Source organism: Ruditapes philippinarum, unplaced genomic scaffold (assembly GCF_026571515.1).
Source record: "Ruditapes philippinarum isolate M1 unplaced genomic scaffold, ASM2657151v2 ctg5403_1_1_1_1, whole genome shotgun sequence".
In the NCBI taxonomy this organism is placed as follows: domain Eukaryota; kingdom Metazoa; phylum Mollusca; class Bivalvia; order Venerida; family Veneridae; genus Ruditapes; species Ruditapes philippinarum.
In genome coordinates, this window is record NW_026855734.1 from 2916 (window position 1) to 65093 (window position 62178).

Genomic DNA, 62178 nt, shown 5'->3' on the forward strand with positions numbered 1-62178 from the left:
CTCTTTTAATTTATTGAGCCGCGTCTTGACAAAACCAACATAATGGGTTTGCGACCAGCATGGATCCAGATCAGCCTGCGCGGATGCAAAGTGTGACCTTGACCTTGGAGGTAGGGACACAGGTGTTACGCATGACATATCATCTTATCATTGTGACTATTTGTGCCAAGTACTTTCAAAATCCCTTGATCTATGAAGAAGTTATGGACAGGACACAAAATATACCCTTAAACAGACTATGTTAATATTGACCTCTAAGTGTGACCTTTAACATGGAGGTAGGGATGCAGGTGTTGTGCATGATTATAGTGACTATTTGCGGCAAGTATTAATAAAATCTTTCGATCTATGAAAAAGTTATGAACACAAAATATACCATATAACAGTCTATGTTAATCTTTGACCTCCAAGTGACCTTGACCTTGGAGGTAGGTGACCGGTTGTTGCGCATGACACATTGTCTCATTATTGTGAACAATTGTGGCAAGTATTTACAAAATCCCTTCAGAGATAAGAAAGTTATGGACTGGACACGACATATACCCTCAAATTGACAATGTTGACATTGAATAAGCAAGTGCGACTTTGACCTTGCAGGTAGGGGTCTGGTTGTTGCGCATGACACATTGTCTTATTATAACAAACATTTGTGCCAAGTTATTTCAGATTCCTTTGATAAATGACAAAGTTATGGACCAGACACGAAAGTGTGACAGAGGGACGGACAGACGGACATTCTTACCAGAGCTACATTATGGTGTTTTCTTTTGTTATTTCTTTTGTTCTTTTTAACCCCACAAAGCAGAAAATAACCCCACAAGAGAAACGGAATGAATGACATCAAAGACATCTATTGTTATGAGAACAATAGACCAAACCAATAGACATAATGTAGCTCTGGTTTGTACGGACGTACAGACAGACGGACGGACAGACGGACGAAGCCTATTACTATATCCCCCTTTTTTCTAATAAGTAGCAGGAAAATGAAGATAGTTTCCCATTTGTGCACCACCAACAAGTCCCTCGGCGCTGCCGACACGGATACATTAGTAAAAGACTTTTCGTCACTCTTTGGGCGCTTTTGAGGAGAAGGGTTTAAGAGGCCAACGAATGGAAATCCTGCTTTTTTCAGTTTTTACCTATGTTTTTCTATGACAATTGTTCATTGTGTATTCCAAGGCAGTTGTTCCCTGTGTATTTCACAGTTGTTCTCTGTGTATTCCCAGGACAGTTGTTCCCTGTGTATTTCCAGGACAGTTGTTTCCTATGTATATTCCCAAGACTGTTGTCCCCTGTGTATTTCCAGGACAGTTATTCCGTGTGCATTCAACATGTGTATTTCCAGGACAGTTGTTTTCTGTGTATTACCAGGACAGTTGTTCCCGGTGTATTTCACAGTTGTTCTTTGTGCATTCCCATGACAGTTGTTCCCTGTGTATTTCCAGGACAGTTGTTCCCTGTGTATTTCCAGGGCAGTTAATCCCTGTGTATGTTCAGGACAGTTGTTCCCTGTGTATTTCCAGGCCTGTTATTCCGTGTGTATTCACATGACAATTGTCCCTTATGTATTTCTAGGACAGTTTTTCCCTCTGCAATCCCAGGACAGAGATTCTCTTTGTATTCCCAGGCCAGTTGTTTCCTGTGTATTTCCAGGCCTGTTGTTCCCTGTGTATTTCACAGTTGTCCCCTGGGTATTTCCAGGTCAGTTATTCCCTGTGTATTTCTTTAGCCAGTTGTTCCCTGTGTATTCCCAGGACAGTTTTTCACTGTGTATTCCCAGGACAGTTCCCTTTGTATTCCTAGAACAGTTGTTCTCTGTGTATTCCCAGGGCAGTTGTTCCCTTTGTATTCCCAGGACAGTTGTTCCTTGTGTTTTCCCAAGGACAGTTGTTCCTTGTGTATTCCAAGGACAGTTGTTCCCTGTGTATTCCTAAGGCAGTTGTTCCCAGGACAGTTATTCCCTGTGTCTTCATAGGAAAGTTGTTCCCTGTGTATTCCTAGGACATTTGTTTCCGGTGCATTCCCAGAACAGTTGCTCCCTGTATGTTCCCAGCACAGTTATTCCCTGTTTATTCCCAGAAGCAGTTATTCCCTGTGTATTCACAGGACAGTTGTTCCCTGTGTATTCCTAGGACCGTTGTTCCCTTTGTATTCCTAAGACAGTTGTTACCTGTGTATTTTACAGGAAGTCAAGCTCAAATAGACAGTGTATGGTCAAAAATATTTCACCTACGCTTTAATTTTGAATCAAGACAAGAATGTACGTAAAGAAAAGAAAATTTATTTGGACTTAATAACCTTGCAAGGGTATTAAATATCATTTACGTGCGTGGCGTGCAGGAGGTAATGGCCTGAGGTAGTAATGGCTCCAGGAGGTAAATGATCATAGAGATCATACACGTACGCAACAACCTACGCAAACCATCATCCTGAAAAATAATGATAGAAACAATTACAAAAACAAAAACAACGTCAATATTAGGATTGAAAATGTTTATTTATGATATCTTTAATAATATGATTTGTGCGGGGGCAAATGCTAAAGAATTTTAAGGAGTCAGGAATAAAAAGAAACAAAACAACAACAACAAAAAAGAAAGAAAGAAAAACAAATAAAACAGCAACAAGACAACATCAACAGCAACATGAAATTCAAGAATAAGTCAGAAAACTTTGATCCATGTATTTATTAGTTGTATCACTGGTTAACAACTTTGTAAATGAACACGTTTTTGAAGTAATTTCATCCTTTGATTAACTTTCTAAATTACTCGTTTATATGCAACGTTGTTGTACTTACATTAAAAAACTGGCATCAAAATGCACGTTTGAAAAATAGGTGCAGGTCTGTTTAAGACAGTGATAATTATCAGTCAACAAAAACAACACCAAAAAAAGTAGGCGATCTTTATTATCATTTACACATGTATGGCAAGTTGCGTAACTTGACAGTTATTTTTTAATAATTACTCACTCTTGTAAGTTTAAAATTCACTTGCATCATCGTGCATATCTAGTAACGCAGGAATGTGCAACTTACGTAAAAGTAACACCGGATCTGTGCAACACTATTGCCAAAACGAATAGCATAGAATGTAAAAAAAACAAAATCAAATTCAAAGCAATAAATTAGCGCATATGGCTGCTACGACATTATACTTAAATCAGCATTACATTTTTGTTCAGGAACTTATTCACTTTCTTAGATCATTCGTGAGAAAGACATCCTGATTACCGTTTTGTGGGTGACTTTTGTGTTTCGTCAAACAAATATATACATTTAACACATTTAAAAGTTTATTTTTTGTCATATATTCTGTATACCTAAGACATTTGTCAAACTACAAGTGTCGTATAACAATAAAAGGCAGCTGGTAAAATAAGATTTAGCTTCTCTTAATGAGCCGTTGCTTCATTGTTTCATTCACGAATTCGGCGTTACCTCGAACAAATGGTCTCAGTTATGTTTTATCTGCTAAATTATGTGTAATACTATATATATAGTATGACACGAGTAGATTTGAAAACGTCTCAGGTACACCGAATATAAAAGATCATAAGTAATATGTACTTATTGTATTTAAAGATATCAACGAACCTAAAAATCGCCATCAATACGCTAGCCAGGTCGTTATTATCATAATTGATCTTGAAATTAAACATTTTCATGGTAATATTTTTTTCTTCCAATTTGGTGTAAAATATAAATAAATTATATATACTCAGTACATGTATATTGGTCAATTCACTTATCGCGGTGCTCGTTTAGCCGCTAAATTGCACACTTCTGCGTTACTTTATCACACTTCCTGCGTTACACGTACATTCCTTCGTTACTGGCTATACACGGTGGGGATGTCACTTGAAAATTGTTACCTTGCTAAAAAGTCACTTGAAAATGGTTACTTTTGCTGCAACAAAAGTGGATAAGATTTCAACACTTTCCAGCAATACCAGTTTTAAACTACAAATGAAAGTATATGTAACGATTTTACAAATAAAATAACGAAAACGTCTCTTTTCATTAGAGAGAAACTAAATTATACAGATACAATGTATACAGAATCCTGTAAACGGTCTGCTTGGTTGTTTGCCCACGGGACCAACCCACTATATATTAAGACAAAATTTGCAAATTCTCGCCAGTGGTCTTATTAGCGTGCTTGTATTTGTATAACAAAAATTACTTCGATCTGAATTTCATGTACAATAAAATCTGCAGAAACAAAGGCCGACTAACAAAAAGACAAATCATATTCTTTATGAACAAGTGTTCTTTATTTAGAGGTAACTTCATTCCATTTTATTACTGGAAGTTTTTTTCTTTGTTATCATTATTTCGATGTGGTCTTTAAGACAGGTTTGACTGTATATTCAGTAGTCTGACTTCTTAGTATAATTAGGATGATTATCGGATTAGTATTCTCGAGGACGCTGGTTCGATTCTCTGGCAAGGCGTAAAATCTCCGTGACATTTGATCTCGGACATCAAGTCTACTGGCCATTTGTCTCTGACCGCTGAACCAGTAATCATGTTGGGTTAGTAGTCAGCTATTGCGGGGAAGTTGTAAATTACTGGTTAGCCATCCAGTAATCCATCCTGGTCAGCCAATTTAAATATTTGTTTGTTTTGTTACAGCTGTGGGCAACAGATTCGAGCGGGAGACGTCTACAGGATGTCCAATAGATTTTGTAAAACACGGAAGTTCCTGTTACCGCATCTTCGCTACACCCACTTTAAAATAGTGGGATGCTATGGTTAGTTACCCAGTTAGTCACCCAGTTAGTTACCCACTTTAAAATGGTGGGATGCTATGGTTAGTTACCCAGTTAGTCACCCAGTTAGTTACCCACTTTAAAATGGTGGGATGCTATGGTTAGTTACCAAGTTAGTCACCCAGTTAGTTACCCACTTTAAAATGGTGGGATGCTATGGTTAATTATCCAGATTACTTGATTATCTCCCTTTTCCTGCAATATGATATACATTTGTGTAATTTAATTTGGTTTATGTAGAATTTATGCGGAGGACGTCTGTTGCCAAAATTCCAGACACATAAAGAGTTCCTTATAAAAACTATTTTTGAAAATGCGAACGTGTATGCCTAGCATTTTCGCTTTTTTCACATTTTCAAAAGAAATCCTTTACATGTCTGGAATTTGCCAAGGGACATCCTCCATATAATTATTTAAGCTCGATTGTGTATGAAGCTATAACCTTATAGACCAACTTTCGAATCGTTTCCTGGAACCAACCAGTAATAAGCAGGAGCTCTTGTCCCTGACCTAGTTTGAACCCACACGCTAGCGATCCTTCTTTTGGAAGACGGACAAAACCCCACCAGTTAAAACCCCACCACTCAAAATGTTTTCTTGCGCTCTTATTATCGTCTGTATTTTCAGTCATATTGTGGAATATATGCGGATGGTGAAGGATCACTTGCAAGCATTGAGTCTGAGTCAGAACAGATGTTGCTTGAGAAAGAACTGAAGACAAAATACCGTACGTTTTTTTTCTAAAATTACCTTTTCCTTGTGTAAACTTCGTGACAGTCACGCTTCAGATTTTAGGGTAAGAACTCATCCACTATAGTTAACTGTTTTTTCGGTGTACGGACATAATCTCCTTCGGACAAAATCCCCTTCATGTATTTTTGTATATCTGGACATAATCCCCTCCATGGGTGGACATAATCCCCTTCATGTGTGAAATTTTGAAGTGGACAAAATCCCCTTCATAAAATTGCTACCTGGGACAAAATCCCCCTCGGCGGAATTTTCGGTGTATAACGTGGGTATGAGAGTGACATACTGCATTATGCTGTGTGGTAAATATCTTAATGTATATGTATGTACTTAATGGTTGATGATGATAAGCTGTAATGCTTAAATCTATATACAATAAATTTTTTGTTCTGTTCTGTTCTGTTCTGTACAAATAAGAAGAAAATATTTCAGTAGAAAAGCACATTCAATTAGCACTTTTTAATCACATTAAAATTGCTTTGTTAAAGTATTCATAACAATCAATCAAGTAGTGCAGTGATCTTGGTTTGATTAAATTATCACTCTTTCATCAATAGAAATTGTAACAATGAATAGTATATATCAATTAGAATTATCAACTTATACAATCAATGAAACAATTATTGGCTAATAAAAATGTTTTTCATATTAATCAATTTAAAACAATTAAAGAAATTGCCTAATCAAATATGTGTTATGCAGTTGATAATTTATCATAATTTTAATGAAACCTTCTAAACTAAATAAAGGTTAACTATGGATACATAATTATAAATAAAAAAACAAAAGTTCAGTATTTATCAAATTTTAGGGAGTATAATGCATTATTCACCAATTTTTATGGAGCATAATAATACATAAGAAATCTATGAAACAAGGGGATTTTGTCCGGGTAGTGAAGGGGATTTTGTCCAGCCTTGCAAAAAATTGAAGGGGATTATGTCCGTCCATGAAGGGGATTTTGTCCGGGTAGGCGAAGGGGATTTTGTCCGAAGGGGGTTATGTCTGACATTCGTTTTTTCTTATGATTTTCAGTTTTATTAGAATTTTCAGTTTTATTAGAATTAGAACCTAAGAATGTTCAAATACATTCCGACAAATGAATGAATGAATGAATTGTAACATCGCTAAAATGATATTAGAAGGAAAATAATTTGTTTTCTCCATTTTAATGGCTCTTTCACATTTTTTATCTGTTTAAATGAGAACCCTCGAAAAATGTCCTACGTGGCATAGCATTATAAACAAACCTATCTAGAAAAAAAGAAAAAAAAAAGAAAACGTATATTTTTTAGAAACTGTGTATACCTGTTTCAGTTTTGTTTTGGTTGAGGGTTATACAACGGAAGTGTCGAGGGCTCTCATTTAAACAGTAGCTTTAATCGATTTTCAATTATTATGACTTTCTTGACAGCGAATCCTGTTCAAAAGGACTTTTGGTTGGGAGCTAATGACATCACGCATGAGGGTACGTGGGTTTGGATAAAGAAAGACAAGTACGTGCAAATGTACACTAATTGGGCACCGGGCGAGCCGAACAGTGGGACAGGTGAAAATTGCCTGGCATTATATGACATGGAGCAATATAAATGGAACGATGCGCCGTGCGATCTACCAGAGGGTTTCATTTGCGAAGTCCCGTAAGATAAACTACCTTGTCTTAGGGCATTTGTCTGCGATTGTGCGTGGGTGGGTGTAGGCATGGGCAATAGTGTGCGTGTCAGTATGCGATTTAACCTAGAAATTTCTCTTAAGAACATTTTTACTAGGGTTGTCATTCAGAGTCCGGATATCCGAACGTTCGGATCACGATTCGGTGTCCGGAGCCGATTTTCTGACCCGGATGTTTGTGGAGCCGATTTTCTGACCCGGATGTTTGTTTAAAATATTAAAATATTTTATAAAAACATCCGGTTTTCTGACCCGGATGTTTGTATAAAATATTAAAATATTTCATACAAACATCCGGATGTTTGTATAAAATGTTAACATATTTTATACAAACATCCGGGTCAGAAACTATCGGCTCCGAATATTGAGAAAATGTGATAAATACATGCGTTGAGATAATCGTAGACATGGTGTTGACACCATATTGTGTATTGTACCTTAGTTTGACAATACACATCATAATCTCTGCAGACCACAAAAAATCAATAATTACTATAATAATTACGAGTAAGGTATGACACATGTTGTTAATCAAATTTAAGTTTTGTACGTTTCAAGATGAATATTCTAAATCCCGTGCGATTGTCATCGGCAACGATGTTACATTGTTTATGTCCAAATTTAAATATTTAATTAGGCTATTATTTCTATATATATTTCGGCTTACCGACCCGTCGACTCCTTATTTTGAGACAATGAAAATCTGCAGAAATAAAATAATCAAATCAAGAAATGCACTTACGAATAATAATATGTTAATTATCACAGCTTTTATTGAAATTGATACGAAAATTATCCGACACAAAATAACTTTCACCTTTAGTAATAATCAAACAGTAGTAGTAGTAGTAGTATCTTTATTTACATCTCATCATTGCATATACATGATAAAACATACAAATATATTTAAAAACAAAATAAATAAATGCAATGCCATTCCATATGGAATTATAAGAGATGGTCGTGAGAAATTACATTAAAATCGAACAGTTTATCTAAACTAAGCATGGAGTTAAAATACTATACAAGAAAGACATAAAACAATTATTTCTAGTAAAACATATATCAACATAAAATAAAAAAAGCACGAAAATCAACATCGAAACACATGCATTTAAGAGGTTTCTGACATATAATAAAAATATATTAGGTAATAAAAAAAAATGTGTGAAACATTCCACATCTATTGTAATGTTTTATTAAAAAAGTTTAAAACGACGTCTATCTAAAATATTTTTACAGGTTTTGGCACAATATCTTATTATTTTTGGCTCTTTGTTGGAAAACAAGTAAGTGTATTTATCAGAATCTTGAATTTCAGAGAACAAACTATCATGCTCTATTGCTCTAGAGTACAAATCTACTCTTAAATCATCAAAAACCTTACAATTCAACAAAACATGTAATTCATTTTCAACTGAATTATCGTTACAAAAAAGACAAATTCTATCTTCTATGCTCAGACCATATGTACAAACGTTCTAGCAATGGGATTGTGTAAAGATAAATATACATACATAGTTGAAGAACCATTTATAGTTGATGGGCCATTTATAGTTGATGAACCATTTATAGTTGATGAAACATATATAGTTGATGGACCATTTGTATAGTTGATGAACCATTTATAGTTGATGAAACATTTATAGTTGATGAACCATTTATAGTTGATGAACCATATATAGTTGATGAACCATTTATAATTGATGAACCATTTATAATTGATGAACCATTTATAATTGATGAACCATTTATAGTTGATGAACCATTTATAATTGATGAACCATATATAGTTGATGAACCATTTATAGTTGATGAACCATTTATAGTTGATGAACCATTTATAGTTGATGAACCATTTATAGTTGATGAACCATTTATAGTTGATGAACCATTTATAGTTGATGAACCATTTATAGTTGATGGACCTTTTATAGTTGATGAACAATTAATAGTTGATGAACCATTTATAGTTGATGAACCATTTATAGTTGATGAACCATTTATAGTTGATGGACCATTTATAGTTGATTGACCATTTATAGTTGATGAACCATTTATAGTTGATGAACCATTTATAGTTGATGAACCATATATAGTTGATGAACCATTTATAGTTGATGAACCATTTATAATTGATGAACCATTTATAATTGATGAACCATTTATAATTGATGAACCATTTATAGTTGATGAACCATTTATAGTTGATGAACCATATATAGTTGATGAACCATTTATAGTTGATGAACCATTTATAGTTGATGAACCATTTATAGTTGATGAACCATTTATAGTTGATGAACCATTTATAGTTGATGAACCATTTATAGTTGATGAACCATTTATAGTTGATGAACCATTTATAGTTGATGAACCATTTATAGTTGATGAACCATTTATACTTGATGAACCATTTATAGTTGATGAACCATTTATAGTTGAAGAACCATTTATAATTGATGAACCATTTATAGTTGATGAACCATTTATAGTTGATGAACCATTTATCATTGATGAACCATATATAGTTGATGAAGCATTTATAGTTGATGAACCATTTATAATTGATGAACCATTTATAATTGATGAACCATATATAGTTGATGAACCATTTATAGTTGATGAACCATTTATAATTAATGAACCATATATAGTTGATGGACCTTTTATAGTTGAAGAACCATTTATAGTTGATGAACAATATATGGTTGATGAACAATTTATAGTCGAAGAATCATTTAAAGTTAATTGTATTTCCTAGTTATTCATAAGTTATAAGTTATTCAAAAAACCCACTGATAGTTGATGGACCATTTTTTTTATAAATGATTTATGAAAATTTATAGTTGATGTTCCATTTATAGTTGGTTAACCTCCTATTGTGGATGAACCGCTTGTAGTCGGTGTAATATTTATAGTTGATTGGCCACTTATATTTGATGGACCATTTATAATTGATGGACCACTTATAGTTGATGAATCACTTACAGTTGATGTACAATTTATAGTTGATGGACCATTTATAGTTCATGGACCATTTATAGTTGAAGAACCATTTATAGTTGATGAACCATTTAAATTGACAGAGCATTTATAGTTAATGGACAATTTATAGTTGATGGATCATTTAAAGTTAATTGTATTTCCTAGTTATGGTACCATGCTAAGTTATTCATAAAAACCACTGATAGTTGATGGACCATTTATTTATAAATGATGGAAAATTTATAGTTGATGTTCCATTTATAGTTGGTTAACCTCCTATTGTGGATGAACCACTTGTAGTCGGTGTAATATTTATAGTTGATTGGCCACTTATATTTGATGGACCATTTATAATTGATGGACCACTTATAGTTGATGAATCACTTACAGTTGATGTACAATTTATAGTTGATGGACCATTTATAGTTCATGGACCATTTATAGTTGGTGAACCGCCTATTGTGGATGAACCACTTGTAGCCGATGTAATATTTATAGTTGATTGGCCACTTATATTTGATGGACAATTTATAATTGATGGACCACTTATAGTTGACAAATCACTTACAGTTGATGTACAGTTTATAGTTGATGGACCATTTATAGTTGATGGACCATTTATAATTGATGAAACATTTACAGAAGATGAAACTTTATAGTTGATTGACCATTAATAGTTGATGAACCATTTATAGTTGATGGACAATTTATAGTTGATGGACCATTTACAGTTGATGGATCATTTATTGTCGATGGACCATTTATAGTAAATAGACCATTATAGATGATGGACCACTTATAGTTGATGAACAATTTATAAGTGATTAACCATTTATACTTGATGGACCATTATTATTGATGAACCATTTATGTTGATGGACAATTTATAGTTGATGAACCATTAATAGTTGATGAAACATTTATAGTTATGAACTATTTATAGTTGATGGGCCATTTAAAGTTGATGAACCACTTTTGGTTGATGGACCAATCATAGCCGATGGAACATATATAGTAAATGGACCATTAATAGTTATTGAACCATATATAGTTGATGGACCTTCTATAGTTGATGAACAATTAATAGTTGATGAACCATTTATAGTTGATGAACCATTTATAGTTGATGGACCATTATAGTTGATGGATCATTTATAGTTGATGAACCATTTATAGTTTATGGACCATTTATAGTTAATGAACAATTAATAGTTGATGAAACATTTATAGTTGATGGACCATTTATAGTTTATGAACCATTTATAGTGCATGAACCATTTATAGTTGATGAAGCCTTTATAGTTGATGCACCTTTTATAGTTGATGATCAATAAATAGTTGATGAATCATATATAGTTGATGAACCATTAACAGTTGATGGACCATTTATAGTTGATGCACCATTTATAGTTGATGAACCATTTATAGTTGATGAACCATTTGTAGTTGATGCACCATTTATAGTTGATGGACCTTTCATAGTTGAAGTACAATTAATAGTTGATGAACCATTTATAGTTGATGTACCATTTATAATTTATGAACCATTTATAATTGATGAACCATTTGTAGTTGATGAACCATTGATAGTTGATGAACCATTTATAATTGATGAACCATATATAGTTGATTAACCATTTATAGTTGATGCACCATTTATAGTTGATGGACCTTTCATAGTTGAAAAACAATTAATAGTTGATGTACCATTTATATTTTATGCACCATTTATAGTTGATGAACCATTTATAGTTGATGAACCATTTAAATTTGATGCACAATTTATAGTTGATTGACCTTTCGTAATTGATGAACAATTAATAGTTGATGAATCATTTAAAGTTGATGAACCATTTATAGTTGATGATCCATTTATAGTTGATGAACCATTTACAGTTGATGCACCATTTATAGTTGATGGAACATTTATAGTTGATTAACAATTTATAGTTGATGAACAATTTATAGTTGATGAACCATTTATAGTTGATCGACCATTTATAGTTGATTAACCAATTCATAAATGATGAACCATTTATAGTTGATGCACCATTTATAGTTGATGAACCATTTATAGTTGATGGACCATTTATGTTGATGAACCATTTAAAGTTGATTGGCCATTTATAGTTGATGTACCATATATAGTTGATGAACCATTTATAGTTGATGAACCATTTAATGTTGATGCACCATTTATAGTTGATGAACCATTTATAGTTGATGAACCATTTATAGTTGATGAATCAATTATAGTTCATGGATCCTTAATAGTTGATAGACCTTTTATAGTTGATGAACAAAGGGTAGTTGATGAACCATTTACAGTTGATGAACCATTTATAGCACATAACATAGCAATAGCAAAATATTTTCACGTTAATCATCTCTTCGTTGTACCTTTATTTTTATTTGTAACTTAAATTGTCTAATAAAAATACAAATGTATAAAATATACTTATTGCATCCTATTTCAGTTGGATATTTATCTCAGTCAATCATCATATTCTTTAGATTTCAGTTAATTACCGAATGTAAAATATAAATGTGTAATGTTCTCTTCATAAAGAGAGTCAAGGCGGTTTTTGATATCATTTTTAGTTCACATATTGACGTTTATAAAATCCAATGCAACAAGTGTTAGTGTTAAAAAAATGAATCTTAAAAACAACAAAATACATCATGTCTCTTTTTCACAAAAATCGGAGGTCGAACTGTATTCTTCAATAACTCAATTGCCCTTAATTCATAACCCAGTCCTTATTATTCAGGAAGTTAAAACAGACGCAAACCTAAGTATGCTTTCATGATATCGCAAAATGTATCAAGTGCTCAAAGAATAACACAATGGGAACAATAATTTCTACTTAAAAACTTAACAAGGTTCGGAAATAATGAATAACAATTTTCAATGAACTAAGTAATTAAAATATATACACGTTTTAATGTTTGTATCCTGAATGAATAAATATGATTTGATTTAATTTTAATAGTAACCGGGAATGTATGATAATTTGAATGTAGATATGGAGTTAAAAAATCGGACTGAACAGAACAACGTTTACGAAACTCTTCAACATGGTACAAGGGAGCTTGCAGATAAAACTACTCCTTCAGCCAAGAAGGGTACACCACTTTTGTTATGGTGTACCCTCGTAGTGTATTCAATTTTAATTGGACTGTTGATTATCGCAGTTTCTGTTTCTTTATACATGTGTATAAACGATTCAAAGGCTTCAAATAGTAAAGGTCAGTACTTACAATTTTCTTTATCGAATTTGCCAGGGGTCTGTCGGATGATAACAGCTATATTAAACAAATAAGAATAAAATCTTTATTTTTTTGTTTGTTTAAGGCTTTATAATAAGAAACACCAGGCAAATATAGTGGAACTTATTGTTTTTTGTTTTTGTGTTATATTGTTTAAAATTGAGTCCCTAATATTGTCATCATATTTACCGGATGGTGACGGAAATGACCGAAAGCTGCTATTGTATCTGTTCTTGAAACTCAGAATAATGTTTTTGCTGAGACAGCTATAAATATAATTAATCCACTGATTCTGATTTATTTTTGGTATCTTATTAAAGTTTAAAAAATTTTTTTTTAGCAATATTCATGAACTCTCTCCTGCTACTTTTGCTATGTTGGCAATTTGTATTTAAATATAGTGAATTTGTATTTTGTATGGAAGTCAAAATACTACTTTGTTTACACTTGGCTACCTTTGTAACGACCTTGGTAGAACTTCATAATACTGATGATGAGCATGATAATATGCCAAAACTAAAGTTGGTAAATTTACATAAGGGAATGTGAACAATATACAAGGACACAAACCACACTTGGTGGTGAGCAAGGTTTTCACCGAAAAGGATTTGTGTGCCTTAAACCGTTACATTTCGGATGTAGACAACTGCTGGACCGGAGTTGCCGTACCCTATGATTTCCCAGGTCAAGTCTCGGGACGATACTCCTCGGGGGAAAAGTAATGTAACGACGTTGGTAGAACGTCATAATACTGATAAAGAGCATAACAAGTTTGTATCTTTAAAAAGAAGCATACAAGAGGTCTTTTTGCAACGGTTGAAGATTTGTTTAATTGTTCAAAAGTAAGAACTTCTGATTAGTCAAACTGTATTGTATCTGCGAACGATAGAAACATATCGGTTATTTCCGTCTGTCTCCAGATAAGCTCAAATTAGGAATAATAGGGGAAGTGTTCCGATGTTAAAGGAGGACACTGTTCACTCGGTCATACATGTATAATAGTGCTTGGTCATATTGTTACGAAATAACTCTGGCTTTAAATAAAAAAAGAAAAAAAAAGAAAGAAAAAGAAACAGAAATCTGTCACTGAAACTGTCTGTCTCTCGTTTAGAACTCTATGCTTGTATAATAAAAAAGAAGTCCAAATGGAAAATGATATTTAAATCTCTTGCATCATAAGTTTATTCTAGAAACAGTCTAAATGCAAATTAAACACTGAAACTACAACAACTCAACTCGACAGCTCAAATAAAACAAATAGAAAATTCCCATCTTATATAACCTTTTGTTTGCGCATGCAGCTAGCGTGGTGTGCAAAAATAGACTGGCGCGCAACTCACTTGCAGAAACCAATCTGCACGACTCTTTGTGCGACCTGAATATTGCACTACCTATTTAAAGTGCTGACATGCCTAAATAATATTCAAAATGTCACACAAGTTGTTCAGGTATACACTGGCCATAGCTTTCGCAGAAGCGGCGGGTCAATCGCAGCGCGGTGGTAAAAATTGAGCGTTTGCTGTTGTCGGTAAGTTTTTGATTGAAATTTGCTTTATGTTTTGATGTTTTACGGGAATCACATGGTGAGACTGGAGCCCCCATATCTTCAAACTTATTATACGCACACAATGCAATTTATTGCCATTTATCCAAACATTTCTGAACAGTTTGACGAGGGGACGCCACTTTTGCCGAATTGTGGTTAAAACAGGTACAAATGTGTGCAAAACGACCCCTAAATACAACGGCATAGCATCGTATGAATAATACTCTCACAAAAACCATATTTGTTTAATATTTTGAAATTGTAATTGCCTGTTAATAAAATAAATGACAAACAAATGATTACAACGCAGACGACAGTGGATTCGATTGTAACGCAGTGCGGTGGATCCGATACCATTATTTTTAAGCGTTAACTTGCAATTAACGCACATTTCAATCGAGTACAACATTTTTCTTAAAAAAAAACGTGTTTAGTTTGTGTTTTTAACAATATAATTATATATTCAAATAGATGTCTGACTTTTGCTTCCATTATCCTTCAATTCAAAACTCATTTGGCAGGTGTTATCATAGAATAGTCCACGTTGAACAAACTATTTTGTTTTATTACTGAAGTATTTTTGTATGTGAACAGATATCGATTTTGAGTTGTTTCTTGTTGAATATTGCACCATTCGAGTTAAAATTTGCAGTAAAGTAGGAACATATATAGTGCCCTTTATTTTTACATTTCCTTAAGAGATCATGCATTGAACAACCCGGACTGATAAAGAACCAATTCCCGGCGGAAACTAGGAGTCAAGACATCTGACCTTGATGCACCACCGAAAGGAAATTTACCGATGCGCAGTGAATTGCGTAGACCAATTTATATATAAGTGCTTTATTGATAAGCATTTGTTTTTGGACGTTTTCTGTCTACATGTGTTTGAGTGTCGAGCATAATTTAAAATAGACATTTATAAATAATGCCTATGATACAGTATATATCTGTGCCTGTGGTGTAAAATCGTGACGTTTATATTATTCGTTATAAAGATTCTGATTTCACATACATGTACAAGCATTATAACATGTTTTTCTTTAAATAGATTTTTAGACAGGTTAAATGGCCATTTATAAACTGTTATTTTTCAAACAACGTTTATATAAGGTCATATAACCTGCTAGAAATATTTTTTATCAAGAATCTATAATAAAACAAGCATTTTGTAGAGAAAAAAGTGAGATTTCTTCATACACGTGTATATAGAACCATATAAATGACACGATTATCCAATGAAAAGCGACGTAACAAACGTGCAAAACTATAAACGCAAAGGTGTTCAATAATTTTACCTTTACTGAGAGTAGCTCATTTAGACAGAATCAATCAAGTTTCCAATTTTCCAATTTTAAATTCTATATGCCCTGTCTTGTTTTTGTTTGGGGTCCGCCTGGGCTCCTTGCCACTGGTTCTTGTTGCTGGGTCGTATGGGGGTTGCGTTCATTGAACGCCGCCTTTCCTTGTTGATCATATTTTTCACTAAGTATTTACATGATTATCATCAATTTCCCGCTTCTTTCAACAACTTAAGATGTCATAGGCTCAGAGCTACCTGTAACCAAAACTGGTGTTTCAAGAAACGAGTTTAACATCAAATAAGAAACAGGACAAAAATATTTCGGTTTATCACCCCCCCACTTAATTCTATATAAAGCAGGATGGTATTTCACCAACTTCAATTGTCTGACACACACACATCTACTACAAGAACAATTGTTTCTTAATTACATACTTTTATTTGGAATGTTTGTTATATTAAACAATGATATCCACATGATGTGATATCTTCCTTATTCTATTGACATAAAAGTGTTAATTCCCAATTTATTTAAATCAGCCGCGACATGTTTCTATTGTGAAGAGAAATAATTTGAAAACATTTTGACACTGCAAATAAAATAGCAACCAAAAGAATAATTGTGATTATTGTTTAATTGTTTTAAGTAAGTTAGCCCTAAAAGTGTTTTATGTTTCAATGACAATATGTCAAGTGTCGTTTGAATAGAAGAAACTAGTTTTATCAGCTTAAAATTTTCCTTAGAATTCTATTTCTTATGGTACCTAAAGTACAATTGAGCGAGTTGTCATGGGTTCAAGGTTACCCGACTGCATTTTAATACATATTAACCAGAAAGTTTATATACTTGTATGTCCCTAGATGTCTGTAGATCTTTTTATAAACCTTATATTTTCCTCAAATAGCACTCCGCTGTAAAAATAAAATTTATATAAATTGGTGTTTTGGTGTTCTCAGTATAACACAGTGTCATTAAAAACTGAGATTGTTCTTCGCATTCAAGAAGCACGTGCTGTTAATCTTGACGAGTATTCTATGATAATACCAGTCAAAGGAACTTTCAATGGAAGGAAATTGTAAGCGGAACTCGGTCATCTATTTGTATTTAAACACGAAATAAATCCGTTTCTCTGATGTCAAAGTTAGAAAAGGGTTTTTACTCAATTAAAAAGTGCGTTATGTCAAGTTAAACAATCAAAATAGACATAATGGTATCGGGCCCACCGCACTGCGTTGCAATCGAATCCACCGCCGTCTGCGTTGTAACCATTTTTTGTCAATTCTTTTATAAACAGGCAATAACAATTTCCAAAAGTTCCAAAATATGGCTGCTTTGTCTAAGTGTCATCCATACGATGTGATGCCGGTGTATTTAGAAGTCGTTTTGCACCATTTGTATATGTTTTATCCAAAATTAGGCATAAGTGACGTCAAACTGTACAGAAATGTTCGGATAAATGGCAATGAATTACATGGTGTGCGTGTAATAAGTTGGAAGAGTACTATATACATGTAATGTATTACATACATAACACTTCCCCTCTTCAAGAAAAAGAAATATGAATGAAATGAATATTTCTTTTACATAAATCCAAACAATGCAACTTATGAAAAACTTAGGAGAAATGTTAAACAACTTTATATATAAAATCATATATATGTCCATCATAAACAATAGCAAACAACAAAGTAAAATTAAACAATCATATGATGTAGATGTTAAATGTAAATACTGAAATTATCAGTTTTAGACACGAGAAAGTGCATCAGGGATCAAATTATCTTCCCTTTAATGTGTCTAATGTCAAGACTATATTCTTGCAAAAACAAACTCCACCTCAACAACCTTTGATTTTTGTTTTTAAGTTTATGCAAGAAAGTGAGGGGATTGTGATCATTAAAGACAACAACAGGCAACTTTGAAGAAGTTAGATAAACTTCAAAATGCTGAATAGCAAGAATAAGAGCAAGGCACTCTTTCTCTATAGTAGAATAATTTTTCTGATGTTCATTAAACTTTTTAGAAAAGTAACAAACAGGATGGTCAACACCATTTTTGTCTTCTTGGATCAATATACTTCCAGCACCTATGTCACTAGCATCTACAGCTAACTTAAAGTTTTTATTAAAATCTGGTGCCAAGAGAACTGTCAAGGCTGTCAAATGCCATTTGACACTTGTCATTCCAAATGAATTTGTTTCTTTTTCTTCAGCAAATTTGTCAATGGTTCTGCAATAACCGAAAAATAATTACAAAATTTACGATAATACCCTGCCATACCAAGAAATTGCATCAGTTGTCTTTTACAAGTAGGCACAGGAAATTTAGAGATAGCTTTGACCTTAGCTTCTATTGGTTCAACTTTACCCTGTCCCACTACATGTCCTAAAAATGTTAAAATTGCATGACAAAATTCACTTTTTGCAAGATTAACTGTCAATTTAGCATCACTAAGTCGGTCGAAGAATGCTCTTATAGTTTTGAGATGTTCCTCCCATTCATCGGAGTAGATGATTGCGACATCAATGTATGCGTCACATCCGTGTAGACCAGATATTACCATGTTTATAAGCCTTTGAAAAGTTGCTGGTGAGTTTTTCATACCAAAGGGCATGACTTTATATTGATATAAGCCGTCTGGTGTACAAAGGCTGATATTTCTTTAGCTCTATCAGTAAGTGGAACTTGCCAGAATCCTTTTAGAAGATCAAACTTTGTTACATACTTTGCTTTTCAATTTTGTCAATACAGTCATCAATTCTTGGTATAGGAAATGAATCAGTTTTTCTTACAGTAGTTCACTTTACGATAATCTGTACACATTCTATATGTTCCATTTGATTTCGGTACAAGAATACATGGAGAGCTGTAACTGCTTTGACTTGGTTCAATTAAGTCATTATCCAATAAATACTGAACTTATTGTCTTAGATACTTTTGTTTTACAGGATTTGTTCTATATGGATGTTGTTTAATTGGTTCAGAGTTTTCAAGAATGACGTCATGATGTATTTTATAAGTCCGTGTGGGAATATCAGGAAATAAGTATTCATATTCATAAATAAGCTGTTTCAGTTCATCTCGTTTCGACGGTTCTAGGTGAGCAAGTTTTTCATCCAGATTTTTGAGAATATCAGAGTTTTCAAGCTTTGCTGAACCAGGATCAGACTTTTCAAAATTTTCATAACTATAAGATTCAACTGAACATTGATTTTGTGGAACAGAGTTTACAACAGATATAGGTTTATTAATTGTGCTATCTCTGTCAAAATATTCTTTTAACATTTTTATTTGACACATTTGTTTTTGCTTTCGCCTTCCAGGAGTATTAATAATATAATTAAGGTCACTGACTTTCTTTTCAATAGTATAAGGACCAAAGTATCTTGCCTGTAATGGTTTTCCAGGTATAGGTAAAAGAGCAAGTACTCTATCACCAGGGTTAAAACTTCTTTCCTGAGCATTCTCATCATACCTTGATTTCATTTTACTTTGTGTTGATTTTAAATTAAGCCTAGCTAACTCACATGCATTAGTCAACTTATTTCGAAAATCTGATACATACTGAAGCAAATTTAAAGATATGTCATCTTCAGACAGGAATTTCTCTTTTAGAAGTTTCAAGGGTCCTCAGACAGTGTGACCAAATACTAATTTAAAAGGGCTGAAGCCAAGAGATTCCTGAACAGATTCTCTTACAGCAAATAACAATAAATGGATGCCTTCATCCCAGTCTTTCTTAGTGTCAAAACAATATGACCTTATCATATTTTTCAGAGTTTGGTGAAATCTTTCTAATGCACCTTGACTTTCAGGGTGATAGGCTGAAGACCTATATTGAGTAATTCCTAACTCATGCATGACCTGCTGGAAAATACCAGACATAAAGTTTGACCCTTGATCAGACTGAACTGATTTAGGTAAACCAACAAATGTGAAAAATTTCACAAGAGCCTTGACAATAGTTATGGTTTTAATATTTATTAAAGGAATGGCTTCAGGGAAGCGCGTAGAAGCACACATAATAGTTAATAAGTACTGAGAACCTGATTTAGTTTTTGGTAATGGACCTTCACAGTTAATAATAACTCTACTGAAAGGTTCATCAAATGCAGGAATAGGCTGTAAATGAGCTTTAGGTATTGTCTGGTAAGGCTTTCCAACCATCTGACAAGTATGACAAGATTTACAGTACCTAGATACATCTGCTTTAAGGCCAGGCCAAAAAAAAATGACTGAGAATTTTATGGTAGGTTTTATTAACACCTAAATGACCTGCCATTGGTGTTTCATGAGCCAAGTTTAAAATTTCCTGGCGATAGTATTTAGGGACCACAATTTGGTGATTAACAGTCCACTCCTCTTCAGCAGGGACATCGGGCGGTCGCCATTTTCTCATTAAAATCCCATTCTTTTCATAATAACAAACAGGGACTTGTAAAGCTTCATCTTCACTAAAAGCCTTTTGAAAAAGGACTGAAATCTCGGGATCATTTTGTTGATCCTGGATAAGCTGTGACCTTGACAGCGTGTCATGACCTTGATCTTTAGATCTTGGTGTAGAAATGTCAGATATTGAAAAATCTGTCTGAGTTTCAGGCAGAGTAGGAGTGAGAGAAAAAATTATTTCATTATCAAAAGACTGACCTATAAAAGTATCAGCTAAGTCAATATCTGAACAAAAGTTGTCTTCTTGAATGGCCTTCTTAGCCATAGCTCGAGTAACTGCACATGAAGGGTAAAGGTCAGGAATTTCCTGCTCAATGGGGTCAGGTATCTGATCCACACAAGGAGTGTCAGTTACAGGTGGATTAACCACTACCTTATCTCCAGCTAAGTCATTACCTAGGAATAAATGAACACCTTTAAAGGGTAAGAAAGATCTTATACCTACAGCCACCGGCTCAGTTACCAAATCTGAGGACAAATAAATATTATGGAGAGGGACATTAGAAAAACCACACTCTACACCCTGAATAAGGACACTAGATCCAGAAGAAGTCTTCTCAGAAAAAGGCAGTGCATCTGCTAAAATAAGAGATTGAGAAGCTCCTATGTCTCTTAAAATTTTAAAAGGAGTAGGTGGGCAAGTATCACCGATAAGTGACACGGAACCTTCCGAAAGGAATGGTTCATAAATCTCCATTATAGAATCAGACTTGGGTTCTATGACCTTCAAAATTGCATTGTTATCAATACAAGACTGAGGTTCAGACCTTGAAGTGGTAAGACCTGTGGGTTTGGCCACATCACGTTGCTGTTGCCTCCTTTTTAAGGTAAAGCAATCAGAAATAAGATGTCCAGTTTTCTTGCAATAATTGCATGTAGGACGAGATAAGGGATTATGACCTTTATGTTCATCAGATGACTTTGGTTTGGGAGCATTTGACTGACTAGATGAGCCAGATAAATTACCAGAACTGAACTTGGAATTAAAATGTGAAGGTGTGGACTTCCCTTTATTTATAAATGAGACTTTGTGGGTTAAAGAATAATCATCAGCTAGACGGGCAGCTTCTTCTAAAGTTTCTACCTGTTTTTCATCTAAGAAAGATTTAACATCAGAGTGAATACAACGTTTAAACTCTTCAACTAACATGAGCTGTCTGAGCTTTTCATGATTTTTATTTTTTTTCTTAGATAGACACCACCGATCAAAAAGTTGTTCTTTTTCTCTTGCAAATTCGACATGGGTTTGACCAATTTCTTTCTTAGAATTTCTGAATTTTTGCCTGTAGGCCTCTGGTACTAACTCATAACCTTTCAGAATTAATTCTTTTACATTATCATAATTAGAGCTTTGTTCAACAGTAAGTTGTGTATAGATTTCACGAGCTTTACCAGTTAAGACGCTCTGTAAAAGTAATGTCCAGTGCTCTCTTGACCATTTTAAATTTTCAGCAACCTTTTCAAAATGAAGAAAATACAAATTTTGAATTTATTCTATGTTTAAACTAATTTGCTCTCTCTTTGATTTCTAATTCTCTCATTCTTAACTGAAATTCTCTCTCTTCTCTTTCTTTTTCTAATTTTCTCTCTTCCCTTTCTTTTTCAAACTGCATTTCCCTTTCTTTTTCTTCCCTTTCTTTTTCTAACAGTAACTGCCTTTCTTCCCTTTCTTTTTCTTCCCTTTCTTTTTCTAACTGCATTTTCTCTAGTTCAAATTTAATATTGAAGTTCAAGCTCTTTTATCTTTATTTCAGGGTGTATTTCAACAATCTGAGAAAGTGCATCTTCTCCAAAAATATCTTCATCCACAAAATAACGAATCAGAAGATTTTTAATTTCTTGTTTACGCATGACAGATTTAATTTCTGATAAATTATACTGTTTTGCAATTTTGAGCAAATCAGTTTTCTTAGCCAAATCTAATATTTCCTGGGAAGGTTCAGCTACAAACTTTTCTAAATCAAAAGACATGACTGCTTGCTGCTGGTTTTAAACTTAAAAGTGGTGTGTTTGAAAAATTTCAGAATTAAAAGACACACTAAATAGAACAACTATGATATCAACTCAGATTAGTAAATACGGTAATAATAAAATGTAAAATAAACGGTAATAATTTCCAATAATGTAGCCAAAAAGAAATATTCAATCCCGGACGAGCCCCCAATTTCTGTTACGAGCCAGGCGTAACGAGAAAAAAAAGCCAGCAACAAACTTGTAACAATAACAAATTTATTACAGAAAAATTATTTAAGAAAAATTGAAGAACAATTTATGTTTACAAATACCTGAAGTCCAAATAAAGATATAAATTTCAAATGTCTAGTCTGATCCTGGAATGATCCTTCTTTGAATAGCACAGTTAAATCCAAGTAAAATCCACTTTAGAATAAATTCCCACAATAAAATCCACAAGAATAATTAAAAATAATCCAAGCTCCAATAAATCCCTTAATATCCAAATTGAATAATACTCCAAATATATTGATGACTGATGACTTAAAAGATCACTGATGACTTAAAAGGTAATAGGAAAGAAAAATGTCTCCTATATAAATTAAGCTAAGAAGTTTCTAGAATAGTCTTCCATTTTCTACAGTAATCATAATCTAGCAACTTCAACAATAAAGAACATTCCGGAAATTTCTATCTAAATATAATGCATGAGTTTTCTACAACAGTTAAGAAAGTTCTAGTACATACATGTAGTTTATGTTCTAAAAATAGAACAGTGATAATACTATATACATGTAATATATTACATACATAACATATTGAAGAAAAAATTTATTTCCTTAAGTAAGGCACCCTTAGAGTATTGAATTATGAAAAATATTTTTTTTTTGTATTAAGCATCATTATTATGCTGTTATTTGTTCTAAACTCTTTGAAAATTTAAAATTGAGCATGGATTTCAAACAGTTGTTTTTGTTGTTGTTGTTTTGTATTGTATTTGTTGTTGTTCTTTTATGGGAGTTGTTTTGTTGTTGTTGTTTTTTTATAACTATAATTTTGTATGTTTTGTCGGTTTTGTTGTAGTTGTTTCGTTAAAGTTTTATTTTCAAGAAAATGTATCACCAATATGCTGTTGCCGTGGAAAAATGCTGCACGTACTTTGCAATCTAGGTTCAGAATGTGTCTTTGTTTTTAGCTAAAAAGTTGTTCCAAATTCAAACCACAATCTCTGACTTTGTTTTGTATACATGTCTATCGCAAGAAAAAAACATCATTAACTAACATGATGTAGGATATGTCAAGGTTTTTTATAAAAGGTACATTTATAAAACACACCCAATTTCTTTTTAACAGAGCCCTAACATAAGTTGTGTACTTTTTTCACTGCAATCGAAATGGAAAGTTCTAAAAATCTATTTTCAAAATTGTACATATTTGCAGTGCTATTCATATGTCAGCTTAAATTAATTGAAGAAGTGCTCGTGGAGCCCGTGTGTTCAAAGTTTTCATTTGACGAACAGTTACTGGAGAAAATGGTGGGCATTGAATTCTTTTTGGAAAACATACAAAAAGATGAAGAAAAAAGTGTTTCAAATGTTATGGATTTAATGATTGACATTAAGGGAAATAATAGCGAATTATCGGACAGATTCTTGGAGCAGCAAGACAATATAGACAATTTGGAAAGACAGACGGACGTTTTAAACGATACAATGACTAATAAAAGCACCGTTTTTGAGAACACGAGTATGTCTCTATTTTTTAAAAACGTTTTTAAATCATTATGAGGATTATTTAAATACTTATTAACATATTTGCTAGTAGGAACAACCATAAAAGCATTACCTTGTCCAACCAATAGTGTTAATCATTACACCTCACATGAGAGAATCAGAGGGTTACACTCCATAATTTCACATGTTAACATTGCGTTTCGACCTTCTGACATTATGCGCATACTGGGAGCCTGGTTTTAACTTTATTATTATTATTATTATTATTATTATTAACAATTTTAAATGTTAATAACAGTTTGTTTGCCTTTACGAAATGTTAAAAGTTGCAAAATGTATCTGTGTATTTGTGGATTAGATAAAAGTACGACGTTTGCTAAGGACTAAAGTGGTTTGATGCCATAACTGGCGGAATATAATTAAACAAAGTAATGACGAAACTGGCTGTTTTGTGCCGGGTCGCCGGACAAAATTTCGAAAATTTGTCGTACTTTCTCTCCGCAGGGGGAAAAGATGGGCAAAAAAAACAACACGAAAATACGACAAAGTCAACATTTTGTCGTACTTCTGCTCCGCGGGGCGAAAATGTGAAAAAAGAAACAAATAAAAATTTATTGTTCTTTCGCTCGAAAATGCGAAAACATGAACATACGATAAAGTCACTAATTTGATGGTGTTCTTTCGCCCACAGGGTGATTTTGTATTATTGTTGTGGTTCGTCTCGTGAAGTAAAAGTACAACAAAATACTGATTTCGTGTTTTCGCCCGGCGCCCCGCGGAGCGAATATACGACATGGCACAAATCAGCCACCATACACAATTGTATTAATCAAGTTGTTTCTATATCTTATAATAATATTTTCTAGATAGATACTAAACAAAGATTTTCTCCTGTTTTGACTCAATCAAAAAGTTGCAATTGTATCATTTAATGCTGCAAATGCGCACTGAAATACTTCATTTGATAAGAAAATATATACATTGTTTATTATGATAATACAAGTCATGCTTTATTCATTTATATATATCAACCTGCCATAAACGGCCAGTGTTTTCCCAGTCTCCTCCCTTGCTACTGTTGACAGGTTAGACTGTATATTGGAATTCTGGGAACTGGACAAAATATGCCTTCGTTGAAAATGTGACTTTAATGTAATTTTATCATCATGAAAAGATCTAATACATGTATGTTATAATCTATGAATAAAGTTATATTGCGATATTAAAGTACAAAAAAATAGTTTTGCTAATAAATTTGAAAACTTCACTTCCAAATTGATAGAAATAAACGAATTTTTCCACAACTATGTCATATTTGATTTTTGTCAAACAACCCTTCTGATATCCATGCTTTTATTTAATAATTGTGTTCACAACTTGTAAACCTTGCGGTAAATTATCTTGAAATTGTGCATACAGGTGTCCTTTAAGGCATATAACTGACCAATGTTGTAAATTTTTCAGTTCCGTATAGTGCCCATTAATGTTTAACTATGTATTAGAAATGGCTTGCTTATTTGTTTGCTACTACTCTTAAGTGATGATACATGTTTCATGGTTTATGGATATTTGTTTTTAGTCTAACAGCAATATTATTCATAAATTTTATCTATCTATTTATTTATTTACTTCTCGTTGTAGAGAACACGAAAAGTATGGCAGAACTTGTGGAGAACATTACGAAAGATCTGAAGGAAATTACTTCTGGTTTAGATGACTTAAAGTCGGTAACGGATAGGATCAAGAGCAAATGTGAAGATGGACTTTTAGACATGTCTGAAAAGATTGCAGGTTTGGAGAATTGAAGCCTGTCACAATTAACAAACGTGGTCTTTGTTCAAACTTAGATTGTCTGTTCATTAGATTTTTTTGTTGTAGCTGTTGTTGTTTCCATTTTGTTCATGGATTTGGTAATATAAGTAATAATTGTATCATTGGTCGTTAAGCAGTGTTTTCGCAAAAATTGTTTCTGTCCGCTTAGTTGATTTACTAGTGTAATTAATGATGTTCGTGAAAGTGGTCCGCTGGTATAGGTGTGTCTGCCAGAAATATTTTGCCTACGTTAAGCCAAATATCAAAATGTAAATGATTGTTGAAGCTTATATATTGCCATTTCCTTATGTCTCCTGTGATACTCAGAACCAATTTTGCAGAATTTCATATAGTGGGATGGTTATGGGGCTGACCATGTGTTCGCGGGTATAGCTGTGTCCGTCGGGTATTTTGCCGACGTTGAGTCGAAAATTGTACAATACATGGTCATTTCAGCTCATATCTTGCCAATTCCGGCTGGCCTCTGTGAGGCTGGTATATGTGTGTCCGTCGGGAATATTTTCCCGACCTTAAGCCGAAAATCGAAATGTAAATTGTCATTTTAGCTCATATCTCACCTTTTTCTATATGTTTGGATTCTTAGGGGTCAAACCATGAGTACGCTGGTATAGGTTGTCTGTTGGAAAAACACTGGCATTCTGCCGATTTAAGCCAAAAATCGAACTGTGAATGGTAATTTCAGCTCATATCTTACCATTTCTGGCTGTACCCAAAAAGCCCATTTGGGAATATTCTGGTTTTCTGTAAACAATAAGCCGATAAAAAGTGTTATATCTGCTCAAAGCTCGCCATTTTCAGCTTTCTCTTGTGATCAGGTTCAGTTCAACACAAACCCATAAACTTATATTATTAGGCACGAAAGACCAGCGAGGACATTTCAATTTCATGAATTCCCGATTATATCTTCGTGAATTTACGAATTCAACTTCGTGAGTTAACGTTTTCAACATACGCGAATTTACGATTTTAACTTCAGGAATTCACAACTTCAACTTCATGAATTCACGATTTCAACTGCACGAGTTCACGATTTTAACTTCTCTAATTCACGATTTCAACTACATGAATTCACGGTTTCAACTTCACGAATTCGTGGAGATGAACCCGAGAATTCAAAAAGCTGAAATATCACCATCTGTCTTTGGTACTTAGGGGTCCGACTGTTTGTCACTGGAATACTATGATATTGTGGTCATTTTGATCAAATATCAAAAATTCTGACTTGTTTCTATGAGTTGTAGGCTCCATTCAGCAGAATTCAACTGAAACTTTATATGGGAAATGTCTGTTAACACGTCTACGATACACCTATAACCTTGTGACAACCAGTTTCACAATAAAATATTCAATTTGACAAAAGTCGAGTAGTGACCAAAGGCTTGTTCTTTATTAGGGATCGGGTTCTTCCACATTGCTGGAGTTGTGCAGAAGTCTTGTCCGATCGGAGTTGGATTGTGGTTCTGTGGTGTGTGGGTCTGCGGGAGGGTCGTATCTTCGGGTGCTGGGTGCCGTGCATCGCCGGGGTTTGCGTTTGGCTTTAGGTGCTTTTCGTGCCTCGCCTGTGGCGGGTCTGTATGCGGAGGCTTGGGAGCCGTCGCTTCGTCTTCGTCGAAAAAAGCTGTCGCTTCGGTGTGTAACTAGGGTTTCGTCTGGCTAAAAATATTGTTTTTAAACCAAGTTTGAAAAATTTGTTAACAAGCCAAGGGAAATTGGGCCTTGGGCCTTCGTTTAAAAGATGATTTTGATGGACTTAAAATTGATCCAGACAGTATCCTTCAGGGTGGCGGTGGGACTGTTCCGCCTTGGGTTTATGGTTTCCCGAGGGAAAATATTAACCTTTCAAATGCTCGCTTTTTGTTTTGGTGTCCATTGGGGATAAACAATCTTGCAGTGTCGTGGTGGGGAAGCTTCTTTTGCGGTTTCGTAATGGGCTGGAGACGGAGTCTGTTGTGTTATGTTGGATTCCGGGTAACGTGAGTGTGCGGGGGGGATGGAGGGGTGGGTGCTTTGGCTGGACGGTCGTTGAATTTTCGGGGGGCTGGCTTGTTGTTGTCTGCTTGTGGATTTGGGCCGGCTGTGGGTAGACTCGTGTCGTTTGGATGGAGGGCGGGTTGGGACGGTGCCGTTTTTAATGGGCTTCACGATGTGGACCCGTCTCTTGATGTGTCACCGTCTCTGTCAGGCCGCCGTGGTCGGGCAGTTCTTCGATGACGAGTTGGACACGCTTGAATTGCCCGCTTTTGTCTCCTCACGAGTGACGGTGCCCATTTCTGTGTAGCTTGTAATGAAAATTTTACTGTCAAGCATTTTCTTCTTGAATGTCATGATTTTTCAGAGGCCCGTAATACATTTTATAGTGTAAATTCACTCGAAGAACTCTTTAATACAATTCCATCAAAAACATCATTGATTATTTAAAACAGACAAACCTTGTATTCTAGGATCTAATTGGCTCAGTTATATTGTCATTTACAAAGTTTAACATAACATTTTAATCCTATTATAGCATGCGGTACGATATGGACAGTTATGTGTTGACGTGTCGTAAAAATCAAAACAAAGAAAAAAGATTCGGGTGTGTGGGGGGGGGGGCAGTGAACGGTTGTCATTCAACAGTCAGTATATGTTTAGGTAAAGAATATCGACAAGCAAATTCGTTGAATTTATATCCCCCGCCGAGTACTGGTTATTACTAACACAACAACTGGAGACATAAGGCTTTTTTTTATATATTTATCATGGTATAAACAGTAATATTCTTTGAACTTGATAAATATTCATGGCAATAACAGAGCCATAACTCTGTGTTAAATAGTAATATCTGGAAATGCCAATGAGATGTATGCATACTGCATAACTAATCAAGGGCCATAAATCTGAGTTATAAGTGTCTGACCGGATCAAGGCGACTATATGCACACCTCCTCTTCGTATCCCATAAAGTTTAATTGAATTCTAGCCAGTAGTTACAGAGAAGTAGCATGGAAACGATTATTGCTCTGGTTGTATACATCATAAGTTATCAAGGGCCATAACTAAAAGTTAAAATGTCTGACCCAAACAAGGCGACGATATGCCCATCTCCTCTTGGTATTGAAGGTTCCAATAAAGTTTCATTGAATTCCAGCCAGTAGTTGCAGAGAAGTAGCGCAAAAACAAATAATTTTCTATATGCATACTGCATAACTAATCATGGGCCATAACTCTGAGTTAAAATGTCTGACCCCAACAAGGCAATGATATGCGTATCTTCTCTTGGTATTAAAGGTTCCCGTAAAGTTTTGTTGAATTCCAGCCAGTAGTTGCAGAGAAGTAGCGAGGAAACGATTTTTGCTCTATATGCATACTGCATAACTAATCAAGAGCCATAACTCTGAGTTAAAGTGTCTGACCCGAACAATGTGACGATATGCGCATCTCCTCTTGGTATTGAAGGTTCCCATAAAGTTTTGTTGAATTCCAGCCAGTAGTTGCAGAGAAGTAGCGTGAAAATGATTTTTGCTTTATATGCATACTGCATAACTTATCAAGGGCCATAACTCTAAGTTAAAGTGTCTGACCGGAACAAGGCGACGATATGCGCATCTCCTCTTGGTATTGAAGGTTCCCATAAAGTTTCGTTGAATTCCAGCCAGTAGTTGCAGAGAAATAGCGCGGAAACGATTTTTACTCTATATGCATACTGCATAACTAATCAAGAGCCATAACTCTGAGTTAAAGTGTCGGACCGGAACAAGCCGACGATATGCGCATCCACTCTTGATATTGAAGGTTCCCATAAAGTTTTTTTGAATTCCAGGCAGTAGTTGCAGAGAAGTAGCGCGGAAACGATTTTTACTCTATATGCATACTACATAACTAATCAAGGGCCATAACTCTGAGTTAAAGGGTCTGACTGGAACAAGCCGACGATATGCGCATCTCCTCTTGATATTGATGATTCCCATAAAGTTTCATTGAATTCCAGCTTGTAGTTGCAGAGAACTAGTCCGGAAACGAAATTCGAACGGACGTACGGACGTACGGACGGACGGACGAACAACGCCAAAACTATATCCCCCTCCCGATTACATTGGCGGGGGATAATGATAACGAGTCTTGCTGTTAGATGAAGTTACAAACTATTAAAATGAAATCAAAAACATGTACGACGTTATTCTATTTATTTTAAGCTGATCGTGTTAACCTTCCCTGTTAAGGTTTTTTCTGTTAATAAATTGCTAATTTTCTTTTTTAGGATCGTTGAATGTCCGTCGTCCGTCCACACTTGTTCGTTATCATTCTAGCGGTCACATTTTTTGTCTCAATCATCATCAAAGTTTGTCAGGATGCTTGTCTAGGTGATTGCTCGGATGAGTTCGAACATGACTCATCACGGATAAAAACTAGGTCACCGGAGCTAAAAATAGAAAAACCTTGTTAACACTCTAGTGGTCACATTTTTGCCTCAATCATCATCAAACTTGGTCAGGATGCTTGTCTAGGTAATAGCTCGGATGAGTTTGAACATGGACCATCCCGGATAAAAAACTAGGTCACCGGAGCTTAAATTAGAAAAACCTTGTGAACATTCTAGCGGTCACATTTTTGACTCAATCATCATCAAACTTGGTCAGGAGGCTTGTCTATGTAATAGCTCGGACGAATTGGAACATTGGTCATCCCGGATGCAAAACTAGGTCATAGAAGCTAAAAATAGATAAACCTTGTTAACACTCTAGCGGTCACATTTTTGACTTAAGTGTCATCAAACTTAATCAAGATGCTTGTCTAGGTAAGTGCTCGGATGAGTTTGAACATGGGTAATCTCGAATGAAAACCTAGGTCACAGGAGCTAAAAATAGAAAAATCTTGTTAACACTCTAGTGGGTACTGTTTTGATCTAAATATCCTGATAATTGGTCTGAAACTTTGGTTTGATTATTTCTAGATCAAGTTTGAATATGGATCACTTGGGGTTTAACACTAGGTCACACTGCCAAAATATGGAAAAACCTTGTTAACATTCTAGTGGTCACATTTTTGACTCAATTATAATCAAACTTGGCCAGGATGCTTGTCTAGGTCATTGCTCGGATTAGTTCGAACATGGGTCATCTCGGATGAAAAACTAGGTCACCGGAGCTAAAAATAGAAAAATCTTGTTAACACTCTTGTGGCTACTGTTTTGATCCAAGTATCCTGGAAATTGGTTGATACCAGATAGTACGATTTTCGGCTCAACTTCGGCAAAATACCAGAGTATTCCCGACGGACACACCTATGCCCGCGGACACCCGGTCAGATCCCCTAACCATCCGACCATATGGGGTCTGCGTAATTGAGCCAGCCGGATTTGGCCAGATATGAGCTGTATAGTACGTTTTTCGGCTCAACGTCGGCAAAATACCAGAATATTCCCGACGGACACACCTATATTCGCGGACACCCGGACACACAATGCACGACACATATGTTCTTCGATCTGCTGTCGTTTTTTTTCCATCTTATGTAGCCTTGATTTCTGTGCTTCTGGCTAACCGGAATAGCCGGAGATCGATGTGATAAGTTATTTGACACTACATTATTAGCCAATGGTCTTTTGTACAGGTTTTACCGTATCATCCCTGGCCAGCATGTATAGCCGGAACCGGATTCCGGCTAGCCGGAACAGCCGGAGTAAACGAAAATGAGTTCCGGCTGTTCCAGCTGTCTTGCTATACATGCTTCATGTAAAAGTGCACGTTTTAATTTCAATTTGTTGACAGGAGTATTTCGTTAAACCTTTGAGGATATAATTATAATGTTGACATAATGAATACTCTAAATTAGAAAACCCGTGAGATCACACACGTGCGCGTTCATTTTTAGTAAGCCACCATGATGAAATAATAATTCTAAAGCCTATACTTTAATTAAGGAAACTATTTTTTGTTTGTTTTATTACAGCTTTGAGCAACAAATTTGAGCGGCAGACGTCTACAGGATGTCCAATAGATTTTATAAAACACGAAAATTCCTGTTACCACATCTTCGCTACACCCACTTTAAAGTGGTGGGAAGCCATGGTTAGTAATACAGTTCTAGGCACATTATGCCCCAAAAACAAATATATTTTTTTGGCTCTCCAGAAAGGGCAAACATGAATTTTATAATGTTTAAATAATACAGAATGTTAGATGCTTGTTACCTGAAAGAAGAAGCGATAAATTGATAAATGTGAAACAATTTTTAGCTCACCTAAGCTTGCTGAGGGTGAGCTTTAAGGATCGTTGAATGTCCGTCGTCTGTCGTCCGTCCACACTTGTTCATTAACACTCTAGCGGTCACATTTTGCCTCAATCATCATCAAACTTTGTCAGGGTGCTTATCTAGCTGATAGCTCGGATGAAATCGAACATGGGTCATCTCGAATGAAAAAACTAGGTCACAGGAGCTAAAAATAGAAAAACCTTGTTAATACTCTAGCAGTCACATTTTTGACTCAAGTATCATCAAACTTGGTCAGAATGCTTGTCTTGGTAAGTGGTCAGATGACTTTGAACATGGGTCATCTCGGATGAAAAACTAGGTCACCGGAGCTAAAAGTAGAACAATCTTGTTAACACTCTAGTGGCTACTGTTTTGATCCAAATATACTGTAAATTGGTCTGAAAATTTGTTTTGATTATTTCTAGGTCAAGTTCGAATATGGGTTACCTGGGGTCAAAAACTAGGTCACACTGCCCAAATATGGAAAAACCTTGTTAACATTGTAGTGGTCACATTTTTGACTCATTATCATCAAACTTGGTCAGGATGCTTGTCAAGGTAATTACTCGGATGAGTTCGAACATGGGTCATCTCGCATGAAAAACTAGGTCACCGGGGCTAAAAATAGAAAAATGTTGTTAACACTCTAGTGGCTACTGTTTTGATCCAAGTATCCTGGAAATTGGTCTGAAAGTTTGTTTTGATGTTAGGTCAATTTCGAATATGGGTCACCTGGGTAAAAAACTAGGTCACACTGCTCAAATATGGATAATCCTTGTTAACACCCTAGTGGTCACAATTTTGACTCACCTGTCATGAAACTTGGTCAGAATGCTTGTCTAGGTAATTGTTCGGATGAGTTTGATTGGTCAGGTCAGCGAACAAGGGCCATCATGGCCCTCTTGTTAATAAAAGTAGCAAAATGTGAACAAAGCAGTATTTTGACTTCCATACAAAATACTTATGAACTATAAACTGTTCTTTTTGACAAAAAGGCAACAAATGAAAAAAAATGCTCCAGATAATTGGCAATGAGTAACTTTTTGGATACTTTAACAGTACACCGAAATTTAAATGTTTTTCAGAATTAAAAATAAAAAGCATTTCTGAGGCATAATGGGCCTATAAAGAATTATTTATTAATTTATCTCCCTTTCCTTACAGACTTTGCCATCTTATATCTGAAGCTCACTGTGGTTTTTTTTTGCTTTAAATATTCATATTTGTTTTTTTTTGGTTTCTTTTTTCCCATTATTTTTAGGCATACTGTGAAATATATGGTGGCGGAGCGGGAACACTAGCTACAGTGGAGTCCGAGTCGGAACAGATGTTCCTTGAAAATAAACTGAAGAAAGCATTCCGTAAGTTTCTACACAGATTTTTTACTTAGAAATTCATTAACCGTATTGTTTATTTTAGCTAAATCTAACAGCTAACATCAAAAGTTTGTTTGTATCAGAGACTAATTTCATTGGTAAGTATACATTCTGTTGCAATTTCTGACCAATCAAATACCTGAGCTATGATAATTTCTTTATAACCTTTGACCTGCATTATACTTATTGAGATTTTTTTCTTGTCAGCAAAACCTATTGGAAAAAACTATTGGCTGGGGGCTAATGATGTCACGCATGAGGACACGTGGGTTTGGATAAAGAAAGACGAGTATGTTCAAGAATACACTCCTTGGGCACCGAGCGAACCAAACGGAAATACATCTGAAAATTGCCTGGGATTAGATGATGGCCAGCAGTATAAATGGAATGATGTGCCGTGCAATCTATCACAGGGCTTCATTTGTGAACTTCCGTAAGATAAAGAAATTTCTTTTCAACAATTATGTAACTTATAAAACAGGTGTTTGTGTACGCGTACTCATATGTGTCTGTGTGCGTGTATACTCACGTGCGTTTGTGTGCATGTATACTCACGTGAGTGAGTGAGTGAGTGCGTTTGTGTGCGTGTGTCTCATTGCATTATGTAACATTTGCTAAATTCATTAAATCCATTTTAGTTGAAAATATTTCAATATCCCAGTTAATTGTAATTAAACAATAATATGAATATAGACGCAAATCTCAGTAAGAGGAAGTTGCTCAATGAGCCAAATTCTTACATTAGATCATAAATTTTCTTAGGCGAAGTATTCACAAATTTTACGTACATAATTATATATCTGTATTATTCTTGAGAGTATATAAGATGGGTTTAAACCGGTTTACGGTTCAAATCAGGGAAGGACTAAATAAATGTTTTGTTCATTTCAGAGTACGGGATGCAAATGAAATTGTTGGATGAGCCAGAATACGATATTATAAATAAAAAATATGAACTATTTGAGATGTCGGATTTGTTTGTTTCCAGCATGTATTTTGGCAAAATTACATATAATAAAATCGTCTGTTTGTCCGTTTTCTTTTCTTTTTAAAGCCTCAAGAAGATTCATGCTAATTTTGATGATATTTTTGAAGATGTATTAAAGAGTAAAATATTATTAAGTGAACAAAGACACTAATTTACATATTGCAAAACAGGAAATCATTCCATGTAATTTACCCATTGCAAAACGGGAAATCATTCCAGGTAATTTACACATTGCAAAACGGGAAATCATTCCAGGTAATTTACCAAATCAAGATCAAAATAAACCTTATTGTATCAGTCTCGCAGTAGAAATATGATGATAAATACTGCAAAATCAGTGATTCTTTGTAAATAACATGTTATTCATTTAATTCAATGCATTCATGCATTGTTAATATTATTACTTTTCTTAAAATCTTGCAGGTTAAAGTTGTGACTGGATAAAGGAAAGAAAGCTGACACTTTATGCTCCGCCTTTGTTAAAGGCCCATTATGCCCCAGAAATGTTTTTTTATTTCTCAAATGCTTTTCTTCGGTACCTTTATAGGATCCAGAAAAGGGTTATTCATTAGCCTGTTACATTGTATTTTTTACCTCAACCATCTTTTCCTTCTGTTGTTTTTTGACTTCGAAAACCAATCACAACACCTCGACGATTTTATAATCCTTATTAGGTATCTATCAATCGCAACGTTTCAGGATTTTCGTCAGTCTTAGGATAAGAACCTCGAACATGGTATGAATATATAGACCGGAAATTGTATTTGGGACTGACCTACATGTACGATAAGAAACTAAACATGTAAACAAATGGTAATTCATACTGGGAGTTTTGACAAGTCAATATATCAAGTAAAAGTCCACCTAAAATAAATGAATGCATAGATGAAAAAGGCATGGCCGAGTGGTTAAGGCGTCGGACTAGTGATGTAATGATCGCTAGCCGCATGGGTTCTAGAACAGTCAGAGGCAAGTCGTTGTTTCCTTGAGACTCATTGCTCAGTACTGTTTGGTTCCAGGAACGGATTTGAAAGTGTGTCTATAGCTTCCTACACAATTGAACTAAAATAAATTATGTATATACCAAAAGCAATATACATTATTTATATATTTATTATTATGGTTGTAGAAACCGAAAGGACAAAATGCCTAGTCGAATTTGTTTAAGATTGTATATCTTTGGGCATATTTCGTCAAAAATGGTTGTTAGACATATTTCCAATTATAATTGTACCGAAACAGTCTTTATCTTCGTTTGGATGTCAAATATATGCATTCGCTTAACACAATTAAGGCTTACACTGTCTGTTTCTGTTTACATCTGTACCACTTGGTATTCATCCGTATTAACTCCGAGGTTATTGTAGATATTAGACGAAGACGTTCCGATTGTCCTTATTCTTATCCTTTTCCGAAGAGCCGATAAAGTGCGAATGCTTCCGGTTATAACTCCCTATTTACAGACTTATCATGCATGGCGCGTAACCTTCATAAACTGTCTGACAATATCCTCAAAGACAAGACAGGCATTTCTGTTCAGACACAAACATGGTTCAGCTTGTTTACATATTTGGACAACTACTTCTTATTACTAGTGCATATGGCGGTAAGAATTTTTCATAATCTTTTACAAAACAATCTAGACATAACAAAAAATATTTTCGTTATTTTTAAGTCAGTACTGCGATTTTTCTAAATCCGAACAGAATACTATCTAGGACAAAAACATGCCCACGCACAGAAAGTCGATCCCTTTCGTCTTAATTCAAACCTGAACATATAAGCTTCAGGTCAATATATATAGGCCTATATAGTTGAGATGTGCGCAACACACCCTTTTCACACCAAAGGCAAAATCTTGTTCCCTGTTTCTTGTTTTTGTTTCATTTGTTCCCCGTGTATTCCCCGGAAAATTGTTCCATGTGTTTTTCCAGGGCAGTCGTTTCCTATGTATTATAAGGACAGTTGTTTCCTGTGTATAACCAGGACAGTTGTTCCCTGTGTATTACCAGAGCAGTTTCTCCCTGTGTTTTTCCAGGACAGTTGTTTCCTGTTTATTTACAGGACAGTTGTTCCCTGTGTTTTCCCTGGACAGTTGTTTCCTGTGTTTAACCAAGACAGTTGTTCCCTATGTATTTGCAGGACAGCTGTTCTCTGTGTATTACCAGAACAGTTGTTCCCCGTTTGTTTCCAGGACAGTAATTCCCTGTATATTCCCAGGACAGTTGTTCGCTGTGTATTTCCAGGACAGTTGTTCCATGTTCCCTGTGTATTTCCAGGACACTTATTCCATGTGCATTGCCAGTACAATTATTCCCTGTGTAATTCACAGAGGGTCAAGCTCAAATAGACAGTCTACGGTCGAAAAATAATTCAACTACGCTTTAATTTTGAATAAAAGTCAAGAAGGTACGTGCAAGTTTTATTAGCGAAAAGAAAATGTTGAATTCACAGTTTTAGCACTGGACTTCATAACCTTGCAAGGGTAATACATATCCATTTACGTACATGGCGGCGTGCAGGAGATAATGGCGTACGGGAGGTCATTAATATGTTGATAATATGAAATGATCATAGCTCTATGAGATCGAGATCATACATTTACGCACTTAAACTACGTAAACTATCATCATGAAAAATATTATAGTAAAAAAATTACAAAAACAAAAACAACGTCAATATAAATGTCAATGCATGATGTCTTAAATAATATAATCTGTGCGGGGGCAAATGTTGAAGAACTTTAAGTAGTAAGAAATAAAAAAAACGAAACAACAACAAAGAAAAAAAAGAAAAACAAAACTACATATAAAAACAACAACATCAACAAACAAAACAACAAACAAACAACATCAACAGCAATATGAAATTCAAGAATAATTCCAAGAACTTTGAAAGCACTTTTTATCACTTGTTTAAAACTTTGTAAATAAATACCACCGTGTATATCCAGTAAAGTAGGAATGTGCAAATAACGCAGGAATTGTGCAAAAGTAACACAGAATTGTGCAATTTAGTGACTAAAACGAGCACCGTGATAGGTAAATGGACCCATACGTTTTACTGTACACAAAAATGGAAGAAATGAATAAGCGCATACGGTTGCTGAGACAGTGTACTTTAAACCTCATCAAAAATATTTCCAAGAAAATGTTTACTTTTCAAGATTATTCTTGAAAATGACGACCTGACTAGCGTATTGATGACGATGTTTAGCTTCGTTGATATCTTTAAATACAATAACGAACATATTACTTTATGATTTTTTTATATTAGATGTACCCGAGACATCGTCTAATCTACTCGTGTTATATAACACTTAGTTTAACACATAAAACATTGAGATCATTTTTACCAGGTAACGCTGAATTCGTGAGCAACGGGGGTTATCTCATTTAACGTAGCTAATTATTATTATACCAGTTCCCATCTAATGTTATACGACACTTTGAAGTTTGACAAATGTCTTAGGTATACACAATATGAAAAAATATTTTAAATGTGTTAAATGTACATATTTATTTGACGAAAACACAAAAGTCACTTTCAAAACGGTAATCAGGTTGTTAAGCTGCTTAAAGTATAAAAATGTCGTAGCAGCCGTATGCGCTATTTCATTTCTTTAAATTTGATTTAGAACAAAATATTTTGGTTCGTTTATTTACTGTGTCATTCGTTTTAGCAATAGCGTTACACAGATGTGGCGTTACTTTTACGTTATTTGCACATTTCTGCGTTACTGGACACGTTTTTGAAGTAATTTCGTCATTTGATTATCTAACTAAATTACTCGTATTTATGCAAGGTTGTTGCACTTACATAAAAAATGCTGGAAACAAATGCACGTTGGAAAAATTAGTGACAGAGATAATTATCAGTCAACAAAAACAACGACAAGAATACCATCTTTATTATCATTTACATATGTATGGCAAGTTCCATAACTTTGACGGTCATTTTTCAAGAATTGCTCACCCTTACGAGTTATACCACATAGCGGGATGTCATTTGAAAAGGGTTACTTTTGCTGCAAGATTTCAACCCTTTCCAACAATACCAGTTATTAACTATACATGAAAGTGAAATATGAGCAAAATCTGTTTTCATTAGAGAGAATTTAAAAAGAAAAATCACAAAAAAATAAACAGATACCATATTTATACATAATCATGTAAACGGTCTGCTTTGTTATTTACCTGACATTCATGAGACCAACCCACTATATATTTAAACACAAAATTTGCAAAGTCGCGTCAGTGGTCTTATTAGCGTGATTGCATTGCATAACAAAAGTAACTTCGATCTGAATTTCATGTACAATCAAATCTGCAAAAACAAAGGCCGCCTAACAAAAAAAAAAGAAAAAAAGAAGAAGACAAATCATAGCCTTTATGGACAAGTGTTCTGTAATTAGAGGTAACTTCATTCCATTTTATTTATGAAAGTTGTTTTTCTTTGTTATCATTATTTCGATGTGGTCTTTAAGACAGTTTTGACTGTATAAGTAGTCCGTAATTTGCGAGGAAATTGTAAATTACTGATTAGCCATCCAGTAATGCATGGTTTTGAATATTAAAGTTTGTTTTATTACAGCTTTGGGCAACAGATTCGAGCGGCAGACGTCAACAGGATGTCCAATAGATTTTATAAAACACGACAGTTCCTGTTACCACATCTTCGCTACACCCACTTTAAAATGGTGGGATGCAATGGTTAGTATCCAAATCACTTGATTATCTCCCTTTTCCTGTAATGTAATATAATTTCATTTGGTTTATGTAGAATTTATGTGGAGGACGTCTGTTGCCAAAATTCCAGACATATAAAGAATTCCTTATAAAACTAATTTTCAAAAACGCGAACGTGTATGCCTTGCATTTTCGACTTTTTTCGGATTTTCAAAAGGACCCTTTACATGTCTGGAATTTTGACAACGGACATCCTCCATGAATTTATTTTAGCTCGATTTTGTATGAAGCTATAAGCTGATCAGCTTTCGAATCTTTTCCTGGAACCAACCAGTTCTGAGCAATGAGTGTAAAGTTTCTTGCTTACGGAAATAACGACTTGCCCCTGACCTGGTTTGAAGCCGCACTGTTAGCAGTCCTTCTTTTGCTTTCCTTGTGCTCAAATTATCGTCTGTATTTTCAGGCATATTGTGGAATATATGCGGACGGTGAAGGATCACTTGCAAGCATTGAGTCTGAGTCGGAACAGTTGTTCCTTGAGAAAGAACTGAAGACAAAATACCGTACGTTTTTTCTTAAAATTACCTTTTCCTTGTGTATACTTCGTGACAGTCACGTTCAGATTTTACGTTAAGAAATCATCCACTGTAGTAAGCTGTTTTTTCTTATGATATTAAGTTTTTTTTAGAATTAGAACATAATCATGTTAAAATACATTCGACAAATGAATGAATGAATAAATGAATGAATGAATGAATTTGTTACATCGTTAAAAATGATATTATTTAAATCTTCTCTATATCAGTTTTATAAAAAAATATGCTGGAAGGAAAATAATTTGTTTTCTGTTTAATGTATTCCATTACGCCACTGAACACTGGCTCTTTCACTTTTTTATCTGTTTACATCACTGTTGTACAGCGTCCACCGGATATAGCCCATAAAAACACCGAAAACGAAAGTAGAAAGCTGTTAACCGAGTACACCTAAGGTAATGTTTTAACTTATTTCTTCATCATAACTTCATCGATTTTTCCAAACTAAACAATTTTGTAAAGCTAAATGATTCTTGATTTAAAGCAATATTTGCTTTTGTCTGCAAATTGAATACTTTTTGTTAAATTGGTGACGAATTGTAGCGTATTTGTTGACATTTGCGAACGATGTTGATATTTACAACTAAAACCAGCCCAAAACGCATTTGCTGTATCGAATTCCGCCGTTAATACAAACTATAGCCATCCCTCTACATAAATTTGAGTTTTCACCCTTCAACTTGGGCTGCTTTTAACAACATTTGCGAAAAACGACCTTGCCTTGTGTACAGAGTCTAGCACGGATGTGTACGGGGTGTAGATGGAAAACTGTTAGCGATTGTACGGGGTGTAGTAGGAAAACGAATGTCATTTTCTGCAAAATAAATTCAGTACCAGAGCATATACACGTACGCTGATGGAGAAATAACGATTAATGTCGGGAGCAGGGATTGTGAAGTGAATGATATTAATTTTATAAAAGATGAAAATGTTTAAATTATAAACATGTTACGCAACATGTATATTTATTGCAGTAAACAGTTTCCGTCCTGCTATTCCACTTTTTATTCGTGACTAAAAGTTGATAGGGAAATCGTAAAACTCAAAAGACCACAATTTCATTATATAGTGGTAGAACATTATGTACAGCAAATTCTAAAATTTTTCTTAAACAATTTCAAACCATGTTTGGGTTATGCTTGATCTAAACATGTTATATTGGGTTATTATTTCACTGGTCTTAAGACTTCATTGAAAAACAAACAATATGTTAATGAGCTTTGGTAAAATATCCGCCTTGATTAGTTAGGTTAATCATTAGATTTATCTTTTGTGGCTAGTCTTTCATATTTTTTTGCAGTCAAACTCGGGTGACCTCACTTGTGATTTCGATATTGTTTAATAAATACAATGCTGCCGCTTACGTTGCTGCTTTTTCTAAAAAATATAATGATAATGATGACTATTCAATGATGATGATGACGATGATGATAATAATGGTATTTATGTTTTCAGTTCAACAATGCCAAGAGTCTATTCGGCATATTAATTATTACGGTATCTTTTGAGTCGATTAATAGCTTATATAAGGCGGCTAAAACTGAATTATAGAAGACAGTGCTAATGCCGTTTTGTAGAAAATGACACTCGTGCATAATCTTTTAATTGTCTGATCAATTATCAACCTCATGTCTTATGTGTAGGCTAGTTACACATTTATATATATAAATCCCCATTCGGACCATTTCCATTCAGCGAGTTGGTCAGAAGACTCCTCAACATGTCTTATAAATACCGACAGACACTATTCAGCTGATGGTATGACAATAAAATTAAGCGCAGCTATACTGTTAGGCTCAAAAACACTAAAAAGTTAAAATATTTACCAAATACCTCTGTATCGTCTTCTAATCTACCCATGTTTAGTCTGAAATGAGATTATTTCCAATTGAAAATAATATAAAAACCTATACTTTAAAAATATTTGACTGCTAGACACCGTACACATCTACTAAACCCTGTACATTAGACTACTACACCCCGTTCACTTAAATTTGTTTTCTTTGCTAGACTCTGTACACAAGGCAAGGCCGTTTTTTGCAAATTTTGTTAAAAGCAGCTCGAGTTGAAGGGTGTAAACTCAAATCTAAGTAGAGGGAGGACTATAGTTTGTGTTAAATGGCGAATTTTGATACAGCACATGCGTTTTGGGCTTGATTTAGTGGTAAATATCAACATCGTTCGCACATATCAACAAATACGCTACATTTTATCACCAAGTTTACACAAAGTATTCAATTTGCAGACAAAAGCAAATATTGCTCTTAAACAAGAACCATTTAGCTGCTCAAAATTGTTTAGTTTGGAAAAATCGATGAAGTTATGATGAAGAAATAAGTTAAAACATTACTTTAGGTGTAGTCGGTGTGCAGCTTTCTACTTTCGTTTTTGGTGTTTTTAGGGGCTATATCCGGTGGACGCTGTACAACAGTGTACATGAGAGCCCTCGAAAAATGCCCTGCGTGGCATAGCATTTATAGGAAAAGAAGAAGGAAAAAGCGTATGTATTTTAGAAACTGTGGGAACATGTTTCAGTTTTGTTCTGGTTGAGGGTTATACAACGGAAGTGTCGAGGCTCTCATTTTAACAGTCGCTTTAATCGATTTTCAATTGTTATGACTTTGTTGTCAGCAAATCCTGTTCAAAAGGACTTTTGGTTGGGAGCTAATGACATCACGCACGAGGGCACATGGGTTTGGATAAAGAAAGACGAGTACGTGCAAATGTACACTAATTGGGCACCGGGCGAGCCGAACAGTGGGACAGGTGAAAATTGCCTGGCATTATTTGACATGGAGCAATATAAATGGAATGATGCGCCGTGCGATTTACCAGAGGGTTTCATTTGCGAAGTCCCGTAAGATAAACTACATTTTCTCTGGGCTTTAATTTTGCCTGCGATTGTGCCTGGGTGTGGGTGTGCGTGGTCAATAGTGTGCGTTTGTGTATGCGATTTAACCAGGGTCTTTCAAATATTTGAAAGACCCTGATTTAACCTTGAAATTTCTCTTAAAAACATTTTTACCATTTCGCTTTCATTATATATTTTGTTACAATAACTAAAACACAAATACACTTGTCCTGCAATGCAAAATTTCTGTCGTCCATGTTATTGTGACAATTACAAAATAAAGAATTTAAGATGGGTTTATTTTAAGCATTTCTATGATAAAAGCTATGAACAAGAATTGTATAACAGATTAAAGCTAAATCTGAATAAACTTAACTGAGTAATTGAAAAACTTTTTTTTAAAAAATCGATGCACTTAATCGTCCAAATATCTCACCAAGAACCATGCAAGTTCGCACTTCAGAGTCATTTGCTAAGCATCTTCACCAATTAAGTAATTGCAAGTGACCCATGGCAAATTCAAAGTTTACACAATTTTCACAAATGAAACATGTTTTGAGTGAGACATGAAAGATTATTTTATGAAATTCTCTTGTTACACGTTAAGCGTGTGAATTTTTCGGCCGTCAACAGTACTGTCAACTGGTTGTCCGGTAACTTAACCGCTATTCGCGATGGTCACGTCGGACAGGCATTTCGTTGTAAATACCATAAAAGAAAGTACGATGAGTGCTGCAATTAAAAGCCAGGTTTACAATGACCAAAAGTCGATTTTTAAAGTGTCTTATTGTTATAAATAACAATAGAATTTTATTTATTTCAGAGTACGAAATGGAAATGCAATAATCGGCTGAGTTAGAATCAGTAACATGAATAAAGAATACATAAAAAGAAAACAATTATTGATGTTTTGTTTTATTTATTCCGAGGGGTAGCCACTTCCATGTACCTAATTATTTTGTAAGTTTGAAATTACATTGCCGCCCTGTGGACTTCTTAAAAAAATAAATGAACCAAGTCTTTGATTTCAACATTACCTGGTAGGGACTCATAGCGTTGTAGGTATAGTAGGTATAAAGTAAAATAATAAGTGTCGAAAATAAATAATAATAATAATAATTATTATAATAATAATTATTATAATAAATATTACATAAGTGTGTGGCTAGGAAAGAGAGCCCATATATCGGTCATTGTTCTTTATTTCATGTTCTTGAATAAATATTGGCCACAAAAATCATTTTCCTAAGATCTGTCTTTTTCTTATGATCCAGCAAAAAAGCTATTTTATGAAAGCTTGAATTGACCCGCTGAGATGCCGTGGTACGTAATAATTCATATGTGGTCATGTTAACATAATTATATTTGTTCGACATGACGTGTTTTATCATTGTTTTGATGAAGTCAAATAAAATCTTGACAACATCTGTATCAGGACATGTCCACATAACTTTTGTCTAAAATAAAATAGACGGGGACCATTGGTACGGCCTAATTCTTATTCGGAAGCTCAATCCCACCCATCTAGTACTGATTGACTAACTTCATATATAACTTTATCGTTGATTTCATTAACAAACTTAATGTTTTGAACCGTACGTTATTAAGAAAACAATTCCGGATAATATATTAAAAGTGTATCAGTCTGATGTTTAATTCGATCTTTAATATGTCTTCTGAATTAACTTTTACAACACAAGCTGCGCATTTCGTTGAATAACCTTACTTGAAATAAAACAAGGTGAATTACTTTAGTTCTGTCCAAATAACCTTTCAGCTAAACTTTTCAAGGGACACTTTAACAAATAGTTTTATGCATATACTCGCATTTGAAGTGCATTTTATAGTCTTTTATCTATCTGGCTGGCAGTAAAACCAGAAAAATTACTTCCGTTAGTTTTTTTATATAAATTTATTGATATTCATTTACTATTAAAAAGGTATCTGGATACCATTAAAAGGAAATTTTCAGTTAACAGCCACATCTGCTGTTTTGTTAATATTTTTTTCTACCTATTAAAGTGATAACAGAATATCTGTTAGATATATCAATAATAATTTATATTATAACAATATGTAATGCATTATGTATTCATTTGTATGCTGAATAGACTGCTGGTAACTATACTTTAGCATAGTTTATGACAGTAAAATGCAGAGGGACACAAAACACGGACGTCTGATGTGTTTCCTTAAACTATTCTGTTTATTTGTCTGCTATTGACGAAGTGATTGGCAGTATAACAGTCACATATATGTGCCTATTTACGGTTGTAAACCTACTACGTTTTGTATATGTAAGTAAAGTACAAATAGGTTCCATCTGAGGGCCGTCTGAACACATGGTAACTGTGTAAATGACAGTATATCAGTTAAGTTACTTACAGCTTTATTGTATAAGTATTATACTGGAAGACACCATTTTTAAGATACCAAGTTAAAGGCGTATTTATAAACATCTGTATAAGGACATTTTTACTTCCATCAATGTCTATACAAAATGAAGTGCATTTCGCATTAGCAAACAGTCAAATATTAGTCTGGTCAACAATATTTCTAACCATTCTGATGTAAAAGGTAGCTAAGCAAGCACTGACTGAGGTTAATCATCTTGTGTAACTACAAGTTAAATAAAAATCTGGATAAAGTGTGATCACTCGGAACAAAGAACATGAAAATTGCAGACTCGGTTTGAGTCTGTACATGCAAAATGCATTGCAGGAACAAACTTATACTCAGTTCAAATTACCTTTCAAAGTTTCTATCGAACAGTATTACCGAAATGTACTTCAAAAAGGTTTTTCCAACAGTGTCAATGATGTTATGTCGTGATATTTTCAAAAGAGCAGAGATATGACAAGGCTTGTCAAGAGGGAATAGGTTGACTTAGTTTTTCTCGATTCTCATCAACTATATCACTGACAAAAATATATGCCGAAATGCCTTGAAACAGACTTTGTCAAGACGTCTTTATGATCCCATCAAACAATGATAGAAGACGTCTTGTTGCGTTGAAATGTGTCGACATGCCGACGCACGAGTTATCATCCTTATCACCTAAGTTGATTGATCATTTATAGTTGAGGGACCACTTTTGGTTGATGGACCATTTATAGCTGATGATCCACTTATAGTTGATGAACCACTTTTGGTTGATGGACCATTTATAGTTGATGATCCACTTATATTTGATGGACCACTTTTGGTTGATTGACCATTTATAGTTGATGGACCACTTATAGTTGTTGAACAAATTTTGGTTGATGGACCACTTATATTTGATGGACAATTTATAGTTGATGAACCATTTAAAGTTGATGGACCACTAATAGTTGATGAACCATTTATAGTTGATTGACAGAACTTTTTTGGTTGATGGACCATTGATAGTTGATGCACCTTTTATAGTTGATTGGCCACTTTTACTTGATGAAACATTTATAGTTGATGGGCCACTTACAGGTGATGGACAATTTATAGTTGATGAACCATTTAAAGTTGATGGACCACTTAAAGTTGATGAACCATTTACAGTTGATAGACAATTTATAGTTGATGGACCATTTATAATTGATTGACCTTTTATAGTTGATGGACCATTTATAATTCATGAACCATTTAAATTGACGGAGCATTTATAGTTGATGGACAATTTATAGTTGATTGATCATTTATAGTTAATTGTATTTCCTATTTATTGTACCATGCTAAGCTTCTCAAAAACCACTGATAGTTGATACACCATTCATTTATAAATGATGGACCATTTATAGTTGATGTACCACTTATAGTTGGTTAGCCACCTTTTGTTGATGAACCACTTGTAGTAGATGTACCATTTATAGTTGATTGACCACTTATATTTGATGGATCATTTATAACTGATGGACCACTTATAGTTAATGATTGATTGATTGATTTATTTGTGTATATATATATATATATATATATATATATATATATATATATATATATATATATATATATATGTGTCATATTACAAAACAAATTAAGACAATTATCACAGTTATATCTATCACATTGTTTTTAACACAGTAATTAATTGAAAAATAATAACTTTACATTTATAATTAAATCAAAGATCTTGTAGACTTCAAGACAATATATACAACACAGGATAACCCATGAAAGTTCAATATAAAATAGAGAACTTATTTCCAATGGGATCCTTTGATGGTAAAGAATATATTTTCTTGAGAACTGGCATTCAGGTCCATACTTAGAGATGATATACTGGACTGATGTGTATATAAAACATGCTTTCCATAAACGACAAGAATTTTTAAATGCCGCGTAGAGGAAGAACTACACATGTATTGCATTTACTAATATCCGGAAAGAGTAATTTATTATCAGTAACATTTTTTGTTAATCGATTTATGTGATATCTAAACTTTAGAAACACTCTCTTTGATTATGTAACTTGTATATAATTATGTGTTTTAACTATGTCATTGTTGTCACAAATGTATATATATATATATATATTGGTTGATGTCGATGTGCTGTATATGCATAAGACTGAATAAATTTTCTGTTCTGTTCTGTTCTGTTAAATTTCTAAGATCAAATAATATTAATTTCTATTGCACATTATGTTAATTACATATATCACATATTTGCAGGAATAATACTATGAATATGACATGTTAACACACCAATGAAAGATATCTATTTATATATATCACAAAACCAATCACAAGATACATTTATATAAAACATACTATATTGATTAAAACAATTATCTCTAAAACTAATAAAAAATAAAATCAGCTTGTTCAAATTGTTTCATATTTTTGCTTAGTTCAGCTTTTACTTTCTTTTTAAAGTTAAAAAAGTTACTTTCCTTTTTAATATCAAGTGGGAGCATGTTCCAATCCCTAATACCCTGGAAAAAAATGTACTTTTTGTAAAACTATTAACATGGGGTATATGAAAGTTCCCTACACTGTTTCTACTATTATAACAATGAACATCAGACTTTAAAGAAAAGTTATCATACATATAAGATAGACACTTTTTATTAAATATTTTGTGTACATGATTGAGTCTTAACTGTATGACTCTATTTTCTATATTAAGCCACCCAATACTGCTAAAATCAATAACTTTCAATGATTTTCTAGAAGAATAACCATGAATATAACGAACAACTTTGTTTTGTGCTACTTGAAGTTTATGTTTAAGTTGTTTAGTAAGGCCACTATACCAAGATGAGCTGGCATAATCGAAGTGACACTGTATTAAAGAGTTACATAATAGTTTTCTTAGCTCCATATTCAAACTGTTGCCTTGTCTATACAAAAATTTTAATCGAGAGTTTACTTTTTGTACTATATTATCAACAATAGAAGTGGCTGAGAGATCATTATCCAAGATAGAATCGAGATACTTTACTGATGGCTGAGATTGTATGGTGTGATTATTACAGTGTATTTTAAACTGCTCTAGTTTTGACAATTTCCTCTTAGAACTAAAAACAATACATTCTGTTTTACCAAGATGTAATGATAGCTTATTATCAACAAGCCATTTACTACAATTTTCTAGTTCCTCACCCAAAACATTACAAATAACATCTGGATCTTTATGTGAATATAAAATTGCACTATCATCTGCATAAAGAATAAACTTACATTTTTTGCTAATACTAATACTCATATCATTGACATAACATAGAAACAATAGAGGACCCAATATACTTCCCTGAGGAACACCACATGTAATATTCATAGCTTCAGACATAGTATTATTTACATTTACAATTTGACTACGACCAGTTAAATAAGATTGAAACCATTCTACTGACTCCACACCCATTTTTTGTAACTTTCTACACAAGATGTCATGGTCCACAGTGTCAAACGCCTTTTGTAAATCTAACATAATCATACCGGTGAGCAGTCCTTTGGAAGTTTGACTTTTTACATGGTCAGTGAGATGGATTAGGCAGGAGTCAGTAGAATAATTACATCTAAAACCACTTTGTAATTCATATAATAGTCCCTGCTTAACTAAAAAATTTTCTAACTGATTATATACAGTTCTTTCTAAGATTTTTGAAACAATAGATAAAATACTGACAGGTCTATAGTTGGAAACATCAGATCTGTTATTCTTTTTGAATAATGGTTTGACTTTAGCACATTTCAGTTCATTTGGAACTGATTTAGATGTAATAGAATTATTCACTAAAAAGGTAATATGTATCTTTAAAAATGGTGCAGCATCTTTAAGAAATTTTGCTGGAATTTCATCTAATCCTGTGCTTTTAGAACAATTTAATTTACAAAGCTCTTTATATATATATTCTTCACTAACAGTATGTAATTGAAATTTATTTCCATCTGGATTTCTGTTCTTATAGAATTCTAGATGTCTGATTCTACAGAAAAAAGGTTAAATGGATTTGGCAATTTATCCACCAAAACAGAAGCAACAGTAGTAGAAAACTGATTAAAATGACAAGCAATTTTTGTTGGTTCAAAACAATTTTCATCATCTATGTTAAGTACAATATTTGGTGAAGATTTGGTTTTTTTACTGTAACCAAGGTCTTTTAATTGAGACCACAATTTCTTTGGATTATATTTATTTTCTTGTAATTGATGTGAGATGTATCCAGACTTAGCTTTTTTATATGTCTCTGTATTAAATTTCTATAAAGTCAGTATTTATTATACATATCTTTCTGATTATGTTTTCTAAATTCTTGTAAAAAATAATCTCTCATATTAATTAATTCTAATATGTTAGAGTCTAACCAAAGTTCACTCCTTTGTTTAAGTCTTACTTCTTTTACAGGAGCCACTACATTTAAAACTGATAAAAACATATCTTTAAAAAGTAGCCAAGACTCATCGACAGATTTGGCCGTAAACATACTCGACCAGTCACAAAGTTTAAGATTATGTATAAAAATTTCAGCAGAGTAGTTTTTCATTGATCTAATAATAATATTTTTGTGTTTATTAAAAGTGCCTTTTTGTAATTTTCTTGTACAATATACAGGCAGGTGGTCGCTAAGACCAATAGGTAAAGTACCTGACTGAAAAACCTTATCAGAATGACTACATAATATATGATCTATTAACTTTTTTGTATTTAATGTAATTCTAGTAGGTTCTTTTATAATCTGTGTTAAATTAAAGATTTTAAGAACACATTCATATTTCATAAATACAGAAGATGTTTTGTCCAACCAATCAATATTTAGATCACCCAAGAAAAAACATTCAGTGTCCGATCTTATTTTAGACAAAACTGTTTCAAACATATCTAAAAAGTCAACATAAGATTGTTTTGGAGGTCTATAACATGAATTTATTAAAATTGGTTTAGTTTTAGGAAGTAATAAGTCAGCCCATACAATTTCTAAGTGTTCAGTTTCGAGGTCTTGTCTCGACTAGTTGATGTACGACTATTAGTTGATGGACCACTTACAGTTGATGGACAATTTATTGTTGATTGACCATTTATAGTTGATAAACCACTATACGTTGATTAACCGTTAAAGGTGATGACCTTTTTGAAATTGATAAATCATTTAAAGTTAGTTGTATTTCCTAGTAATGGCACCATGCTAAGCTTCTGACAAAACTATTTAGGTTGATTTACCATTGATAGTTAATGGACCGTTTATATATGATGAACAACTTCTGGTTGATGGACCATTTATAGTTGATGGACCACTTATAGTTTATGATCTATATTTGATGGACCATTTCTGGTTGATGGACCACTTATAGTTCATGAAACACTAATAGTTGATGGACAACTTATGGTTGACGAACCAGATATGGTTGATGAACCATTTATAGTTGATGAACCACTTAAATTTGATGAATCACTTTTGGTTGATGGACCAGTTATATTTGATAGACCATTAATAGTCGATGGACCACTTATAGTTGATGAATCACTACTAGTTGATGGACCACTTATAGTTGATGGACCACTTACAGTTGATGGACAGTTTATTGTTGATTGACCATTTATAGTTGATAAACTACTACACGTTGATTAAACGTTAAAGGTGATGACCTTTTTGAAGTTGATAAATCATTTAAAGTTAGTTGTATTTCCTAGTAATGGTACCATGCAAAGCTTCTCACAAACCACTTTGGGTTGATTTACCATTGATAGTTGATGGACCGTTTATATATAATGAACAACTTTTGGTTGATGGACCATTTATAGTTAATGGACCACTTATAGTTTATGTTCACTTATATTTGATGGACCATTTATAGTTGATGGACCACTTATAGTTCATGAAACACTAATAGTTGATAAACTATAAATAGTTGATGGACAACTTATGGTTGATGAACCAGATATGGTTGATGAACCATTTATAGTTGATGAACCACTTAAATTTGATGAATCACTTTTGTTTGATGGACCACTTATATTTAATGGACAATTTATTGCGGATGGGCCACTTATAGTTGATGAATCACTACTAGTTGATGGACCACTTATAGTTGATGGACCACTTACTTTTGACAGACCATTTATAGTTGATGAACCATATATAGCTAAGGAACCACTTAAATTGATGGACGACTTACAGTTGATGGGCAATAGATGGTTGATGGATCATTTAAAGTTGATGAACCATTCAAAGGTTGATTAACAACTTATAGTTGATGAACCACTTTTCGTTGATGAACCACTTTTCGTTGATGGCCTACTTATATTTGACTGACCATTTATAGTTGTTGGACCACATATAGTTGATAAACCAATTTTGGTTGATGAACCATTTATAGTTGATGGAACACTTACAGTTGACGGACCATTAATAGTTGATGATATATAGTAAAGGAACAACTTAATGTTGATGCACCACTTACAGTTGATGGGCAATACATGAGTGATGGACAATTTAAAATTGATGAACCATTTAATGTTGATGAACAACATATAGTTGATGAACCACTTTCTGTTTATGGCCGCCTACTTATATTTGACAAACCATTTATAGTTGATTGACAACTTGCAGTTGATGGACCATTTATAGTTGATGAACCATTTATAGTTGATGGACAGTTTATAGTTGATAGACATCTTATAGTTGATAAACCAATTTTGGTTGATGAACCCTTTAAAGTTTATAGACAGTTTATAGTTGATGAACCACTTTTGCTTGATGAACCATTATAGTTGAGGGACCACTTATAGTTGATGAATCACTTATAGTTGATGAACCACTTACAGTTGATGGACAATTTATAGTTGATGGACTACTTTTTGTTGATGAACCATCTAATGTTGATGGACCAACAATAGGAGATGGAACATTTATAGTTGAAGGACCGTTTATAATTGATGAACCATTTATAGCTGAAGAACCATTTACAGATGATGAACCATTTAAATTGACGGAGCATTTATAGTTAATCGACTATTTATAGTTGATGCATCATTTAAAGTTAACTGTATTATCTAGTTATGGTACCATGCTGAGCTATTCAAAAACCACTGATGGACCATTTATTTATAAATGATGGAAAATTTATAGTTGGTTAACCACCTATTTTTATTTGATGGACCATTTTTAATTGATGGACCAGTTATAGTTGATGAACCACTTTAAATTGGTGAACCGTTTATAGATGATGGACTTTTTATATTTGATGGACCATTTAAAGTTGATGGACCATTTATAGTTGATGGACCATTTATATTTGATGGACCATTTATAGTTGATGGACCATTTATAGTTTATGAACCATTTATAATTGTTTAAACATTTACAGTTTATGAACCATTATAGTTTATGGACCATTAATAGTTGATGAACCATTTATAGTTGATGGACAATTTATAGTTGATGGACCATTTATAGTTGATGAACCAGTATAAGTTGGTGAACGGTTTATAAATGATGGACTTTTATAGTTGATGGACCATTTATAGTTGATGGACCATTTATAGTTGATGAACCATTTATAGTTGATGAACCATTTATAGTTTATGAACCATTTATAATTGATGAAACATTTATTGTCAATGGAACATTTATAGTAGATAGACCATTTATAGTTGATGGATCACGTATAGTTGATGGACCATTCATTGTTTATCAACCATTTGCAGTTGATGGACAATTTATAGTTGATGAACCATTTATAGTTGATGAACCATTTATAGTTGATGAACAATTTATAGTTGATGAACCATTTATAAGTGATTAACCATTTATACTTGATGGACCATTATTATTGATGAACCATTAATAGTTGATGGACAATTTATAGATTATGAACAATTAATAGTTGATGAAACATTTATAGTTATGAACCATGTTTGGTTGATGTACCATTTATAGCCGATGGACCATATATAGTATATGGACCATTTATAGTTGATAAACCCTTTATAGCACATTACATAGCAATAGCAAATTTTTTTCACTTTAATCATCTGTTCGTTGTACCTTTAATTTTATTTGTAACTTAAATTGTCTAATAAAAATACAAATGTATAAAATATGCTTATTGCATCCTATTTCAGTTGGATATTTATCTCAGTTACACATCATATTCTTTATATTTCACTTAATTACCGAATGTAAAATATGAATGTATGCAGTTCTTTTCATTTCATAAATGAGAGTCAAAGCGGTTTTTGATATTATTTTCAGTTCACATATTGACGTTTATAAAAACTAATGCAACACATTTGTCAGTGTTAAAAAAAGGATCTTAAAAACAACAACAAAATACATCATGTCTCTTTTTCACAAAAATCGGAGGTCGAACTGTATATTTCAATAACTCAATTACCCTTAATTCATAACCCAGTCCTTATTATTCATGACATCACTAGGAAGTTAAAACAGACGAAAACCTAAGTATGCTTTCATGATATTGCAAAATGTATCAAGTGTTCAAGGAACAATAATTTCTACTTAAAAACGATACAAGTTTCGAAGAGTAACTAACTAAGTAATTAAAATAAATACACTTTTTAATGTTTGTATCCTGAATGAATAAATATGATTTGATTTAATTTTAATAGTAACCGGGAATCTATGATAATTTGAATGTAGATATGGAGTTAAAAAATCGGACTGAACAGGACAACATTTACGAAACTCTTCAACATGGTACAAGGGAGCTTGCAGATAAAACTACTCATTCAGTCAAGAAGTGTACACCACTTTTGTTATGGTGTACCCTCGTAAATTCAATTTTAATTGGACTGTTGATTATCGCAGTATCTGTTTCTTTATACATGTGTATAAACGATTCAAAGGCTTTAAATAGTAAAGGTCAGTACTTACAATTTTCTTTATCGAATTTGCCACAAGTCTGTTGGATGAAAGCAGCTATATTTAACAAATAAGAATATAAAATTTATTTTTTGTTTGTTTAAGGCTTAATCATAAGAAACACCAGGCAAATATAGTGGAACTTATTGTCTTTTGTTTTGTGTTATACTGTTTAAAATTGAGTCCCTAATATTGTAACTTTGCTCATATTTACCGGATGGTGACGGAAATGACCGAAAGCTGCTATTGTATCGGTTCTTGAAACTCAGAATAATGTTTTTGCTGAGACAGTTATAAATATAATTTATCCACTGATTCTGATTTATTTTTGGTATCTTTTTACAGTTTCAAAAAAAATCTTATTAGCAATATTCATGAACTCTCTCCTGCTACTTTTGCTCTGTTGGCAATTTGTATAATTATAGTGAATTTGTATTTTGTATGGAAGTCAAAATACTACTTTGTTTACACTTTGCTACCTTTGTAACGACGTTGGTAGAACTTCATAATACTGGTAAAGAGCATAACAAGTTTGTGTCTTTAAAAAGAAGCATGCGAGAGGTCTTTTTGCAACGGTTGAAGATTTGTTTAATTGTTCAAAAGTAAGAACTTCTGATTAGTCTAACTGTATTGTATCTGCGAACAATAGAAACATATCGGTTATTTCCGTCAGTCTCCGGATAAGCTCAAATTAGAAATAATAGGGGATGTGTTCCGACGTTAAAGGGGAGAAGCAAAATTTCAGTACACTGTTCACTCGGTCATACCTGTATAAAAGTGCTTGGTGATATTGTTACGAAATAACTCTGGCTTTTAAAAAACCAAAAAAAAAGACAAAAAAAAAAAACCACAACAAAACAACAAAAACACCCCCCCCAAAGAAAAAAACCAAAAAAAACCCCAACAACAACACCCTCCCCCTACCCCCAGAAATCTGTCACTGAAACTGTCTATCGTTTAGAACTCTATGCTTGTATAATAAAAAAGAAGTCCAAGTGAAAAATGATAATTAAATCAATTAAACTAAAATCATGCATCATAAGTATATTCTAGAAACAGTCTAAAAGCAAATTAAACACTGAAACTATAACAACTCAACTCGACAGCTCCAAAAAAAAACTCAAAGAACCCAAACAAATAGAAAATTCCCATCTTATATAACCTTTTGTTTGCGCATGCAGCTAGCGTGGTGTACAAAAATAGACTGGCGCGCAACTCACTCGCAGAAACCAATCTGGCCATAGCTTTCGCAGAAGCGGCGGGTCCATCGCAGCGCGGTGGAGTATTCATCACAGAAGCGGTGGGTAAATATTGAGCGTTTGCTGTTGTCGGTAAGTTTTTGATTGAAATTTGCTTTATGTTTTAACGTTTTACGGGAATCACATGGTGAGACTGGAGCCCCCATATCTTCAAACTTATTATACGCACACAATGCAATTTATTGCCATTTATCCAAACATTTCTGAACAGTTTGACGAGGGGACGCCACTTTTGCCGAATTGTGGTTAAAACAGGTGCAAATGTGTGCAAAACGACCCCTAAATACAACGGCATAGCATCGTATGAATAATACTCACACAAAAAACCATATTTTTGAATATTTTGAAATTGTAATTGCCTGTTTATAAAATAAATGACAAACAAATGATTACAACGCAGACGACAGTGGATTCGATTGTAACGCAGTGCGGTGGATCCGATACCATTATTTTAAGCGAAAAAAAGTGTTTAGTTTGTGTTTAATAATATAATTATATATTCAAATAGATGTCTGATTTTCGCTTCCATTCAAAACTCATTTGGCAGGTGTTATCATAGAATAGTCCACGTTGAACAAACTATTTTGTTTTATTACTGAAGTATTTTTGTATGTGAACAGATATCGATTTTGAGTTGTTTCTTGTTGAATAATGCACCATTCGAGTTAAAATTCGCAGTAAAGTAAGAACATATATAGTGCCATTTATCTTTACATTTCCTTAAGAGATCATGCATTTAACAACTTGGACTGACGAAGAACCAATTCCCGGCGGAAACTAAGAGTCAAGACATTTGACCTTGATGCACCACCGAAAGGAAATTTTCCGATGCGCAGACCAATTTATATATAAGTGCTTTATTGATGAGCATTTGTTTTTGGCCGTTTTCTGTCTGCATGTGTTTGAGTGTCGAGCATAATTTAAAGTAGACATTTATAAACAATGCCTATGATACAGTATATATCTGTGCCTGTGGTGTAAAATTGTTTCTTAATTACATACTTTTTTTGGAGTGTTGGTAATATTAAACGATGATATCCACATGATGTGATATCTTCCTTATTCTATTAACATAAAAGTGTTCATTCCCAATTTATTTAAATCAGTCGCGACAGGTTTCTATTGTTCAGAGAAATAATTTGAAAACATTTTGACACTGCAAATAAAATAGCAACCAAAAGAATAATTGTGATTATTGTTTAATTGTTTTAAGTGAGTTAGCCCTAAAAGTGTTTTATGCTTCAAGGACAATATGTCAAGTGTCGTTTGAATAGAAGAAACTAGTTTTATCAGCTTAAAATTTTCCTTAGAATTCTCTTTCTTATAGATCTTTTATAAAAGAATATAATGTGACACGTAGGTTTTACAAAAACAATATTTTTGGGGGGCAAGCAGATTTTAAAGGCCTGATTTTGGTTGTTTATATGATAATAAAAGCCAAATGGAAAAGTTCTTCATAGTACAACTGAATTTAAAAACGTATTAAAAAACTTAATAAAATATGTTTAAAACGGTTTTTAAAGTCTTTTTAACTTGGTATGATATTATATTATGATAAAAGAAATTTTTCAAGCGAACACAACTTAAAGGTCACCAATCCCATTTTCTTCACGTGAATTTGATTTTTGTTTACTTATTTGGGGTTATTTCAGGGGCAGATAACTTATACATACGTCTGAAAAATCGTTTTTCCTTTTGTTATGTTTTTCAGTTTATTATTTGCACATTTTCTAGAAAGTATTAAATTCCATAAAATATTTCTGTTACCTTTTTTTAAAAAAAAAATCATATGAGGTACATTAAATTCTTTAAAAAAATGCCATTTTAAAACCATTTCTCTTCGATAAATATCGACGTCACAATTTAAGGGAAAAAAATCTATCACGGGCAGGTGTTAACAAAAGTAATAGATAGAAAACTTTTCCTCAAATAACACTCCGCTGTAAAAATAAAAATTTATATAAATTGGTGTTTTAGTGTTCTCAGTATAACACAGTGTCATTAAAAACTGAGATTGTTCTCTGCATTCAACAAGCACGTCCTGTTAATCTTTACGAGTATTCTATGATAATACCAGTCAAAGGAACTTTCAATGGAAGGAAAATGGAAGTGGAACTCGGTCATTTATATGTATTTAAACACGAAATAAATCCATCTCTCTGATGTTTAAGTTAGAAAAGGGTTTTTTCCTCAAATGAAAATTGCGTTATGTCAAGTTAAACCATCAAAAAAGACATAATTGTATCGGGCCCACCGCACTGCAATCGATTCCACCGCCGTCTGCGTTGTAATAATTTTTTGTCAATTCTTTTATAAACAAGCAATAACAATTTCCAAAAGTTCCAAAATATGGCTGCTTTGTCTAAGTGTCATCCATGCGATGTGGTGCCGGTGTATTTAGAAGTCGTTTTGTACCATTTGTATGTGTTTTTATCCAAAATTAGGCATAAGTGGCGTCAAACTGTACAGAAAAGTGTTTGCATAAATGGCAATGAATTAATGGTGTGCGTGTAATAAGTTGGAAATAAGAGTACATATGTGGCTCCAGACTCACTAGGGGTTTCCCGTAAAACATTAAAACATAAAGAAAAATTCTGTTATAAATTTACCAACAACAGCAAACGGCCATTTGTTATCCACCGCATCTGCGACGAATACCCCAACGTCGCTGGATTGATCCACCGCTTTTACGAAAGCTATGGCCAGTGTGATTTCTTTAAAAGAACGAACAATTAAAAATTTTTGCAAAGTTTGTCCTTGTTTTTTGTATGGCAATTTTTTCAATTTTTTCCTAAAAGTATTTTTTGTTTGACATTGATTTACATGAAAATAAAAAAAAAATAACGCAAGGAAAAAAAAGACAGACGACAAAAACTTCAAAAACCCATTTTTCCCGTAAAAGTGCCAAAAGTCCCGAACAGTTCTTTGGGGAAAGACCCGGATAAAGAATCCACCTAAAAATTTTCTAAATCGTGTCATCCCTATTTCAAGTTTAAAATGTAGTTTTTTTTTAAGCCCAAGGGCTTTTTTTTTAAATTTTAAATTTATGGGGTTTAAAAAAAATTCCAAAAAAAATTCGTTTTAAAAATTTAAAAAAATTTTGGGGGTTCGGAAACTTTTTTCCGGGGCCCAAAAAAAGCAATTTTTTTCCGTGGCCCCAAAGTTTAAAAATTTTTTTTTTTAAATTGGGAAAACTTTTTTAAAAAATATTATTTTTAATTTGGTTAAAATTTCCTTCATTCAGACCCCAACATGAAAATTTAAATTTAAATGTTCAAATTTTTTTAGCGAATTTTCGAAAAAATTTTTTTTTGAAAAAAAAAAAAATTTTTTCTAAATTTTGCTTTAAAAACAAAAATTTTTCCCTTTTAATTTTTTAAGGAAAAACCTTAGAAATTTAAATTTTAAAATTTTTGAAAAAAATTTTTTTTTTTTTTCCCCTTTAAATTTAAAAAAGGGATTTCCCTTTTTTTGTTTTTTTTTTCCATTTTTTTTTTTTTTAAATTTTTTTTTTTTAATTTTTTGTTTTCGGTTTTTTTGTAGTTGTTTTTGAAAAAATTTTATACGAAAAATACAAAATGGCCCAAAATCAGCCACCAATACAATTGTATTAAAAATTTTTTTTTCTTATAATAAAAATTATTGGAAGATACTAAACCAAAAAAATTTTCTTTCCCGTTTTTTACTCAATAAAAAGTTGGGAAAATTTTATCATTTTAATTTCTGCAAATGCGCACTAAATACCCTTTATTTTATAAGAAAAAATATACATTTTTTTTTTTGATAAAAACAAGTCATGCTTTATTCATTTTTCATAAACGGGCCAGTGGGTTTTCCCAAAATCTCCTCCCTTGCACTTTTTGACCCGGTTAACTGTAAAATGGAATTCCCGGGAACTGGAAAAAAAATATCCTTTGTTTAAAATGTGACCTTTTTAATTTTTTTAATTTAAAAAATTTTAAACATGTTGTTTTAATTATAAAAAAGTTCTATTTTCGATATTTTAAATACAAAAAAAAAAAAGTTTTTCTAAAAAAAAATTGAAAAAAAATTCATTTTCCCAAAATTTAAAAGAAATAAAAAATTTTTCCACAACTTTGGGCTTATTTGTTTTGTCAAAACAACCCTTCTGATACCAGCCTTTTTTTTAAAAAATTTTTTTCACCCAAAATTGAAAACCCTTTAAAATTATTTTTGAAAATTTTGCATAAAGGTGTCCTTTAAGGCATAAAAACTTTAAAACCCAATTTTTTTTTCCCGTTTTCCCTAATTTTGCCTTTTTAAATTTTAAAATATTTTATTTTGGGAAAAGGCTTTTCTTTTTTTGTTTTCACTCTTTTAAGTGTGAAAACAAAGTTTTATGGTTTTGGATATTTTTTTTAGTCAAAAAAAGGGAATTTTTAAATTTATAAATTTTAATTTATTTTTTTTATTTAACTTATTTTTTTATTTACTTCTCGTTTAGAGGAAAAAATGAAAAAATGGCAAAATACTTTGGAAGAACATTACGAAAGATTGAAGGGAAATTTCTTCTGGTTTAGTTTACTTAAAGTCGGTTTAAAGGGTAGGAAACAAAGCAAAAAGTTGAAGATGGAAAATTTTTAGACATGTCTGAAAAGATTGCAGGGTTTTTTGGGGAAAAAGATTGGGAAGCCTGTCCCCCAAATTAAAAAAACGTGGTCTTTGTTAAACTTAGATTGTTTTTTCATTAGAAATTTTTTTTTTTTTAAACTGTTGTTTTTCCATTTTTTCAAAAGGAAATTTTGGTTAAAAATTAAATAAAAATTTTAACTCTGGGCCCTTAACCCCTGTTTTTGCAAAAAAAAAATTTTTTGCCCCCTTAGTTATTTACTTTTGAAAAGTTTTTCGTGGGAAAATTGGTCCGCTTGGGATAAGGGGGTGCTGCCAAAAAATATTTTCCTACGTTTTAAACCAAAAAAATCAAAAAAGTAAAAAAATTGTTTTAGGGTTATATATTGCCATTTCCTTAAAGTCTCCTGTGATACTCAGAACCCAAATTTTGGTGAATTTCCATTTAGTGGGGGGTTATTGGGCTGAACCCTGTTTTTTTTGGGGGTTTTAAAATGTGTCGGTTTTGGGAAAACTCTGGTTTTTGCCGAGGGTTTTAGTCGAAAAAAATTTTAAAAAAATACATGGGAAAATTTTAGCTAAATTTTTGCCAATTCGGGCTTTGGGCCTTTTGTGAGGCTGGTATAAGTGTGTGTTTCCGTTTTTAAAAGGGAAAATTTTTTCCCCCCTTTAAACCCAAAATCGAAAAGGGAAATTTTAAATTTTGGGTCATATCCACCTTTTTATATGTTTGGATTCTTAGGGGTAAAAACCATGATTTAGCTGGTATAGGTTGTCTTCCCCTGTCGCTTCGGTGTGTAACTAGGGTTTCGTCTGGCTAAAAATATTGTTTTCAAACCAAGTTTTACTGAAAAATTTTTAAAAAACCGGGGGAAAAATTGGGGGCCTTTGGCCTTCTTTTAAAAGATGTTTTTGATGGACTTAAAATTTGATCCAGACAGTATCCTTCGGGGTGGCGGTTGACTTTTCCCCCTTGGGCTTATGGTTTCCGGGGGTAAATTTTAAACCCTTTTCAAATGTGGATGGGTCGTCGGGTCCGCCGGGGGCTTTTAAAAGGGAAGTTTCTAGCAATTGGGGGGGGGGGGGGGTAGCTTTGAAGATTTTGTGATATTTATACGGACGTTTTCGAGGGTGGGGTTTCAGGGGGGTGCGGGTGTTTGAGGGTGGTTTTTTCACTGGTATGGGGTTACCAGTAGTGCGTCGATTTTTGCGTTCCAGGGGTTTCGTGGGGGGGTGAGGCGTACCCGTGGTGGGGTTTTTGTTTTTTCCCTTTTTGTTTTGGTGTCCATTAGGGGATAAAACAATCTTGCAGTGTCGTTTGTGGGAAGCTTCTTTTTGCGGTTTCGTGGTGGGCATTGAGACGGAGTCTGTTGTGTTATGTTGGATTCCGGGTTCATGTGATGTGCGGGGGGGTGGAGGGCGGGGGGTGCTTTGGCTGGACGACTTGAATTTTCGGGGGGTGGCTTGTGTTGTGTCTGTTTGTGCGGAATTTTGGGCCGGCTTGTGGTTGGACTCGTGTCTTTGGATGGAGGGCGGGTGGGAGGATGCCGTTTTTAATGGGCGTCACGGTGTGGACCCGTCTCTTGATGTGTTCACCGTCTCTGTCAGGCCGCCGTGGTCGGGCAGTTCTTCTGCCACCGATTGTGACACCTTGAATTCCCGCTTTTTCTCCTCAGGAGTGACGGTGCCCCTTTCTGGTAGCTTGAATGAAAGTTTACTGCAAGCATTTTATTCTTGAAATGTCATGATTTTTTTAAAGGCCCGTTTAAATTTAATTGTGTAAATTCACTCGAAGAACTTTTAAACAATACCCTCAAAAACATCATTGATTATTTAAAACAGACAAACCTTGTATTCCATGATCTAATTGGGCTCAGTTATATTGTCTTTTACAAATTTAACTAAATTTAAATCCTATTAAAGCATGCGGCACGATATAGACAGTTATTGTGTTTGAGTGTCGTAAAAATCAAAAACAAACAAACAAAGAAAAAAATTCGGGGTGGGGGGGGGGGCCCTTT

The 62178-nt window shown here is 33.6% G+C and overlaps 4 protein-coding genes across 5 annotated transcripts; all 4 read left to right on the forward strand.

The window, feature by feature from the left end:
- The first annotated feature begins 12923 nt into the window (after positions 1 to 12923).
- LOC132744261 (perlucin-like) lies at positions 12924 to 34916 on the forward strand. Of its 2 annotated transcripts, XM_060732916.1 has the most exons (6): positions 12952 to 13437; positions 26085 to 26234; positions 32205 to 32323; positions 33769 to 33868; positions 34091 to 34316; positions 34775 to 34916. In XM_060732916.1, exons 1-6 carry the CDS (start codon positions 13191 to 13193, stop codon positions 34803 to 34805), a joined length of 873 nt encoding a protein of 290 aa, XP_060588899.1. In that variant the 5' UTR covers positions 12952 to 13190; the 3' UTR covers positions 34806 to 34916. The 2 variants fall into 2 exon arrangements, with proteins under 2 accessions (XP_060588900.1, XP_060588899.1); XM_060732917.1 differs by lacking the exon at positions 26085 to 26234 and having other exon boundaries at positions 12924 to 13437.
- Positions 34917 to 36332: 1416 nt separating this feature from the next.
- LOC132744262 (perlucin-like) lies at positions 36333 to 43905 on the forward strand. The gene is made up of 5 exons (XM_060732918.1): positions 36333 to 36477; positions 39465 to 39583; positions 40023 to 40122; positions 42787 to 43012; positions 43830 to 43905. Exons 1-5 carry the CDS (start codon positions 36420 to 36422, stop codon positions 43858 to 43860), a joined length of 534 nt encoding a protein of 177 aa, XP_060588901.1. The 5' UTR covers positions 36333 to 36419; the 3' UTR covers positions 43861 to 43905.
- A 5871-nt stretch (positions 43906 to 49776) lies between these two features.
- On the forward strand, positions 49777 to 51017 carry LOC132744259 (uncharacterized). The gene is made up of 2 exons (XM_060732914.1): positions 49777 to 49939; positions 50776 to 51017. Exons 1-2 carry the CDS (start codon positions 49777 to 49779, stop codon positions 51015 to 51017), a joined length of 405 nt encoding a protein of 134 aa, XP_060588897.1.
- Positions 51018 to 51347: 330 nt separating this feature from the next.
- LOC132744260 (uncharacterized) lies at positions 51348 to 52428 on the forward strand. The gene is made up of 2 exons (XM_060732915.1): positions 51348 to 51609; positions 52196 to 52428. Exons 1-2 carry the CDS (start codon positions 51348 to 51350, stop codon positions 52426 to 52428), a joined length of 495 nt encoding a protein of 164 aa, XP_060588898.1.
- The last annotated feature ends 9750 nt before the right edge of the window (positions 52429 to 62178 follow it).

Excerpts from the sequence above, each read along its gene's own strand:
- LOC132744261 (XM_060732916.1), top strand. The coding sequence starts at position 13,191 with ATGTATGATAATTTGAATGTAGATATGGAGTTAAAAAATCGGACTGAA. Across the intron at positions 26,235-32,204 it reads CATGTCTGAAAAGATTGCAG|CTTTGAGCAACAAATTTGAG; the intron begins GTTTGGAGAATT and ends GTTTTATTACAG. Across the intron at positions 34,317-34,774 it reads GGCTTCATTTGTGAACTTCC|AGTACGGGATGCAAATGAAA; the intron begins GTAAGATAAAGA and ends TGTTCATTTCAG.
- LOC132744262 (XM_060732918.1), top strand. The coding sequence starts at position 36,420 with ATGGTTCAGCTTGTTTACATATTTGGACAACTACTTCTTATTACTAGT. Across the intron at positions 39,584-40,022 it reads TAAAATGGTGGGATGCAATG|GCATATTGTGGAATATATGC; the intron begins GTTAGTATCCAA and ends CTGTATTTTCAG. Across the intron at positions 40,123-42,786 it reads AGAACTGAAGACAAAATACC|CAAATCCTGTTCAAAAGGAC; the intron begins GTACGTTTTTTC and ends CTTTGTTGTCAG.
- LOC132744259 (XM_060732914.1), top strand. The coding sequence starts at position 49,777 with ATGTTAGAGTCTAACCAAAGTTCACTCCTTTGTTTAAGTCTTACTTCT. Across the intron at positions 49,940-50,775 it reads GTCACAAAGTTTAAGATTAT|TTCATGAAACACTAATAGTT; the intron begins GTATAAAAATTT and ends GACCACTTATAG.
- LOC132744260 (XM_060732915.1), top strand. The coding sequence starts at position 51,348 with ATGGTTGATGAACCAGATATGGTTGATGAACCATTTATAGTTGATGAA. Across the intron at positions 51,610-52,195 it reads GGACGACTTACAGTTGATGG|TTGAGGGACCACTTATAGTT; the intron begins GCAATAGATGGT and ends GAACCATTATAG.